The sequence below is a fragment of the Chelonia mydas genome, chromosome 1 (genome assembly GCF_015237465.2).
Source record: "Chelonia mydas isolate rCheMyd1 chromosome 1, rCheMyd1.pri.v2, whole genome shotgun sequence".
NCBI classification, from domain to species: domain Eukaryota; kingdom Metazoa; phylum Chordata; order Testudines; family Cheloniidae; genus Chelonia; species Chelonia mydas.
The window spans coordinates 214,327,368-214,388,315 of NC_057849.1; the positions used below are offsets into that span (position 1 = coordinate 214,327,368).

A 60,948-nucleotide genomic window follows, 5' to 3' on the forward strand; every position below is an offset into this window, starting at 1 on the left:
CCATGTTCCAACCTGTTATCTCAGCACAAGCCCAGATCCTGCTCCCACTGAAACACATAAAGGAGCTGCTGCTGGATTCTGCAAGGACAGGAATGACCCCTAGTTATTTCTGGGACTCCTGTTTTAACTGTAGTTCTCTGACTAGTGCCCTTCTCACCCTGGGCCCCTCTGACTTCCCGTCTCACATGTCATGATAAACTGCTCTAGATATCAGGGCCACCTGCACTGAAGAGACGCTGCTGGTGCCCTGGGCTGAGTGTGGTGTTGCTGTTCCAGAGGGAGCTTCCCCAGGGGGGTCTCAGTTGGATTACAATAGCATGGAGGATCCTGCCTTGAACGACGTCCCCAGACTCCAGACGGCCAAGGTGAGCAAGTGAATCCGCCTTCTGGAAGCAAAGTCACCCTGTTGAAAAATTAAATATGTTTCCCCAGTAGGGCCAATAGGGTTTGTTAAGAAAACCACAAAGTTCACCCACCAGCACTGTTCCCTCTAAGCTGTGCACGTGTGCACACGCACACAGATCCTAAACCCCACGCACATGGCGAAACACCGCGCACATAAAAATTTGCACAGAAGAAATTTTTTGCACACACAGCCTGTCAAAAATTAGAGGGAACATTGCCCACCAGTATTGTCTATTGGCAAAATGCTGGGGGCGCTGACCAGGTGCATTACAAGAGCTGTGTGGAGGCCCAGGGGTAGGGAAGTGTGTGGTGTCCTAGGTCATGACAGAGGCCCATTGCAGGGACTGAAGGAGCAGTTTGCTCAGGAGCTGCCCACGTGGTACTTGGCTCAGGTCACTGACCTGTGATCCTCACTGCCATGAGCACTAGGGTTACTCACTATTTGTGAAGAGGGCACATCGAAGCAGAGACCTGTACGGTGCAGCAGTGTTCCCTGTCAGCCTTTCCTGACATGTGGCTATAGCAGTTTATACACACCTGTGTCAGACACGCTGTGCCGGGGCGGGACGACATAGAGATTTTACACCCAAGGTCCATGTCCCGCCCTTATTAGCTGGCTCAGCTCCCAGTGGTGTCAGTACGTTGGAGACTGATGGCAGTTTTATGGGGTAAACTTTATCAGGAGAACGCATTGAAAGACATTTTAAAGTAATGTCAAGTTTAGGAAGTCAGGGACAAGCTCTGGGCAATTCCAAGTCATTTCTATTTGTAATTATTGTAACAGAACGCCTTGTGGAGCAATCCCTCTGGACTAGATCCCAGTCACCCCTTTCTAGACCTCTTCCCCCACCCCTTGTCATCTGGGAGCTCTAGGATCCTCTCAACCAGCTATTGAAATGTATCAATCAATGTGAAATCCCCCAGTCTGAGGGTTCCAGAGGAGGGCTCCTCTTACTGCTCTGAGGGTGGAAGGTAAGTGCTGAGAGATCCCCAGGGACCAGTGTAGCTGGTGCATCTGCAGCTTATAGTTTATTTCTGTCTTCACTGTGAATATTCTCTTAATTACTTCACATCAGATGCCCCTGCCCTGCCTGGAGATATCCCAGGGGATGGTTACAATGATGCCAGAGAAGTGTCTGACTCTGAAGGTGACCCTGGTTTGGGGCAGAATGATAAGCAAGGCGCTGGGGCGAGTGACAGGGACATGGATTCACAGACAGGTGAGTGGAGAACTGTTTGCACTTCACACTGTCTCTGCAGAGTGGGAGGGCTGGGAATGTGGGGTATGCAGCAAGGGAACAGCCCTGGCCAACCCAACACCTGTGAGACAAACTCTCCTTTTCTCATCTCCCCATTCCCTCAAAGCGGAGGCTTCAGTGCCTGCCATGGGGAGAGGAACAGCAGGGGTCCCTGCTGGGTGGTACTTCGTGCTCAAACCAGCAAGATACCTAGGATCCTTCTGCCTCTAGGTTCAAATGCTTGTGTGGCTGCCACACGGTGGATGTGCTGGATTCCCACCACTTCACTGCACGTGTATCTTTTGGGCAGAATCCTATGAACCAAAGTCCTGTTACTGCCGCACAATTGTTAAAGAGCCGGTCACATGTCCTGTAAAAGTTGGGCTTTGCGCATTGTCCTTGTCCAAAATCTCCCCTCCCCTCCCTATTGGGCCATGAGCAGAGACACCATCAGCCACCCCAGGGGAGGTGCAGTGGTGATGAAATGTGCATTGCTTAGTACTTGATGCTTATGTTCATTGTTAGGGCAGAGTGAAAGTTATGATGTTCTTTACTAAGTTCTCCTTGCTGGTAAGTGCTTGGATTTTGTACATGAGGTGAGAGGTAGCTACAGCTGGCCCTTGTCTGTGTTAGCTGGTCTGGAAACCAAAGGTTTTAGTTTCCAGACTATGCATAGAGATGATGGATTAGAATTTGTCATAGACCCAGCCAGAAGACTGAAGGAGGAACAATTCCTAACCTGTACTGGAAAGAAGAGGTTCTCAAACTGGGGAACACAGAATATATTCTGGGGGTGGCATGAGATGCCAAAGCGGAAAGCGGTGGGTGATACAAATATTGTGCTTATGTTCATTGCTAGGGCAGAGTGAATTTTATGATGTCCTTAACTAAGAGCTCCTTCCTGGTAAGTGTTTGGGTTTTGTACATGAAGTGACAGGTAGCTGCAATTGTCACTTGGAACTTTAAGTGGTGTGGAAATCCAGGGTTTTATTTCCAGAATATGGATAGAGATAATGGATTGAAAGTTGTCATGGACCCAATCAGAAAAATGAAGAGGGAACATTTTCTAAATTCTAACCCATACTGGAGAGTGCACTCTACTCTTGCTATGCAGCCATGCATAGCCACAGAATGGATCCACTGACTGTATGTGTCTCGCTTGGTATTTTCAGGTTGGAGTGAAGGTGTTTCTGGGGTGGAGAAGGAAACTCTGTTCCTGCCTCCTGGAGACACAGGTTATGATGATATGGGACATGGAGACTTGGGGGATCAGTATCAGAAATGATTTGATTGGGCCAAATAACCTCGTGATGATGTAAAAGCTTCTCCTCTTTCTCTCAGAAATGCTCCCTCTGGCATGATGCCCAAAGACAGTCCCTGCCTGGTAGATAGACAAAGGCAGGTGTTTTTATAGGGTTTGTGTGAATTTATAGGAAATACAAGTGTGAGTGGAAAAAGGTTCACAAACATCCTCTGTATAATTTCCTATTCATTGGCCAGGATGGAAGTTTCCTGCCTTTTTATCCCTGTGGTTTCTTTAGCTTGAATCTGTGCCTTTTTCTTATTAAATCCCTTCTGAAAGTCTGCCCAGCAGTGGAAGCTTTTCTTGCCAGATGAATTGTGCAGTTTCAAGGGCTCATCATGGGGAGAGGCTGAGATACAACAAACCAAGAGACAAGGACGGGCCACCTCTGGGTATGGGCCAGCTGTTTGATAGCAGGATGGGTTTACACTGAATGTTCTATCAGGCATGTGGTAAAAGTGAGACACCAGCAAGAGAACATTCTGAGATGAGCAACATGGTTGTTCCTAAACCTAATTCAGATCTGAAACTTTCGTTGAATCCAAAGAGATACAGTAACTCCTCACTTAACGATGAAGTTATGTTCCTGAAAAATGCAACTTTAAATGAAACAATATTAAGCTAATCCAATTTCCCCATAAGAATTAATGTAAAGAGGGGGGGTTAGGTGCTAGGGAAATGTTTTTTCACCAGAAAAAACTATATATATACACAGTATAATTTTAACAAACAATTTAATACTGTACACAGCAGTGATGATTGTGAAGCTTGGTTGAGGGGGTGAAGTCAGAGGGTGGAAGAGGGTGGGATATGTCCCAGGGGATGCCTTACTGCTCAATGATGAACTAGCACTCGGCTGAGCCTGAAAGGGTTAACACGTTGTTGTTAATGTAGCCTAACACTCTACAAGGCAGCACAAATGGAAGGAGGGGAGACAGCATGGCAGAGAGAGACAGAGACACACACCCTGTGTGTGTGTATGAGAGAGAGACATGAGCATTGCCCCTTTAAGTACGCTGAGCCCACTCTAAGTACATTGCCCTTTTAAGTAGATTAGCAAGTTGAGACAGCAGCTGCTGCCAGCAAGCTCCCTCTGTCCTGAGCCCTGTTGTGCCCCCCCCCAGCTCTATCGAGATAGGGTAAGTGGGGGCAGGAGCAAGGGGGACACCCTGACATTAGTCCCCCTGTACCCCCCACACACAGCAAGCAGGAGGCTGCTGGGAGCAGCTCCAAGGCAGAGGACAGGAGCAGCACATGGCAGTGGCACAAACAGCTGAACTGCCCGGCAATTGATAGCCTGCTGGTCCACCCTGGTTCCAAGTCCCCACCAGCTCCAACGGGCTGCTCTTTCTGCAAGTAGTGGACAAAGCAGGCGGCTGCCAAACAAGGTTATAAGAGAGCATTGCACAACTTTAAACGAGCATGTTCTCTAATTGATCATCAATGTAACAACGAAACAACGTTAACTGCGACTACTTTAAGTGAGGAGTTACTGTAAATGGAAAAAATTCTCCCTGGGTAATTCACACCTGAAATTAAGCAAATGGTGAAAATAATTCCCCATTAGCTATAAATACAGAGGATGAAAATATCTGCTAGGAGGATCAATTAATTTTATAGACAATAATGACAAAGAGAGGGTTAACAAGAGTCTGGGTTTTCACTGAACCAATAAGGCTAGAAACCCCAGTAAAACTGATTCACACAGTGGCATGTTTATTTCCATGACAATCCACAAATATAGTTTAAAATCAATGCTGAGCTGAGAACTGACCAGTGGAGAAGCCAGAAGTGTTCTCTGGATGAACCTCCAGTGAAATCAATAAGAGAACACATGCAGAATACATTGTTATTTCACCGAAATAGTGTCTTTCTTTCCTTTACCACAAATCCTGCATTCAGTTTTGGTCACTTCATCTCTAGTGGGATCGAATGAAAATAGAAAAGGTCGACAGATGATTGGAAACAGCAGGTCCGGTGGGGTCATATGCAGTGATGAGCTGCCAAAATCTTAACAACTGGTTCCCTCCTCACCCCACGAGGGGGTTGTTGCCCACCCCCACCCCCCGGGACTCTTGCCCCATCCAACCCCCCGCGTTCCTTGACACTCCCCCCAGGACCCCTGCTCCATCTACCCCCTCTCCTGTCCCCTGACTGCCCCCAGAACTGGGCAGGAGGGTCTTGTGGGCCACCATAGTGTGTGCCCACCCCACCCCTAAGAGCCAGAGGGACCTGCTGGGGGGCAAGGTGAGGAGTCCCGGCGGTGCTTACCTGGGGCAGCTCCCAGGAAGCATCCAGCAGGCCCATCTGGCTCCTAGGGGTGGGGTAGCGTAGCCAGCGGGGGACCAGGGGGCACGGCTGCTCCCCTCACTGATCACATCAAAAGTGGTTCCTTAGGTGCTGACTCTGTGGGTGCTCTGGGGCTGGAGCACCCATGGGGAAAATTTGGTGGGTTCAGAGCACCCACCGGCAGCTCCCCGCCCCGTGCCCGGCCCCAGCTCACTTCACCTCACCTCTGCTCCGCCTCCACCCCCGAACGCATCGCCCCGCTCTGCTTCTCCGCCCCCCCCCCCACGGCTTCCCACGAATCAGCTGTTCGGCGGGAAGCCAGGGAGGGCTGAGAAGCAAGCAATGGCTTCCCACTCAGGCTGAGGGTGGCAGTGGTGAGCTGGGACGGGGAGCGGTTCCCCTGTGCGCCCTCCCGCCCGGGTTACCTGCTGCGGTGTGGGTGGCCCTCCTCGTGCCCTCCTACCCCAGTTCACCTCCACTCCGCCTCCCCCTCCCTGGGCCTGAGTGCGAAGCCGCCGCCTGCTTCTCAGCCCGCTCTGGCTTCCCACGTGAACAGCTGATTTGTGGGAAGCCTGGGGGGGTGGACAAACAGAGTGGGGCGGAGCATTCAGGGGAGGAGGAGGAGGCAGAGCGGAGGTGAGCTGGGGCCGGGGGTGGGGTGGGGAGCTGCCAGTGGGTGCTCTGCACCCACCAAATTTTCCCCTTGGGTGCTCCAGCCCTGGAGCACCCATGGAGTCAGCGCCTAAGGTGCCACTTTTGGCCGGTTGTTAAATTTAGAAGCCCTTTTAGAACCAGTTGTCCTTGTGGAACAACCAGTTCTAAAAGGGCTTCTAAATTTAACAACCGGTTCTAGCGAACCAGTGCGAACCAGCTCCAGCTCACCAGTGGTCATATGAAGAGACTAGAAATACAACAATTTTCTTCTGAAAGGAGAAAAACAAAATAAGACATTATTGAGACATGTAATAGGGCATACTGACCCTTGGAGACTGAGGAGGGAAATCTCAGGGGCTTTGCTCATCTGTTTGTGGGGTTGTGTTCTCAAGACAGATTTGTGGGACAAAGGAAATGACCACAGAGAGAGGAGGTGGCCCCCGTATGGATGTTTGTGCTTTGGCAGGGAACCCAGGCTGCTGATGCTGCCTAGGGCCTGGGACTGGAGCCTTAAAGAGGGAGCGGGTGAAGGCTCTTCTCTTCTTTCAGGCTGAAGGAATTCTGGGTTTGGTCAGTCCGTCCAGGGTGGGGTCACATCACTCACAGGCAAAGAGAGGAAAACTCCCCCCAGAATGGCACATGCAGATCCTGGATAAAAGGAACAACAGCAGGTGAAGGTGACTGAGTAGGGGATTCCCTTGTGAATGTGTGAGGAACAGTGGGGGGAGGAGAGAAATAAAGAGTTATAAAGACTGGGAGTGGATGTGTCATTACACAAAGTAAAACTATTTCCCCATGTTTATTTCCCCTCCCCCACCACTGTTCCTCACACGTTCTTGTCAACCGCTGGAAATGGCCCACCTTGATTATCACTACAAAAGGTCGTCCCCCCCCACACTCACGAAAGCTTATGCTCAAATAAATTTGTTAGTCTCTAAGGTGCCACAAATACTCCTTTTCTTTTTGCAGATACAGACTAACATGGCTGCTACTCTGAAACCTTCTTTGAGAAGGTAATAGATTTGTTAGACAAAGGAAACACACTGGATCTAATTTACCTCGATTTCAGTAAGGCATTTGATACTGTTCCACATGGGGAATTATTAGCTAAATTGGAAAAGATGGGGATCAATACGAAAATTGCAAGGTGGATAAGCAACTAGTTAAAGGGGAGACTACAGCAGGTCACACTGAAAGGTAAACTGTCAGGCTGGAAGGAGGTTACCAGTGGAGTTCCTCAGGGATCGGTTTTGGGACCAATCTTATTTAATCTTTTTATTACTGACCTTGGCACAAAAAGCGGGAATGTGCTAATAAAGTTTGCGGATGACACAAAGCTGGGAGGTATTGCCAATACAGAGAAGGACCGGGATATCATACAGGAAGATCTGGATGATCTTGTAAACTGGAGTAATAGTAATAGGATGAAATTTAATAGTGAAAAGTGCAAGGTCATGCATTTAAGGATTAATAAGAAGAATTTTTGTTGTAAACTGGGGACGAATCACTTGGAAGTAACAGAGGAGGAGAAGGACCTCGGCGTATTGGTTGATCACAGGATGACTATGAGCTGCCAATGTGATATGGCCGTGAAAAAAGCTAATGCGGTCTTGGGATGCATCAGGCGAGGTATTTCCAGTAGAGATAAGGAGGTGTTTGTACATTATACAAGGCATTGGTGAGACCTCATCTGAAATATTGTGTGCAGTTCTGGTCTCCCATGTTTCAGAAAGATGCATTCAAACTGGAACAGGTACAGAGAAGGGCTACTAGGATGATCCGAGGAATGGAAAACCTGTCTTATGAAAGGAGACTCAAAGAGCTTGGCTTGTTTAGCTTAACCAAAAGAAGGCTGAGAGGAGATATGATTGCTCTCTATAAATATATCAGAGGGATAAACACCACGGAGGGAGAAGAATTATTTAAGCTCAGTACCAATGTGGACACAAGAACAAATGGATATAAACTGGCCATCAGGAAGTTTAGACTTGAAATTAGACAAAGGTTTCTAACCATCAGAGGAGTGCAGTTCTGGAACAGCTTTCAAGGGAAGCACTGGGGGCAAAAGACATATCTGGCTTCAAGACTAAACTTGATAAGTTTATGGAAGGGATGATATGATGGGATAGCCTAATTTTGGCAATTAATTGATCTTTGACTATTCATGGTAAATATGCCCAATGGCCTGTGATGGGATGTTCGATGGGGTGGGATCTGAGTTACTACAGAGAATTCTTTACTGGGTGTGTGGCTGGTGAGTCTTGCCCACAAGCTCAGGGTTTAGCTGATCGCCATATTTGGGGTCAGGAAGGAATTTTTCTCCAGGGCAGATTGGCAGAGGCCCTGGGGGTTTTCGCCTTCCTCTGCAGCATGGGGCATGGGTCACTTGATGGAGGATTCTCTGCACCTTGAAGTCTTTAAACCACGAGTTGAGGACTTCAATAGCTCAGACATAGGTTAGGGGTTTGTTACAGGAGGGGGTGGGTGAGATTCTGTGGCCTGCGTTGTGCAGGAGGTCAGACTAGACGATCATAATGGTCCCTTCTGACCTTAAAGTCTATGATTCTATGTATATATCTGACCAGGGAATCTCTGTGACATACTATACACCATAGGGTTCCTAGCTCATACCAGCTCCTTGTTCCAAGCATTGGGAGCTGATGAATGGGGTCACAAAGCCACTCGGTTTTGGCCCTACTGCCCCATCCATCATCTGTCCTTATGGATGGGTGTCCAGTCCAAACCTGAGAGGCACTGCAACACTGTGAGTCAGGTTGCAACACTACTTACTCAAATGTGGCCCAGCCCCACATTTGACATTGTGGAGGAGCGGCCAGGCCACACCTGAGAGGCCCTGCATCCCCATGTGCCAGGTCACAATGCCTGGAGCAGGGAACTGGGCCCATCCCTGCAGGACTGGAACCACCACTGCAGGGTGAGTGCAGGGTGGGCTGGCTCTCCAACCCCAGAACCCCCTGCACCAGGCCAGGATTTGGGTTGTGGTGCCAGGGTGAAGGGTGCATATAGGTAATGGTGAATCACAAGAAAAGCAAAATTCTGTTAGTGGGTTGCCTAAGCAACAAGTTGGGGAACCGCTGCTCTAATCTACCTAGCTCGGGTACCGGAGCTGTGACACTGGGGCTGCACAAGCTTCAACTCAGGCTAGTCCCACTAGTAATTACCCAGGGTTCTGGGTGGGCTGGTACAGACACAATGAAGCGTATGGTGTCTGATACCTGAGCTAGTTACATTAAAGCTAGTGCTGGTATATCCGCCAAGCTGTGATCACACTTCATGCCTACAGCGTAGACATACCCTCCACAGTGAAAAGAAAGCAAAAGGCAGCTGAATTACTCAGAAAAGTCATGACCCACTGGAAAGAAGGCTGGACATAAGAGCAACATCGGGCATCTCTATGAAACTGCACTGGGTGGTTTCAGGTGATCTTAGCAAAAACCCCAGGCTGTTGTTGAAGGGGTCCAGAGTAGCCATCCCAACATGGGTGAAAAAGGACATTCTCATAAACTGCACGAGGGCCACCAAGCCGGCCCAAAATGCACAGAAACTGCTCAACAGTTCAGTGGCCTTGACTGAGGAATAAGTACCAGAAAGAGGTGAGAACTCTGAGACCTGCACTCACATGAGAACCAACCAATCAGAACCATTGTTACCTTCCCTCCCCCAGACACACTATGGAGGAAAGATCTTCTCCAGATGGCTAATGGAACCTCTCTTCCAGTGACTGGCTGCTTGTCAAGATTTACTGAAATAGCCAAGGTACTGACCACTACATCACTGATTCTGGGGTTAGGATGAAATCCATGTTCCCTGCAATGGACTCCCACTGCAAGTCTGCTCAGATAATGATCCTCAGTTTCTACTGGACACTGTTAAATTTACAAATCCCTGCAGTTTCACCACGTTACATCAGTTCCCAGTTTTCACAAAACCATGGGGAGGCACAACTCTCACTCAAAACGGTGAAACAGATTCTTACAACATCCACAGGTCTGTATCTGGCCCTGCTCAGATACTGGCCAGCACCTCTGGGAAATGGATTCAGCCCCAGTCAGTAGCTGTGTTGAGTTCCATCATCCCAACCATCCCTTCACTCTTAGACCTTAGTAGGATGGAATTTCCAATGCTACTGAGAAAGGAAGAACAATCTAAAAGCTTTCGGAAGAGGAACTTTTCCAGATGTTACAGTCAAACCCCTGAGGGAGCTGAACGCAGGAGATCGCATGTGGTTGAAAGGCTCTGCAGAAGAAGGAATAGTACAGGCACAGCTGAACACCCCTCGATCTTACCCTGTTCTAGTTCCGAGGTAGCAGTTGCCACCAGTTTGTTTCAGCAGCTAGCTCTCTGGAGCACTCAGATCCCTACCTGCAAACTGAACCTCTGAGTAATGATCCCCCTGATCATACAGTTGGTGTTGGTCCTGCGTTGAGCAGGGGGTTGGACTGATGACCTCCTGAGGTCCCTTCCAACCCTGATATTCTATGATTCTATGATATACACCAGCCACCATCTCCTCCACACCTGACAGGCAGGGGAATCTGGCTGGGTCTAACAGCCTCTCTCCTTCCTGAAAGGCTAGGTCAGATCTTGGGAACCTGAGGAACTCAGGGATTTAGTAGCCAAGTGTTTTCCCTGGGCAGAACAATCCCCTGGCACGAGACTGACGGGTCAGGCAGTCTGCGCAGCCTTCAGTGGGCTGTTTTGAGTAGTCTGTGCTGATGTTAAGAGAATGGTTGGAGGAATGTTTTGCTATCATTTCTGCCTCACAAAGGAGGATTTTGTCGAGGGACACTTTTTAGACAGGCCACTAGGGGGCCTTACAGAAGAAGTACAAAGCTGCAGGCAAGGAGGAAATTAAGGTTATTCTGTTATTCACTCTCCCCTTAGTGTCCTCTGTGAATTCAGCCGGCTGGGCTGGAAGGCTGCACAGCAGCAATGAGATTGATTCAGGTCACTGGGATCAGGCAGGTGTTGAGATGCTAATGGCTCATGCTGCTGAAACTCATGCACAGGGGCGGCAGGTTTGTAGAAATTTTGGTGCTGCCCAGAACACCCAGAACCCCCCCACACACACACACACACACAAACTCCCCACACACACCTGCCTAAGGCTCTGGGAGGGAGTTTGGGTGGGGGAGGGGGCCTGGGGTTCAGGTGATTGGGCTGCACGAGGGGGTGGGGGTGCGGGCTGCACGAGGGGGTGGGTGCAGAAGGGGTGAGAGGTCAGGCTCTGGGAGGGGGTGTGGGTGCAGGGGGTGTGAGAGGTCGGGCTCTGGGAGGGAGTTTGGTGGGGGACAGGGTCTGGGGTGCAGGCTCTGGGCTGGGGCAGGGGAATGGGGTGCAGGAGGGGTGCAGGGTGCAGGCTTTGGAAGGCAATTTGGGTGCAGAAGGGGTGAGAGGTCAGGCTCTGGGAGGGAGTTTGGGGACAAAAGTAGGTGCAGGGGAGGGGTGGGAGTGCAAGAGGGAGTTACGGGGGGAGGGGATGCGGGGTGCAGGCTCTGGAAGTGGATGGGGGGTTCGATGCTTATCCGGGGCACCCTCTCCGGCAGCGGCTCCTAGGCAGGGCGGGGAGGCCGGGGGGGTGTCTCCAGGCACCACCCCTGCAGCTTCCCATTGGCTGCAGGGGCGTTTGAGGTGGGGGCAGCGCACAGCAGCACAACCCCCTCACAGGGGCTGCAAGGACCTGCCGGTAGCCACATGGAACGAGTGCGCAGGAAGCCGCTCAGCCCCACTGCGTTGTTGGGTGGCGGTGGGAGCCCCCGGGCTGTTTTAAATTGCCTGGGGGCGGCAGGTGGGGCCAGGGGAAGCGCGGGGGGAGTGCTAGGGGGAAGGTGGGAAACTTTGCTGGAGCTGGGCCCCTGGGACAGGAATATTCATGGTGCGTGGGCGCCACAGGCCCATAGAACTCGCCGCCCATGCTCACGCAGGAGACTTTAGCTGTCTGCCACATCAGCCATCTCTCCTGCAGGGAGCTGACACCCTGCATTCACTTTGGCACTAACCAGCTGTTGGCATCAGCACATCTGTGACACTGGACTAACTCTGTGAACTTCCTGAGCCCAGCCTGGATCTGTGCTGTTGGTCACATGCACAGAAGGTGAGGGGTTCTCCAAGTGCAGCTGGGGAAAGAAAATCATTATAAATGTAACCCTTCTGCCAGGTGGAGCTGGCAGCAACCAGGGCCGGGTTCAATACAACACAGAACAGGCTCAAGACCCCACCAAGTAACCTGGGAAAATTACACACCACCCCTGGGAGCCTCTGAGAGGCAATACTTCCCCACTCGCAAGCAGAGTCTGAGTGAAGAAAATAAACTTTTAATGAAAGGAGGGAAATCACCAGACATTAATTAGGGAAAATGCCAGAAGCAGGATTCATAAACATAAAACTATTAGCAGGAGACCCACCCCAGCATGCATGGGGCAGTGCCTTCCACCTCATGTTCTTGAGTTCTACAACCAAAAGTTCCTTTTCTGTGCCCCTCTCTGCTCCCTCACCGCACCCCACGTACAGTGGTTGTCCTTGGTCAGTGAGGACCCAGGGCTCAGAGATGCATCTGTGTGAGTTCACCTCCCACCCAGGGAAGAAGGCACCTTGCTTCCGCTTGCTCGGCTGGCCACCACACCGACCACCTGGCCACCCTGCCAGCCACGGTTCCTTGCTGCAGCAGAGAAGATGGAGCCATGGCCTTTGTGTGTATTTACTAGTGTGTCAGTGACAGGGAAGGGAAGGGAGGGCTGTCCCTGGCCGACAGACACAAAAACACCCAAGCCCCCAAATCAATGTCACCAACATAACCCCTACGGAGTGTCAAAGGGTGGAAGGAGGATAAGGTGAAGAGGATGGGAACTGGAGTTATGATAAATGAGGGGGTTAGCTCCCTTTTATGAACAGCCAGTTAGCTATAAAATCCCTATTAGTAGCTGTACTCTACTTGCTTTCCTGTAAAGGGTTAAAAAAGTCCATAGGAAAAAGAAAGGGAGTGGGCACCTGACCAAAAGAGACAATGAGAAGGCTAGAACTTTTTAAAATTGAGAAAAAACTTTCCCTTTGTCTTTCTCCAGAGAGAGGGGACAGAGCAGAGTCAGGGCTATGACTATGCTGTAAAAAGCTTTTTGCCAGGTATGCAAATCATCAGATCATACCTAGAACTACCCAGATATGTAAGCAAATTAGAAAATGTCTAAAAAGACGCTATTAGGTTTATTTCTTTTATTTCCTTATGGCATGTGGACTCCTCTGTGCTAACCCTAAATGCTTTTGTTTTGCTTGTTTTGCTCCTTTAAGCTGGACCTCAAGGTTATTCCTGATGTTTAATTTTTGTAAGTGGATTTCTTTAAATCTAGCAAAAGCCGAAGTTCCAGATGTATTTTCTTTCTTTTTGTTTTTAATAAAATTTACCTTTTTTACTAACAGGATTTGGATTTTTGTGTCTTAAGAGGTTTGTGCACATGTTTTTTTAGTTAGCTGGTGGCAACAGCTGATTTCTTTGTTTTCCTTTTTTAGCTCTTCCCCGGATGGGGGGTGAAAGGGCTTGAAGGTACCCCACAGGAAGGAATTCCCAAGTGCGCCTTCCTGGGTTCCCAAGGGGTTTTGCATTTGGATCTACCCAGGCAAGATCAGAGAAAAGCTGTAACCTTGGGAGTTTAATACAAGCCTGGAGTGGCCAGTATTAATTTTTAAAGTCCTTGCAGGCCCCCACCTTCTGCACTCAAAGTGCCAAAGTGGGGAATCAGCCTTAACAGGAGTGCAGCCCAGCCACCCTGCAGGGAACCATAATAGCAGGTGCCCAGCTCCACAATGTAAAGGCCTGCACAGGACCCTTATGTAATGGAAAGGCCAGCCAGGCAGCTGCAAATTGCAATGGTCAGGGAGACAATCACCAGCCCCAAATCATTTCCCTATGCCCAAAGATGTCAGGGGGAGGCAGCTGCAGCTCAGCTGCTTTATTGGGAACCCCAGAAGCAGATGGTCAGTCTTGTACTGTTTGTTGGCCTAGTGCCAATGCTCATCACAGCCAGAGCAACAGTTCACCCTGTGTGACATGCAGGTCAGCTAAGGCAATCACACGTTCTCCCAGTGTGTGTGGGCACACTCACCAAGCATGGAAAACCTCCTGGGAACATGGGATAAAATTTGGTCAGCAAACTAGAAACAGAGAGGGAAAAAAATGTGAAATTAAAAATAATCAAACATTTGAAAAGAGAAATTTTAAAAAAACACCAATATTTTTATGTTTGAAATGTTGTCACAAAAAGGAAATTTCTTCCAAATTTGCTTTCTTCACAACAGCTATTTTGATGTATCTTTTTCATTAGAAAAGTATTTCACCAGCTCTCCCCTGACATGCTCAGCTCTTGCAAAAGTTAATACTTTTCTGACTCTCCATAGAAATGTATGAAATGGACTTTTTGGTGCATACAGAAAAGCACACGCAGACGCACAGATCCAGAGAGATTTGTCCCAAGGTGCGTGTTTAAAAAAAAAAGTGTCCCAACATTCTCTCATTTGAGGTACAGAGATGAATCCTAGGGCTGTCAAGCAATTAAAAAATGAATCGTGATTAATCATGCGATTAATTGTGCTGTTAAACAATAATAGAATACCATTTATTTAAATATTTTTAGATGTTTTCTACATTTTCAAATATATTGATTTCAACTACAACACAGAATAGAAAATGTACAGTGCTCACTTTATATTTATTTTTATTGCAAATATTTGCACTAGAAAACAAAAGAAATATTATTTTTCAATTCACCTAATACAAGTTGTCACAGACTCACATGTCATGCCCACTGTTGGCCCCATACGGTCCCTGGGGGGAACCCCCTTCAGTGTGACAGCCCTTCTCGGGGGTCCATTCTCTCTCTGGGATTAAGCCCCTCTGCCTCCCGGAACCACACCTCTCTGAGCCTTAGCACACCTGTCTCTCGCCATGGGCCCCCTCAGGGAGTCCACTCGCTCTGGACCCCCGGGGCTTCCACTCCCAGAGGGAATAATGTAATCCCATTCTCTAGACCGGAGTGACTCTCAGCCAGCATAAAGCAGGAGGGTTTATTGCATGTCTGAACACAGCATAGGAAACTCTCAGGGCCCTCAGGCGTGGTCTCCCTCAGTATAGTACATCTAAGTCTCTCCTGCATCCTGGTGGCTCTGCCTGCTCTCTCTCTTCAGTTCAGAGACCCTGCACTTTCCAGCAGGGCATCCGATATCACTGTCCCCAACAGCTCCTCCCCTGTCCTTTGTGTTCCATCCCAGATAAACAGGTTGTTGGGGCCCTCTCTCTTCCATCCTTTGTTCCCCTCTGGCTGGAACTGGTTGGTCAGGTCATCGGGGTCCTCTCTCCTCAGCCCTCTGTCCTCCCACTGACGGCCAAGCTGGGGTGGGCCTCTTAATCACCAGGTCACCTGTTGTTAGGGTTCCCCATCTCCAGGCCATTGTCCAGGGGTCCCGAGTGTGACATTGCACCCCATAATGCTTTATGGAAATATGCTTATGAATGTAAATATGACATAACTGGAATATGTTTTATGCTACATATGCCATGTAACATATCTCTGGAATGATGGCTGAAGCATGAAGAGGCATATGAATCTTTAGTGCATCCAGCACGTAAATATCTTATGACAGCTACAACAGTGCCATGCGAATGCCTGTTCTCACTTTCAGGTAACATTGTAATTAAGAAGTGGGCAGCATTATCTTCTGCAAATGTAAACAAACGTGTTTGTCTTCACGATTGGCTGAACAAGAAGTAGGACTGAGTCGACTTGTAGGCTCTAAAGTTTTACATTGTTTTGTTTTTGAGTGCAGTTATGTAACAAAAAAAACTACATTTGTAAGTTGAACTTTCATGACAAAGAGATTGCACTACAGTACTTGTATGAGGTGAATTTAAAAATACTATTTATTTTGTTTATCATTTTTATAGTGCAAATATTTGTAATAAAAATAATATAAAGTGAGCACTGTACACTTTGTATTCTGTGTTGTAATTGAAATTGATATATTTGAAAATGTAGAAAAACATCAAAATATTTAATAAATGTCAGTTGATATTCTGTTGTTTAACAGTGTGATTAATCATGATTAATTTTTTTTAGTTAATTGTGTGAGTTAACTGCGATTAATCGACAGCCCTACTTTTTATCACAAAGTGAGTTCTCATGTACCATTTCCAGCATGTTTAAGGATTTTTCCCATAAATCATACACATTGCACATTTTTACAGATTTTGACTTCAACATTGCATTCATACCAAGACTTATTAGTATCAATATTAATATTGAACCTATCACAGGTGTGCTTTCACAAGAATGTTTGTCAGTTTGCTCAGTGCCCTTCTAGGATATATGCACACAATTAATCAGCTTCCTTTTTACTTTAGTGTTTCCTTTAGCATCATTTTTTAGTTTGTTTACATCCTTGGGTCCTGGTATTTTAGGGCAAAGTGGGGTAAGACTGTAAGGGCATTCTGCCTTCAAGGGTTAACTTGCCTTCCTTCTTTCCCCTTCCTAGAGAGTTGAAATTACAGGTTTTAGATTCAACAGAATCTATGGGCTGGCCAGCTGCGTTCTCACTGTCAACAGCTTCAGGCAAATTTGTTCCTCCCTTGTCAGCTGGGTAACTTGCATGGATACCAGGCCTTAAAGAGACACAACCAATCCCTAGCATCATGTCTGAATTACAGTCCTTCTGATTTACAGTGACAAATTTTTGCATCCATAAGGCATCTGATGCATTAGAGTTCACCAAGAGACCACAAGACATATCCAAAGTGTCTATGGGTCTATTCACAAGGCTGCTCTGCTGTGTAAAGGCAGGAATCCAGCCTTTCTGCTGAACCTAAGACACTAACTGTTTATATATATATATATATATATATATATATATATATATGCTATCTAGGCTTTTCTCTGTTCCCCTCTCACCCTCACTCAGATTCCTTCCTACCCTATTTGACAGCCAAAATTCCCTTTTAGACAGCCAAAATTCCCCTTCTCTTTTAAATATATATACACACTGCTCCTTTGCTCCCTGTATCTGTAAACAGACCTTCCCTTTTAGAGGCCCCCCGAGCTTCTTCGCGCTCCCCCTCCCCCCCGCCCCCCTTGAGGAGCTGCCTTGACCCCGAGTTCCTTTGTTTGGCAAAACTGGGCATTTGCTCACTTTGCTCTTGCCTGCTGCTGATGGACAAATGCCCAATTTTGCCAAAAAAGTCAGGATGTCCAGGTGGGGGCTTAAAAAGGGGACTGTCCTGGCCAAAACAGGATGTATGGTCACCCTAGTCTGTACTAAGAGCCACCTGGGTAGCTGTGGGGAGCCCCGGACCCTCCACCTGAACTGGTTGAGGAGCCGGGGTGCGTGAGAGCAGCCCCCGGCCCGTGTCCCTGCTCCCATGGGTGCACCACCCAGGGCAGGTGGAGGCTCTGGAGCTCCACACAGCAGCCCAGGCTCCCTCGGCATCTCTAACAATGGCCTGACTTCCAGCCAGGCCAGGAGGCAGGGCCATGAGGGGAAGAAGAGGAGCAGGGGGTGGGGCCCAGTGGTGGGGGTGGGGGCTGGAGGGCGGGGGACATTGTTCTTTGTGCCCAGGGCCCCAATAAAACTTAATCCACCTCTGCTCAGCTGAGACACCCCCGGGCGCCAACTCCCTCTCCTCCTCCATCCCCCTCCCCTGAGACACGTGCCACATCCCTTCCCTCCTCCACTCCTGCTGGTCCTGCTCAGGCACAGCCTCTGACTCCATCCTGAGCCTGACCCCCGCTGATCCACTTCACCTTCATCTTGTCCCTCTTTATTAAGTACAGTTCAATATGTTGTCTGGTTACAGGGGCTGAGGCTTTGTGAAAAACACGTGGCAGGCGACAGGCACCTGAGGGGAGGAGAGGAGGGACTCAGCCAGCGGCGACCAGCAGGTGCCTCGGGAGAGGGGAAGAGCAGGAAGGAAGAGGAGGTGTGTGAGCAGGGCCATGGTGGAAAAGCAGGAGGTGACCCTAGCCTGGCATGGCCTGGCCTATGGTTGGAGGAATGTTTTACTATCTTTCCCTCCTCACAGAGGAGGATTTTGTCTAGGGCCACTTTTTAGACAGGCCACTAGGGGGCCTTACAGAAGAAGTACACAGCTGCAGGCAAGAAGGAAATTAAGGTTATTCTGTTATTCACCCTCCCCTTAGTGTCCTCTGTGAATTCAGCCGGCTGGGCTGGAAGGCTGCACAGCAGCGATGAGATTGATTCAGGTCACTGGGATCAGGCAGGTGTTGAGATGCTAATGGCTCACGCTGCTGAAACTCATGCAGGAGGCTCTGGCTGTCTGCCACATCAGCCATCTCTCCTGCAGGGAGCTGAGAGCCTGCATTCACTATGGCACTAACCAGCTGTTGGCATCAGCACATCTGTGACACTGGACTAACACTGTGAACTTCCTGAGCCCAGCTTGGATCTGTGCTGTTGGTCACATGCACAGGAGGGGAGGGGATCACCAAGGGCAGCTGGAGAGAGAAAGTAATAAAAAAGGCTCGCAAATGCTGAGTACTCACGGGAATTAGTTGGGCAGTGATGTAGTGGTAAAAAAAGAAGGGCATAACTTCCAAACTAAACTCCATATCCCCCAAATGAGACTTTGGTAAACTCTATTTACCCTCGTTTACTCCTAACTACACGACTGTAGTTGCCGAAGGATGGACTTCAGAAGACTAACTCAGGCTGCTATTGTTGAAAATCAGGGACGGAGCGTGTTCCTCACAGCTCTCGCTGGTGCCATCATTTACCATTGGGTTAATTAACAACCGGTTGTTTATGGCAAGACTGGCAAGTGTATCTGCCTGGTGAGCAGCTCTTCAGACTCTATCACCATGAGATGTGGGGCAGTGGACAAAGCACCAGGCTGCTAGACAGGAAACCGACTTTCTAATCCAGGCTCTGTCACCCAGTTCCTGTGTGGACTTAGCTTCACCTTTCTGTGCCTCAGTTTCCCTGCCTCCTGAAATGGGAAATTTCAAAAGCTTTTTTATTCTAACACAGAACAAAATGTTGAAATTTCTCATAAAATGTAAAATTCAGACAGTTTTGAAATGAAAACCAGAGAGGAAAAGTTTGGATATTTTTAGTTAGAAGCTAATGGAACATTGAAATCTCAGGTCAGCAGAGGAGATGGAGTTGTGGCCCTTTGTGTGTATTTTCCAATGTGTCAGTGACGGGGAAGGGAAGGGTGGGCTGTCCCTGGCTGCTAGACACACAGACACAAAAACTCCCAAGCCCCCAAAACAATGTCACCAAGATAACCCCTACAGAGTGTGAAAGGTGGGGTGAGGGTGGGAGAGAAGAAAGAGGAGGAGGGGGAGGATAAGGAGGAGAGGATGGGAAAGGGTGTGCAGCCCAGACACCCTGCAGGGAACCCTGCCAGCAGGTGACCAGTTCCACAGTGTACAAGGCCTGCACAGGACCCCTATGTAATGGAAATCCCAGCCAAGCAGCTGCAAATTGCAATGGTCAGTGAGACAATCACCAGCCCCAAATCATTTTCCTCCACCCAAAGATGTCAGGGGAGGCAGCTGCAGCTCCATAGGGAACCCCAGAAGCAGACGGTCAGTCTTGTACTGTGTTTCGGCCTAGCATCAATGCTCATCATAGACAGAGCAACTGTTCACCCTGTGGGACATGCAGGTCAGCTGAGCCAATCATACATTCTCCCAGTACATGTGGGCACACTCAGAAAGCATGGAAAACCTGGCAAGATAGGACAAAATTTGGTCAGCAAACAAAAGAAACAGAGAGAAAAAAAGTGTGAAATTAAAAAAATAATCAAACATTTGAAAAGAGGAATTTAAAGAAACGACACCAATATTTTTGTATTTGACATTTTTTCACCAAAAGGAAATTTCTTCCAAATTTGCTTTCTTCAAACCAGAAGTTTTGATGAATTTTTTTCATTAGAAAAGTATTTTACCAGCTCTCCCCTGAAATGATTGGTTCTTGCAAAAGTTAATATATCTCTGACTCAGGGCCGTCCTTACCCATAGGCAAAGTACGCAGCTGCATAGGACATGGAGCCCTATGCAGCTGCATGCTGCTCCAGCCCCTGCTCTACCTCTTCCCCATGGCTTTCCCCGCCCCTGCTCCACCCCAGCCCCGCCCCCATTCCACCCCTTCCCCAAATCCCACACCCAGCCCCCACCCTGCCTCTTCCTGCCCCTACTTTGCCCCAGCCCCGCCCCTACTTCACCCCTTCCTCTGAGGACTGAAGCAGGGGTCGGGTGCACCCTGCACTCACCGGGCAGAGGTAAGAGGAGCGACCCGGCCCCAGCCCACTCCAAGCCACCGGCTCCCAGTCACGCCGCTGGTAAGTGCTGGTGGGGGCGGTTCCTGCACTCCTCTGTTCTTTCCTCTCATGTTGGAACCATTATCGTAGCTGACAAGAGAGGTCAGGACTATCTCAATTCCCCTATCTTCCAGCTTTTTAAGAAGCACATTTGTCATACCAGCTCCTGTAGTATCATCACTGTCAATAAATTCTAGAAAATGCTCTCTGACAGTCACCATTGCAGGGACATTTTCAGTAGGTTCTATTGTTGTTACAAAACTCACCATTAAAGTCATTTGTTCCGTATGGCTGATGTCAGGTGTGCAGTCCAGAATAACAGAGTCATATCTTGCTGACTTCAGATCTGCCACAATCTTCTGTTTGACTTTTGTTGCCAGTAACTGTATGATCTCATTTTGAATTGTTATTCCAAGGTAGTGGTGTTCGTACATTTCTTGGGTGGTGACTCTTCTTTGATGCTCCTGGAGTACAGCATCAAACTCAGCCATCAGCTCCACAATTTTAAGGAAGTTTCCATTGTTTGGCACATACAGCTGATCTGAAGTACCACGCAGTGCTAGGTTTTGGGTAGCAAGCATTCTCACAATGGCAATGAGCCTTTTCAGAACATTTTGCCAGTAAAGAGACTCTGATGCAATCTTCTCTTGATCCTGATCATCTATGGTGGCCTTTAACCTTAGTCTCATCTCAAGCTCTTTCCACCTGTGGAATGCTCTCTGGTGATTTGCTGCCTTCTCATGGCATGCCAGATTTCTAGCCAGATTTTTCCAGTCCTTTGTTCCTGTAGAACCCAGTGTGGCTGGAACATTAGACTGGAAGCGTTTGCAACAAAAATAGTATGCAGCATTCTGGGTTTTTGAGTACATAAGCCATGGCCTCTCCACTTTGTCACCATTGGGGATTTCATGCTAGCAATGTGTTGGATGGAAACTTCTGTTTTCATTGTCTTTGGGGAACATGAAGTTTTTCACTTGTTGTGGCCCATGCAGTACAAGGAAGTCCCTCAGGCTACTGCTCAAGTGGGTCCACAGACCTGGATCATCTAGACTTAAGGAACTAAACTCAGCAGCTGCTGTTTCTTGTGCCTCCACCACAATCTTCTCTGATCTACACTTTTCTTCAGGAATGTGCATGGTTACATCCATCTGAGATGGAGATATGGGTGCTGCCGTAGCTGCCAGGTCACCTGCACTCTGACTAACTGGAAGATCAGGCATCTCCTCACCACTCACTTCCTCACTGGGCCGGAAGGCTCACCCTGAACATTTGTGTCTATGTATCTCAGGAGAGCTCCTTCCGGCTTAGATAGAAAAGCTTCCTTTGCTTTCTTTCTTTTTCTGAATGCTGCCCCAGAGGGGCGTTTTCTTCTTTCACTGATTGCTGTTCTGTGCCAGCTATAGTGGCTCTCAACACTCAATTGAAGGGGACAAATAAGCAGGCTGGTAGCAGGGCCTGAGTGAGGGAAGATATCAGCGTCTTAAGGGCCTAACTGGCTCCTACTGCTTCAGTTGACTGCCTGTTCTCCTCAAGTGTGTTCTGGGAAGCAGCAAGAAACAGGAAGCTCCCTGAGAAGCTAGTGTTAATCAGTCCAGGCTCCTGGGGGTGCGCGAGAGGTACATAAGAGGCTCCTCCTTCTCTCTCTCCCTGCAGCTCCTGCTGTTCCCTCTCCCCTTTTCTCCTGCCTGCCTGTTATGTCTCTTGTGCCCTCCTTCCTCCAGCACAGCACTCCACCACCTCTGTGCATCTAGAGCAGAGAGAATACATATGCACCAGCAGCAGACACAATTTTCTACACTCTGGGTCCTAGTGGCACCCCCTCCACAGTCTGGCACCTGAGGTGGCTGCCTCAGTTGGCCTCATGGTAAGGCCAGCCCTGACTGTGACAGGGGGATGGGTGGGACATGCAGATTTTACACGCAAAGGCCCATGTCCTACCCTTATTAGCTGGCTCAGCTCCCAGTGGTGTCAGTACATTGGAGACTGATGGCAGTTTATGGGGTAAACTTTATCAGGAGAACACATAACTATTGTAACAAAATGCCTTTGTGGAGCAATCCCTCTAGGCTAGATCCCAGTCACCTCTTTCTAGAACTCCCCCTCCTCATCTGGGAGCTCTAGGATCTCTCAACTGGCTATTGAAATGTATCAAATCAATGTGATATGTGAAATGCCCTGTCGGAGGGTTCCAGAGAGGGCTCCTCTCACTGCCCTGAGAGATCCCCAGGGACCAGTGAGGCTAGTGCATCTGCAGCTTGTAGTTTAACTCTATCTCCACTGTGACTATTCTCTTAATTACTTCACATCTTCACGTCAGATGCCCCTGCACTGCCTGGAGATTTCCCAGGGGATGGTTATGATGATGCCAGAGAAGTGTCTGTCCCTGAAGGTGACCCTGCTTCAGGGCAGAATGATGAGCAAGGCACTGGGGCGAGTGACAGACACAGGGATTCATAGACAGGTGAGTGGAGAACTACTTACACTTCGCACTGTTTCTGCAGAGTGGGAGGGCTGGAAATGTGGGGTACACAGCAAGGGAACAGCTCTGGACAAATCAATGCCTGTGAGAAAATCTCTCCTCTCTCCATTCCCTGAATGCAGAGGTTTCAGTGCCTGCCATGGGGGGAGGAACAGCAGGGTCCCTGCTGGGTGGTACTTCGTGGTCAAACCAGCAAGATACCTAGGATCCTTCTGCCTCTAGGTTCCAATCCTTGTGTGGCTGCCACGCCCTGGATGTGCTGGATTCCCACCAGTTCACTGCTCGTGAATCTTTTGGGCGGAATCCTATGAACCAAAGTCCTGTTACTGCTACGCAAATGTTAAAGAGCCCATGACACCTCCTGTAAAAGTTGGGCTTTGCCTATTGTCCTTGGCAAAAATCTCCCCTCCCCTCCCGATTTTTCCATGAGCAGGGAGACCATCGGCCACCCCAGAAGAGGTGCAGTGGTGATGAAATGTGCATTGCTTAGTACTTGATAAGAAGAATGTTCTTCTGTTCATTGTTAGGGCAGAGCGAGTTATGATCTTGTTAACTACGCGCTCCTGGCTGATAAGTGGTTGGGTTTTCTACAGGAAGTAACAGGTAAAAAGAGTTCTCACTTGGCAGTGTTAGCTGGTCTGGAAACCAAAGGTTTTAATTTCCAGACTATTTACAGAGATGATGGATTAGAACTTGTCATAGACCCGCCAGAAGACTGAAGGGGGAACAATTCCTAACCATTACTGTAGAGCAGAGATTCTCAGCTGTGGTGCACAAAATATATTCTGGGACGGCATGAGAAGCCAGAGCAGAGAGCAGCGGCTCCTTTCCGGTCACCCAGCTTTGAAGGCAGCGCGGCCCCCAGCAGCAGCGCAGAAGTAAGGATGGCAGCGTATGGTGTTGCCACTCTTACTTCTCCGCTGCTGCTGGCGGTAGTGCTGCCTTCAGAGCTCGGCGGCTGGAGAGCTATGTACTTAAATTGCTCTTTGTGACTCCATGCCCGACTGCTTTTCATATTTAGTGAGAGTTGCATGTTGATTTTTTTTAAATCGGTGTATGTACTTGTGTGGTGGGGGTGGGGGGCATCAACTATAATGGACACGAAGGGGGGTGATCAAATAAGTTTGAGAACCAAGGCTGTAAACGTCGCCTTGCTCTGCTGCTGCCAATCACCATAGAGTGGATCCACTGACTGTCTCCCTTGGTATTTTCAGGTGGGAGTCTGCACTGGCTAAGGAGTGAAGTTGTCTCTGGGATGGACAGAGAAACCCCATTCCCACTTCCTGGAGACACAGGTTATGATGATGTGGAACATGGTGACTCTGGGGGATCAATATCAGAACAATTGATTGGGAAAAAAATAACCTTGTGATGATATAAATGCTTTGCCTTTTTCTCTCAGAACTGCTCCCTCCACTATGATGCCTAGAGACAGTCCCTGCCTGGTAGACAGACAAAGCAGGTGTTTTTATAAGATTTGTGTGAAGTTGCAGGAAATACTAGTGGGAGTTGGAAAAGGTTCATAAACTTTCTTTGTGTAATTTTCCACCATTTGAAGGGGGGTTGAATTTTCCTGCTTTTTTATGCCTATAATTTCTTCATCTTGAATTTTGCCTTTTTCATATTAAATCCTTTCTGAAAGTCTTCCCCATAGTGGAAGTTTTTCTTGCCAGATGAATTGTGCAGTTTCCAGGGTTCATCACAGGGAGGGGCTGAGATACAAAAGAAAGAGACAAGGGCGGGCCACCTCTGGGTATAGCAGGCTGTTTGACGGTGGGGGGGGGTTACACTGAATGTTCTATCAGGCATGTGGTAAAAGTGAGACACCAGCAAGAGAACATTCTGAGATGAGCAACAAGGTTGTTCCTAAACCTAATTCAGATTTGTAACCTTCATTGAATCCAAGGAGATAAATGAGAAATTCTCCCTCATAATTCACACCTGAAATTAAACAAAGAGTGAAAAGAATTCCCCATTAGCAATAAATGTGGAGGATGAATATTTCTGCTAGGACAATAAATGAATTTTATAGAAAATAATAAAAACCAAACTGCTTTAAAACCAACTTTTAAAATCCATTTTAGTTTGAAAACGCACCAAACCAAATAGTTTGCAGCCATATACTTTTTGAAAAAAACCACACCTATGTTTTACACACACACACACACACACACACACACACACACACACTAGCAGTTTAAAACACCAAACCAACAGTTTGCAACAAAATACTTTTTTAAACACCCACACTTATATCTAGCTTAGGCCCCTGAATCACTAACAATTTAAACATTAAAGCCAACTCTTAAGAAGACAAACAACCCCTTTTTAATTTTTTTTTTTTTTTTTTCAGAATAAAAACCAAACTGCTTTTAAAAAACAACTTTTAAAAACCATTTTAGGGCCCCCTCCCCTAACATTCCCTTTTGTGATCTGGGGTGGGGGAATTAAGTTGTCTGCACAACAGGGCTGCTTTTGGCTTTTTTTTTTTTTTTTTAAGTTAATATATATTTTTCTTTGGGGCCTTCTTACAGTATTAAGCAGTAAATCACCATACACAACAATCCTTAACGTTACTGTACCCATTCCCAAGTGTGGGGCCCCTTACAGATATCAATGAATGTATTGGGGCTTGTTTGTTTTTTAAACATGTTTCTTTCATGCTTAAAGTCTGGGGGTTGTTTTTGAAATAAAATGGGTGTACCAGAACCATAGTAAGCACCCTACAAATACCCAGAGCTTTTAAATGTTTGATTGTCTTTAGTGCAAATGCTTGTCCTAAAGTATGGTGGAGGTTTGTGAACCCTTAAAACATTTCAGTTTTGGGTTAGACCCATTTTTAGTTTTGTAAATATATTATTTTAATGACTTTGAGTTGCTAGAAAGAGTGACGCATATCGTTCAACCAACTCCTGGTTTATATTTAAACTGTCCAATAGCATTCAACCAACTCCTGGGGTCATACTTAAACTGTCCAATAGTGGCTGCAAACTCCTGAGGTTTTATTTCCTTTCATATTAATCAGAGCTCACCATCCTCACCCAGCCACCTCCTTTACTGTGGGTGTCCCCCATCAAAAGTAATTACTGATCACTAATATGATTAACCCTGATGGCAACAAAGGTGGGTAATCTCACTTCACCCTGGATATTCATTCAGTTCAACAGGGTGGGTCAGCTGTATTGTACTCAAACACATGTCTGAACTGTCCCTGGTTTTTTTTAATTGTAAACAGATTTTTAGGGGGGTTTCCCCCCCACATGATTTTACAATATACATTTCAGCTTTTTTTTTTTTTTTTTTTTTTTTTTTTACTGTAAATGGGTCTCTTTTACACAAAGACAACAGATCACACTGCAATAAAGATAGGTACCATTACTAAGTAAGGACAGCAGGGCCAAGAAGTGACATTATATAATATATATTTTCAGAGTTAAAAACAGGGAGCATACCTCCTCTTGCAGTCCAGCAACAATTCAATTCAAGATCGTTTCTGTTGAAAGAGCACTGAGGTTTTTATACCATCCTAACTCTTTGTTTCAAACAGACTTCAAAAGGCTGTCGTTAGCAGGTTGATTCAGTCACCACAACTCTGAATTAATAGATACTTAAGGACTTTAGGCCCCCTCCTCTAACATTCCCTTTTTGTGATCTGGGGTGAGGGAATTAAGTTGTCTGCACAACAGGGCTGCTTTTGGCTAATTTTTTTTTTTTTTTTTTTTTTTTTTTTTAGTTAAAATACATTTTTCTTTGGGGCCTTTACAGTATTAAACAGTAAATCACCATACACAACAATCCTTAATGTTACTGTACCCATTCCCAAGTGTGGGGCCCCTTGCAGATATCAATGAATGTCTTGGGGCTTGTTTGTTTTTTTAAACATGTTTCTTTCATGCTTAAAGTCTGGGGGTTGTTTATGAAATAAAATATGTGTATCACAACCATAGTAAGCACCCTACAAATACCCAGAGCTTTTAAATGTTTGTTTGTCTTTAGCGCAAATGTTTGTTCTAAAGTATGGTGGAGGTTTGTGAACCCTTGAAACATTTCAGTTTTGGGTTAGACCCTTGTTTATTTTTGTAAATATATTATTTTAATGACTTTGAGTTGCTAGAAAGAGTGACCCATAGCTTTCAACCAACTCCTGGGGTCATATTTAAACTGTCCAATAGCGTCTCCCAACTCCTGAGGTTTTATTTCATTTCATATTAATCAAATCTCACCATCCTCATCCACCCACCTCCCTTACTGTGGGTGTACCCCCGTCAAATTTAATTTCTGATCACTAATACGATTAACCCTGATGGCAACAAGGGTGGGTAATCTCAGTCACCCTGGCTATTCCGCAGGGGTGTGGGTAAAACCATTCAGTTCAACAGGGTGGGTCAGCTCTATTGTACTCAAACACATGTCTGAAGCATCCCTGTTTGGATGGAAACACTGATCTCTATCACCATAGGAGGGAACAATAGAATGGAATGCCCAGAAGAATGAATGACCTTAATTACTTGCCTAAGTGAAATTAAATACCCAGAGAATTGCTGGGCCTGTGATGACGATGACCAGGGCTTGCTCAGCTGTGGCTCTCCCTCCCGAGTTGCGGAGGCCCAGCCAGGCAGGTCTGCATCTGCAAGCAGGCACCCTGGGTCAGGTGCAGCTCCTATTAGCCATGGTGGCCAAAAGGTTGGGAGCCTCCCGGCCAATGGGCTTGGGAGGGAGGGGGGAGGCAAAGGGGGAGATTGTAGGGAGCGGGATGGTGGGGAGAGGAGCTGTCTCTGGAGGCACAAAGAGGGGGTTGTCCACAGAGGGGTGATGGGTGCACAGGGGCCGGTGGGGGTCTTTGCGGGGGGGGGGGGGGGGGGCGCACAGGGTTGTGTGGGTCTCTGTGTGGCGTGGGGATTGACGGACGGAGCCAGCTGCAGCCTGGGTCTGCTCTGTGGGGGCTTGCAATAGTCCCCCCAGGAAGCCCCCTCTGTACTTTGCATTTAATGCCAGCCCCAGGGTGCCCATCGCTGTCTGACAGTGACAGACTCCTGCTGCTCTCTCTGCTGCAACTCTCTCCTCCGCCCTGGTGTGGAGGCGTGGCCAGGCAGCTCCGGCGCCGCCCCCCCCGCAGCTCCCATTGGCCATGGTTCCCAGCCAATGGGCTGGGAGCAGGGTCAGCGCTGGGCGGGGATGGAGGCAACATGCGGAGCTGCCCTGCCTGGGCCCAGACTCTCCACAGCATGCGGGGAGCTGGGGGGGAGGGGGGGAGCCGCCCCCGAGGTGAGAGGGCCCCATGTTGCCAAGCCATGGCGCGGGGCCCCCCAGAGCACGGAGCCCAAACATTGGTGGAGCCGGGCCCACCCTCATGAATATTCAAGGAGCAGGAGCACCACGGGCCAATATAACTCAAGGCCTATCTCCTGCCCCAGCCTCTGGGGGCACATCGTCCAAGTGCCCCCCTCCAGCTCCCGGGGGGGATGGAGCAGCTGGAGCAGCTAAATGGCCCTGAGCACCCAGAGCAGGGGGCGTTCATCTGGCAGCCTGGCAGGAGCTGATGCCAAGGCATCCTGGGGGTGACTGACAAAGGGGGTGAGCAAAAACCTGGGTTCAGAGGCTGCTCTCAGGGCGATCCTGTGTAAATACACTGACCTTGCGGAGCAGACTTTGGTCCTAGTAACAGTAACAGTCATGTCATGTCTATGCAGACGGCTCTGTTAAAGAAAATATATTACACCCCCAGGGAAGTTGGGAGCTTCGGCGGGGTGAACCCTCTTTTTCAAGTGGCCAAAAAGCGTAGTAAAACTTGAAACAGGAGACAGGTAACAGCTTGGCTTTCAGACCAGGATGCTTACATTTTACCATCTTTCTCACCCACACCTATGTATTTACTTAAAATATACAACCTCATCAAATAACCAAACCAAAAAGCGAAATATATTTACTGGGCTTCATACATCCATTAGCCGTTGAGGCTGGTGAATTTTCCTTTTCAGCTGTCTCTTCCCTTTTTTCTTTTGAGCTTGTTTACCCTCTGGCCTGAGGATCTCTCGTGTTCTGATCATACTGTGGAGCAGACAATATTATTATGATGAAACGGTCTTGTAAACTTGAAAAATAAAATACTCATTAGGGTGTTTTTCTTTTTAAAAAGTCATAGCTTTAAAACAAAATAATCCATTTCAGGCTGTACAACAAACACCGATTTTGGAGTTTATTTCTACCACTTTAAAAAAATAACAACCCCAGAAACATTTTTAAAAACACATCTCATTTTGCAAAATAAAAACCAAACTGCTTGAAAACCAACTTTTAAAATCCATTTTAAAACACATTTTTCCCAGAAACACCTGTTAGTTTGAAACACACCAAACCAATAGTTTGCAGCCCTATAACTTCCGTTTAAAAAACCCATCAATATATTTTTTTTTAAAACCACACCTATGTTTTGCACAAACTCACAGACACACACACGCACCCCAGCAGTTTAAAACACCAAACCAACAGTTTGCAACAAAATACTCTTTTAAACACCCACACTTATGTCTAGCTTAGACCCCTGAATTACTAACAATTTAATCATTAAAGCCAACTCTTTTAAGACAAACAACCCCATTTAAAAAAAAATTTTTTTTTTTCAGAATAAAAACCAAACTGCTTTTAAAAGCCAACTTTTAAAAACCATTTTAGACCCCCTCCCCTAACATTCCCTTTTGTGATCTGGGGTGGGGGAATTCAGTTGTCTGTACAACTGGGTTCTTTTTGGCTAATTTTTTTTTCTTTCAGTTAAATTACATTTTTCTTTGGGGCCTTCTTACCATATTAAGCAGTAAATCACCATACACAACAATCCTTAACGTTACTGTACCCATTCCCAAGTGTGGGGCCCCTTGCAGATATCAGTGAATGTCTTGGGGCTTGTTTGTTTGTTTGTTTTTTAAACATGTTTCTTTCATGCTTAAAGTCTGGGGGTTGTTTTTGAAATAAAATGGGTGTACACAACCATAGTAAGCACCCTAGAAATACCCAGAGCTTTTAAATGTTTGATTGTCTTTAGTGCAAATGTTTGTTCTAAAGTATGGTGGAGGTTTGTGAACCCTTGAAACATTTCAGTTTTGGGTTAGACCCATTTTTAGTTTTGTAAATATATTATTTTAATGACTTTAAGTTGCTAGAAAGAGTGACCCATAGCATTCAATGAACTCCTGGTTTATATTTAAATTGTCCAATAGCGTTCTACCAACTGGGGGGTTATATTTAAACTGTCCAATAGCGTTCTACCAACTGGGGGGTTATATTTAAACTGTCCAATAGAATTCTACCAACTGCTGGGTTACATTTAAACTGTCCAATAGAATTCTACCAACTCCTGGGGTTATATTTTTAACTGTCTAATAGCGTCTGTCAACTCCTGAGGTTTTATTTCCTTTCATATTAAATCTCGCCATCCTCACCCACCCACCTCCCTTACTGTGGGTGTATCCCCGTCAAATTTAATTTCTTATTACTAATACGATTACCCCTGTTGGCAACAAGCGTGGGTAATGTCAGTCACCCTGGCTATTCAGTGGGGGTGTGGTTAAAACCATTCAGTTCAACAGGATGGGTCAGCTCTATTGTACTCAAACACATGTCTGAACCATCCCTGGGGTTTTTTTTTAATTGTAAACACATTTTTAGGGTTCCCCCCCCACCACATGATTCTACAACTACATTTCAGTTTCTTTGCTGTAAATGGGTCTCTTTTACACAAAGACAAAAGAGCTAGGTTCTCACAAACTATCTTTTTTATTAACAGACATACAGCTCCTTGAAAACAAACCAAGATGCTCCTTTAAAACTTTTAGCTCACTTAAGGGCCACTGAGACCTTCAAACAGAAACACAGATAGTCATAAAGCCCTTTTCAATAGATTTTTTTTACAATTGACAGCTACCAAGTTTTATATCACCAAGATGATCAGGGCCTGCAACCCCATACTCTGCATGTCCCTAAACCTCCAACTAACAGAAGCTGGGACTGGATGATAGGGGATGGATCATTCAAAATTTCCCTGTTCAGTTCTTTCCCTCTGGAGCATGAGGCACACTGGCCACTATCAGAAGACACAATACTGGGCTAGATGAACCATTGGTCTGACTCAGTATGTCCATTCTTACGTAAGTTATGAAGAGTAGAATATGGATAAGGGAAACTAAAGACATTAGGGGAAACTCCATGGCTTGCAGGACTACGGATAATAAGGGGAAGGGGGGTTAAGTGTATTAGGAACAAAAGAAATCCTAGCAATGGTGTAGACTCATTACTAGATGGAGACTGTTTAAAAGGATGCAGTAAAGGCGGAAGTGTTCCTTTAATATGTTTTCTCTCTTTGGAAACCCCATGCCAGTGTATTTAGAAAGGACAAGGGTCTCCAGTGCTCTTACATTTTTGCTGCAGCATGAAGGAGTAGAGGTGGTGAAGTCCATCCACAACCCATCGGAAGATCTGCTGCTCCTGCTCAGCACAGCACAGAGTGGGACACCCCACCAGCTGGCCCAGGACTCTGAACTCCTCCACTCCCTGACGGAGAGAGGGAGCAAAGGGAGTCACTTGCTCCTGTAGGACTGGTGCAGTGTGTCCCCCTGCCATTGCACTAGCGATGGGTTAGAACCAGGGGAGGCAGAGCCCAGCGTAGAGAGACTGGGGACAATGAGAGCAGGAGGAGCCATGGGGCTCAACACCAGGGGCTGAGGAAAGCTCAGCAGGGACAGGAAATCTGGGTAGCAAAGTCAGCAAACGTTGCCCCCAAGTGAGAACCCTGGTAATGAATGAACTAACATCCAGTCTCCATCTCAAGGGCAAGCTCCTCATCCCAGCCCCTTCTGCCATCCCCCTCCCTCCACTGACCTCAGGCCCAGGAGCTTGGGGTCACCTTGGACTCCTCTGCTCTGCATCCTGCCTCTCTCACTCCATCCTGAAGCTCCCCGAAGCCTCCACTTTCTGCACCGTGCCCAGCCTGCTGGCTCTCTCCTGCAGCCTTGTTCTCTCATCTCCCCCTCCCACCAGACCTTCCCTTGCCCCTCCTGCAGCCCCTGCGCTGGCTCCCTGCTCTTCCCCACATCCCACCAAGCCCCTTGCACTTCTCTCTTGCTGTCTGCACAGCCTCCCCACACCCACTCCCCATTGCTCTGGCTGCTTTGGCTCCTCCCATCCCTTTCACTCTGTCCCCTCCCACCTCACTCCTTCTGTTCCGCTGCCCCAGCCTCTGGGAGCACGTCATCGAAGCACCCCCTTCCAGCTGCCAGAGGGGAGGCCCTGCCACAGAGGGGATGGAGCAGCTGGAGCAGCAAAATGGCCCTGAGCACCCAGAGCAGGGGGCATTCATCTAGCAGCCTGGCAGGAGCTGATGCCAAAGTATCTTGGGGACAACTGACAAAGGGGGTGAACAGACACCTGGTTTCAGAGGGTGCTCTCAGGGTGATCCTGTGTAAATGTACTGACCCTGTGGAGCAGACTTTGGTCCTAGGGGAACTGCGGAGACAGTCTTTGGAGATAGAATTATGGGACTCAACCCAAAGCACACTGGAGTCAGAGGACAGACCTGTCGACATCAGTGCTCATTAGACTGAACTCCTACCGAGGATCTTGCGGAGTCACTATTCTAGACCCAGGTTTTCCCTGCCAGGAAGCACTGCACCATGAGGCTGCTCAATGCAGTTAGGAGGCGGCCAGGATCAAAGGCTGCTCACCTTGAATTTGTGATGCCCAGCGATGAGTTTGATCAGCCAGCTGATCCTTACCACTGACCTCAGCTGCCCATGCACCTCCTTGGGCGTGGTCCCGGGGAGCAGGAACTGAGAGAAACAAATGGGGACATATTGCTAAGGAGAAGTACCAAAAAATAGCACAAGCACATAGGGAGAAAATCAGAACGGCTAAGGCAAAAATGAGTTCTATCTGGCAAGGGACATAAAAGGCAATCAGAAGCAGCTCTATAAATGCATTAGGAGCAAGAGAAAGACAAAGGAAAGTGTGGGGCCACTACTCAGCAGGGAAGGAGAGCAAATAATGGATGACACAGACAAAGCCAAGGTATTTAATGCCTTTTTTGCTTCAGTTTTCGCTAAAAAGGTTAATGGCGACAAGATGCTTAACACAATAATAACAACAAGGGGGAGGAATACAGGCCAGACTAGGGAGAGAACAGGTAAAAGACAATTTAGGTCAGTTAGATGTATTTAAGTTGGCAGAGCCTCACGATATTCACCCTAGATGTAGCTAGGCTAAATAATGTCTGAACCTTTAGGAGGGCTGTGGTCCCAGAGGACTGGAAAAGGGCAGACCCAGAACCTATCTTCAGAAAGGGGAATATCTTCAGAAAGGAGGCCCCAAGGAATTAGAGACCAGTCAGCCTAACTTTGGTACCCAGAAAGATACTGAACAAATTATTGAACAGTTTGTAAGAACCTAGAGGAGATAATAGGGTGATAAGGAATAGCCACCCAGGATTTGTACAGAACAAACCATACCAAACAAATCTAATTTCCTTCTTTGACAGGGTTACTTGCCTAGTGGATGCAGGGAGGCAGTATATGATGATGGATGTGAAGTTCCGTAAGGCTTTTGACACAGTTCCACCAGACATTCTCATAAGCAAACTAAGCCAATATGATTCAGATGAGATTACTATAAATTGGGCGCACAACTTATTGAAGGACCGTACTCAAAGAGGAGTTATCACTGAGTCGCTTGCAACCTGGGAGGGTGTCTCAAGTGGGCTCCCCCAGGGGTGTGCCGGATCCAGTACTAGTCAATATTTTCATTAACAACTTGGTTAACGGAGAGGAGAGTACGTTTTTAAAGTTTGCAGATGACACCAAGCTGGGAGCGGTTGCAAGCACCTTGGAGGACAGATTAGAATTCAAAATAAGCTTGCTAAATTGGAGAGTTGGTCTGAAGTCAACAAGATGAACTTCAGTCAAAACAAATGTGACGTAACGCACGTGGGAAGGAAAAAATCAAATGCATAGAAACAAAGTGGGGGATAACTGGCTAGGTGGCACTACTGCAGAAAAGGATCCGGGAATTATCATGGGTCTCACACTGAATAGGAATCGACAATGTGATGCTGTTGTGAAAAAGGGAAATGTCATTCTGAGGTATATTAGCTTGGAGCACTGTGTCCAATTCTGGGCATCACGCTTTAAAAAAGATGTGAACAAACTGGAACCAGTTCAGAGGAGAGCAGCAAAAATGATCAGTGGTTTGGAAAACATGACCTGTGAACAAAGGTTGAACGAACTGGGCATGTTTCCTCTTAAGAGGACAGAGGGGGCACCTGTAGCAGTCTTCAAATACGTTAAGGGCTGTTACACAGAGGATGGTGACCAATTGTTCTCCATGTCCCCTGAAGGTAGGACAAAAAGTAACGGGCTTAATCTGCAGCAAGGGAGATTTAGGTTAGATATTAGGAAAAACTCTATGGGTGGCTGAGCACTGGAACAGGTGACCTAGGGAATCATAGAATCTTAGCGTTGGAAGGGACCTCAGGAAGTCATGTAGTCCAACCCCCACTTCAAAACAGGACCAATCCCCAAGTAAATCAGTGGGGGAAGTGGTGGACTCCTCATCATGGAGGTTTTAAAAAACAGTCTGGACAAACACTCCTCAGGAACGGTCTAGGAATGCTTGGCCCTGCCTCAGTGCAGGGGGTGGAGTAGATGACCTCTTGAGATCCCTTCCAGCCCGGGCCTTCTGTGATTCCCTCTTCCCAGGTTCCAGGATCGAGGAGACCAAGTCTCTGCCAAGAACATTTCCTTCTTTTTGGACCACAAACCACCCACAGAATCTACTTCCTGTGGCCCCAGAACTAGAACGTTGGGGGAAATCTAGCTCTGGGTTCTGGCCAGGTGGGTGGGCCCAGGAGTGATGCTCCAGGCCCACAGCCCAGGGATCCCAGTGTGATTGCTGAGAAGGGCTGCAAGAGATTTGCCGTCACTCTGCAACCCCACCCCGCCCCCAGGTAGCTCAGCTGTCGTATTGATGGGCTCTGGAGGCAAGGCCCTGCGCAGAGCCAAGGGCAGGGCGTGAATGCCAGGGTCAGATGGGGGCTCAGTGCAGTTCACGGCAGATCCCGCACCCCTCCACGCCCCCGCCCTCCATGCAGACGTCTCCCAGATATAGCAGGGGCACTTGGTTCTCCAGCCCAAGAACCTTTGTATAGAACGTACTCTGAGGAACAGAAGGCACGGGGGTGTCCCATGCTTGGGATTAAATGGAGCCTTGGTCCCCGAGCCCCACCCCAGCTACAGGTCTAGTCCCCTTCCTGCCCCCACGCCTCCAGACCTCCAAGATGTTCTGCAGCACCACAAGGTTGGGCTTCTGATCCTCGCACACCAAGGCCTTTTGCATCTCATCCATGGCTTTCAGAGTCTGCGTGCAGAGCAGAGGAGAAACCAGAGCAAGTGGCATTACCCAGCCAGGCGAGGAACCAATGCCCTGGCATGAGACATGCCCCAGATCACGGCAGCCCCTGGTATTCCAGCTCACGCACTCACTTGTACCCGCAGGGGACCTACTGCAAACTCCTCCTGGCAACAGGACCCCACCTGCCTTTGCTGTCCCCAGGAAGGCCACTGCACACAGTCTAACCCACTGGAAGAGTCCAAAAGGACTCCGCATTTGGAGGGGGAGGGGAGATTTCCAGCCAAGCTTCAGTTCCCCTGGCCTGTATGGGTCTGAAGCAGCCGATATCAGGCCTGTGCCCCCAGCCACGCACTGGGGATGAATGTGCTTGTGAAGGGAGTGTCTGTTCCCCACTAATTGCCGGTGCATGTGAAGGATAAATGCCTACTAGTGCTACCCCATGAGGGAGTTACTCCTTTTTCTGCAGCCGTGGGGCCTGTGCTTTGCTGCTGCAGTTCCTGAGCTGAAGTCCTGCCGAGGAGCTGTGATCATTACACTCTTAAGCCAGTGCCAGGTAACCCAGGGGGCAGGTACACGAGCGACTGGCAGGATTCCCACTCGGTTTGGGGCGGCTCCTCACAGCCGGTTTGGGGCTTACCTTGGTGTACAGAGCAGCCTCCATGCCCTGGATGGTCTCTGCTGGAGGCAGGGAGAAGATGCTGGAGAAGCAGGTGGCGAGCAGGTTGGATTGTTCCATTCCCCACAGCGGTGGCTTCACTTTGCTAAGAGAAGAGACACGTGCGGATTGGAGGGCTGAGGCGAGACTGATGCGCAAACGTTGGCCTCAGGCTCCCAGGACATGGAAACACCTGCGGGGGCTGTAGCTGGGGGGTGGAGGATGAGAATAGGCCAGGGGGCAGTGGAGGGAGCTGGTACTGTCTTCTCTCATACCAGCAGGCTGAGGTGGAGATCACTGTGCTTTGCCGTAAAACAACATCCCGCAAACGGCATGGACGGGAGACTACAATCTACTGGCACCAAAGCGCCTCTGAACCCAGCGGCCACAGTGCAAAGGAGTCTGCCAGTCCTGCCCCGCTGGGGGCAAGGCATCACTGCGACTGCACAGTCTGGGCCAGCAGAGAGATGCTGCATCAGCCCTCAGCAGGGCAGAATCCAGGCAGGGGTCCAAGACCTGCCCCTGCCCATTACTCTCAGCACGGTGGACAGGGCACAGGGAGGCAGGAAGGTGGGGACCGCCCAGACGGCATGAACCCCTTCATCCCCACTGCGAGAGCATGGCCCCAGCACATGCAATGAGGTGCCAGGTGACTACTCGAGCTGCCCCCTGCAGGACACAGCCGCGCCTTTCATGGTGGGCGGCAGCTAGTGAGGAACAGCTAGGCCCACTGCTGATGCAAATCACCACCACCCCTGTCAACCCCGGCAGAGACGGGAGCATGGCCAATGCTGTTGCCTGCCCCGATCTCAGGAAGCCCGTGCCCAGTGGGGAGAGCCGTTCCAGCGCCTGCCCCGCCTCCCCTTCCCATTCCTGGGGAACCTACTGAGCCAACTGCGAGAGCCGAGCTCCAGCCCACAGCATCCGCCACCCTCCAGATGCCTGAAGGGCAGGCTTCTGGGAAGCTCAGAGCAGGATGCCAGTGGCACTGAGAGAGAGCCCCCCATGGCACAGACAGTGCCATGTGCCAGGGCTCAGCCTGCCCAGCCTCTCAGCCACAGGGAGTCGCTGAGCTGCTGGTTTGACGCAGCTGGTGGCGATTCCGGTCGCTCCGCTTCAGCAGTGCCCAACTGCCCCTCTCCCCACAGAGCCATCGCCTGCGGGGTCCCAGAGGGGACCGGTCCGAACCCCCTCACTCCCTCCCCCACATCTTCATAAGGCCACTTGGAGGTCGCCAGGCACCGAAGGATCCTCCACCACCAACCCACTTCTGCCAGCACACATGCACCAGCGCCATCACCTGGTGCCACGTGCCCGGGGGAATCAGAAGATGGGGGAGGAGCAGAGGGGAGAACGCCCTGGAGAACTGGCCATGCCAAGAGGCTGGCCTGTCTGGCTGCACACAGCACTGGCTGGGGCTGGGAGGGCAGGCCGGACACCTCAGCACCATGATGGCGAGCATCACTTGCTGATGCACCACGCCGGTCACGGAGTCAACAGACTCGTGATCAATTAGCTCCTGGAGAGACAACGTGAGGAAATGCCAGCCGGGCTCCGAGCTCCTGCCAGGCTCCGACTGGGGAGCAAAGTGCAGGGCCTGCAACACGTGGGCTTGACAGCCAGGTCGTCCTACTGTGGACTTGATGGTGTGCAGGACTCCAGCCGGGGAGCGCAGTGCAGGGCCTGTGGTCAGTGCCCCAGCGTCATGCACCAGTGCACTGCAAAGGCTCCATCAGCATTAGCACCCAGGGACTCCATCTGAGATCAGGCCCCCTTGTGCCAGGTGCTGCACATACACAGAGTGAGAGCCAGTCCCTGCCCCAGAGAACTCACGAGCTAACTGGACGAGACAAGGCATGGGAGGGAAACTGAGGCACAGAGGGGGAAGTGACTTGCCCAAGTTCTCACTGAAGAACCGAGCCCTAGCCCACTGGACCACCCACCAGCCCACGCTGTCCCACGTTCAGGGAAGGGAGGTAAGCTCTGGAAAACTTTCTGCAGCGCTGGAGAGCAAACACTTTCCAAATCTACAGAGCAGATTTGTTGCTAGTTCCCTAGTGGGCACTGACTGCGCAGTGTTGGGGCTCTGTGCAGGGAGACTGGCGTATACAGAGCAACCTGGTGACTTGGGAAGCTGGGTGCAAGGGAACAATACATGTTTTGATACAGTTCTATGTTTAGGAATAAAGAATGCAGGCCACACTCACAGCATGGGGGGGCTCTAACCTGGGAAGCAGTGACTCTGGAAAAGACTTGGCAGTCATGGTAATCAGCTGCACATGAGCGCCCAGTGCGACGCTGGTGCCAAAAGGGCTAATGTCATCCTGGGATGTATAAACAGGGCAATCTCCAGTTGTTAGAGAGGTTATTTTCCCTCTGTGTTTGGCACTGGTGTGACTGCTGCTGGGATCCTGTGTCCAGGTCTGGTGCCCACAATTCAAGGAGAATGTTGATAAATTGGAGAGGAGTCAGAGAAGAGCCACAAGAGTGATTGAAGGACTGGGAAACACCCCTTATAGTAAGAGACTCAATCAGTTCAGCTTAATGAAGAGAAGCTTACAGGGTGACTTGATGACAGTCTGTAAGTACCTCGCGGGGAGCAAATACTTGATAATGGGCTCATCAGTCTAACAGACGATCCAATGATTGGCAGTTGAAGTTAGACAAATCTGCAGAGATCTCCAGGCCAATCACTAAACCCGCCAAGTAAGACAGCCCCAGAGTGTGTTTTACTCACCTTTATCTTCTCCACAAGGAGGGCTTTGCTGAGAAAAGCAGCCAGGTTTCTCTCTGGGCTCCTAGTGAGTACGGCTCTGATGAAGGTGCTGATGCAATCCAAGAACTTAAGTTTCTTGGCCTCGTCGTATGCCCCGCAGAGATTAGACACAAACACGAAGGTAAGCGTGGAAAGGAGCTGTCAGTGGGAGAGATGTTAGAAAGCCTCCCCCCTAGTGCTGCTCAGGCTTTAATATGCCGAATGCCAGAAGGCCATTCATCTGGCAAGAGAAGTGACTATCTGGGGAGGGCAGGGCAGTGCTGTGTGATACCAGACCAGAGAGGGAGCAGATCTCAGGGGTAGGTGTCCAAAGAGGAACTGCAACATGGGGGCTAAGCAGCCAGAGAGCCTTACTGGGGGCGTGATAGTGTGGGAGGAACATCTGGGTGTGATACCCTGACACCCCAATATTTGCCACTGTCATGTAATTAGGATACGTTTGGTACAAGGGATGTCTTGTGACATATCATTCTAAAAGTCTTGATCTGCTAGACATTAATGTCTCATTGGATTGTATGTGCTATCATTGTATGTGACGTTATGAACTTCAGCTATGTATGCGTTCCTGAAACACATTGTGAGGTTCAAAACAGCCTTTCAGGTACAACAGTAAAAAAGCCAAACACTGGCTTATTGAGGAAATGCACACAAGCACCAGGGTTACCCCAGGAACTGTGTGCAATAGAAACCTCTCCGAGATAACACGACACAATGGGACCTGTTGGACCCAGGTCACAGCAAAAGAGTTTTCCAGCAGGTGGGAAGAGGAGATAAAAGAGGAACAATGACATCTGTGGGGCGGAGGGAACCTCAAACTTCCTGCAATAAGATACCTGGAAACACCTGAGGGACAAAGATTGAACTATGAGAAGTGATGGTTCCAGGCTGGAGAGAGATTCCTAGCCTGTGTAAGAAAACCTGGGAAATCCAAGCTGCAAAGCCAAGGCAGCTTGTGCCTTCAGAATCTGCCAACCTGTTTATCACTCAGGGGGAGAATCTGCAAATGTATATCTTATCTATCTAGCGTGTAAAGCTTCGTTTGCGTGGTTTGTTTATTTACTAAGGTAATCTGCTTTGTTCTGTTTGCCATCTCTTATAACCACTTCAAATCTACCTCTTGAAGTTAATAATCTTATTTCTTCTTTATACCACAACCCAGTTAGTGCAATTAGTAACCGGTGGGGAAGAGCGAAGAGTTGTTCATACCCCTCTCCACATCGAGGGAGGGGGTGAATTTCATGAAACCTTTGGGTTTGTACTCCAGAGGAGGTGGGCAGCACAATACTGGGACAAGCCCCTTCAGCTGAGTCTTCCCAGAGCTGATCTCAGGGTCTGTGTCTTTCTGCAGCTGGGCGTGGCCCTGCCTGTGTGCATGGCTGGAAGAAGCTTGTGAGCCTAGCCCAGCAAGACAAGGTAAAGGGGGCCCAGGCTGACAGAACAGGCGGGCTCAGTGGTATTCCAGTACATCAGGTGGCACCTCAAAGGGGGGCAACCCGTCACACTGGGGACTGGCCAAATCCAGGGTGCACAAGTCCACAAGTGGCTGGAAATTGAAGCAAGACACATTGAAACTGGAAATATACATTTTTAACAGAGAAAGTAATAGACCATTGGAACAACTGAGAAAGGGGCATGGTGCGTGATCTTTTGTAACTCAAGATGGGACATTTTTAAGATGCTCTAGTTTAAACAGGAATTATTTGGGGGCAGGTCTCTGGCCTGTGTTATTCAGGAGGAGTGGTCCCGTCAGGCCTTAGAGTCCATGTATCATCCGGAGAAGGGCGGATGGTGCATGTGGACAGGGCACTAGCTGACAGATCAGAGGAGGGCTCTCGGTACCTGTTCATTGCCCTTGAGAAAGCCGTCGATGTAGTTCAGGGCCTCTTTCTCCTCCGAGTCTGGCCCCAAAAAGCTGGAGGTGTTAGCAGGTGATGGTGAATCTGATCAAAGACAGAGCAGTGGTAATACCTGGGGCTGCCAAGCTGCAGGCTGGGTGACAGAGATCTTAGAGGAAACCCTTGCCCCCCACTCCCGCCCCAGCAGGGTAACAGCCCTGAGGCACAACAGGGTCTGGCACAGCGATCCCTGGTTTCCCCACCTCATTGCTGCCCAGCCAAGCCCAGCAAAGATCCAGTTGCAGCCCTGGTTCCCAGCGGCCACCTCACTTCCCCGCCCAGCATGCAGGCTCAGCCTGGGGTTTGAGGGAGAGCCACACCTGGAAGGAAGGATGATGTCAGGCTATGAGTGGTGTCCCCGCTCTCCGGGCCATTGCGGAGGGGACAGAGGAACTGGCAGCGAATCGGTCTATTCCCCGCTGCGGGAGAGGGAAGAGCTGCCCAGTCTGCTTGGGATACGGGGACCCAGGGCCTGCCCATTCTGCTTGTTCCAACTGCCTCTCCTGCCATCGACAGCCAGCCAGAGCCACCAGGTGTAATCTGGGCAGGCCCTGGGCTCCCATCATCAACCACCCCCCAAACGCCCGGTGCTGCGACATGCGTGGCCCCCCTGCAAAGGTGCCAGCAGATGGGGCTGCAACATCAGGGGGCATCTCATGCTCTGACTGGCGCCTTGCAATCCTAGACTTAACAACCCACCATGCACCGAGCATCCCCTTTGACTGGTAGAAAACATCCTCTGACCCTGCAGAGTGATGGATCGGGGTGGGCAATTCAGTCAGTCTCCACCTGATGCTTCTGCTGCTGCCCCTAATGCCCCCCTCAGCTGTAGAGGCTGCAGAGTTGCTGCCAGCAGGAGGAGCCATTACCCCCTCTGCCTGGGTTTTCCTGTGTCTCCATCTCTTGGCAGCCCAGAGTAGTACAAGGTCTATGGAGTCTTCTCCCACCAGTGACACCCTGGCCTTGCAACCCCAACCCCCAGAGGGGCCAAGCCCCACCGCAATGCAGGGCCATGGCCCCTGCCATTTTTACAGCCCCCTCTACCCACCGACCCAGGAGACACCACTCACCAGCACAGAAGGGCTGAGGCACACACAGCTCCTCCTGCTGCTGTGGGCTCTTCCGCTTACTTCCCTGGGGGAAGTTTCGTCTCCTCCCAGGCTCGGATGGGCTTGGAGGGGCCCTTGGGGACTTCCTCAGCCATCCTGCAAGAAGCCAGGACAAGGCATTGCTTGTGAGTGATGAGAGGCGACTGCCCTGTTCAGCATCAGGGCCAGCCCAGTTATTTCTGTTCCACCAGCACCTACAGATGTCAGCTGAGATCAGGGCCCTGTTGCACCAGGTGCTGCAGACAATCCCTGGGCCGCAGGGCTCAGACTCTAACTAGCCAAGGCAGCCAGCAGGGAAACAAGGGAATGGATGTGCTCAACATCACCCAGTCAGTCAGCAGTACAGGCAGGATTAGAACCTAGGTCTCTGGACTCCCAGGCCAGCACCCCATCCCGCAGGCCAAACGGCCTCCCCTGGGTCACTCCCGCCTCTCCTTCTGCTGGTTCACAAGCTGCACAGCAGACAGGCTGAATCCAACCACTCAGGATTCTTCCCGCCCAGGGAAATTACCCTGACCCCTTCTCCCAGGAATATTGGGGTCATGGCAGGTCCCGGGGGGGGGAGGCCTGCGGGGTGGGGGAGCTGGGGGCAGGCTTGTGAGCAGCAGGAGTTGCTCAGACACCACTGTGAAGGGAAGGAGCAGAAGGCAGGAGAGCCGCAGGCAGGCTGGTACCTTCTCTTCCAACCTCCTGCCCCCTTCGTCCCTGGTTCACTGCGAGCTGTGGGAGCTCTCTGGGCCACAGGAGCTGGCTGGTGCCCGGATGGAACGACGTTGCTTATTGCACAGATCTCGTTTTTCCTGAACATTGAAAATGCTGCTACAACCGTACCAGGGGGTTTCGCAGCTCATCGCTCCAAGGCTTGTGTGGCAGCAGCCGCTGCAGAGAATCCCAGGCCCGATTCCCCTGACAATGGGTCTCCTGAATGGTCCCTGACCTGGTGGGCTCCATTCCTCACCCAGTGTCTCCTGCTGACTCTCCAGCAGCTCCACGGCAGGTGTCCTAATGCAGCTCTCGCCCCCTCCAGCGCTCAGGGGGACTGTCCTGGTAAATAGAACAATGGCTCCTGGCAACCTGAGAATGCCTCTTCCCCCAGCAACCTCAGTGCCATTCCCTCTGGAAGGGATGGTGTCAGCAAAGGTGATGGAGGCGGTCATGCCTAGTGGTTGGAGCTGGACTCAGGAGGCCAGGGCGTGGGTGGAGCAAGGCTGGAGGGAGACCAGGGCTGGAGTAGGACGAGGAGCAGGGCTGGAGCAGGCTAAGACTGTTGCCAATGTCAGGCAGGAGTGAGTTCCTGGCCCTGGAGTCATGCTGAGCAGACTGAGCTGCTGCTGTGAGACTGATATACCTGCTCTGGGAGTCACAGGGCCAGTTCCTGGCTTGTAATTTGGCTGGAGCCAAGCACAGGAGGGACTCAGCGCCTTACAGATGGCTCCAGGGGGCGCTTGGCTCCCGGCCTCGCTGGGTACTGACATGCCAGGTGCAGGGGGCGAGGTGCAACACCAGGGAGGAAATTGGGGAGGCAGGAGTGGCATTGTGTGATCTGGCACAGGAGGGAGCTAGCTCCCCACATCCATACACTCGCCAGCGCTGGTGGATTCAGATCCAAACCCAGATCTGGCTCCAAATTCACAGCTGGTCCCTCTCCCAGATCTGGAGCGGCTGAGACTCCAGCGCTCTGTGGAAGAGGCCAACAAACGCCGGCTCCTGGGGTGGGCTTTCCCCACCAAGGCAATCTCATGCTGGGAAGGAAGATTCCCAGAGCTGGCAGCTCCACTACTCACACTCCCAGCTTCCTGGGAATGAGCCAGGATTAGTGCTCGGGGTAGCCAGGGGGTCTCCAGACCCCCAAATGGGAGAATAAGTTCCATCCCGGCTCCTCCTTCTCGCTACAGAGCAGAATGTGGATTCACAAACTCTCCCACCCTCACCTCCCAGCCCACGCAGGCGGCTCTTTGCACCTGCCCAAGCTGCTGGGTGCCTTAGCCGTGGGATGTAAAACGGTCCCACCGCTGCAACTACACAGGAAGCTGCTTTAATAGCACTCCCCCCACCCCCGCACAACTGAGTCTTAGGCCTTGCTAGCTGCTCAGTGCCACAGCAGCCCCAGGAGATGATTGCTGTGGGGGTCTCGGCCCAGAAGGAGGCAGTAACTTCTCGACGCAGGGAGAGCAGCACCACCATAGATCAGGGAGGTCAGGCAATGCCAGTGGCTGGCTGGGGTCTGACAGCCCAGGAACCCAGAGCAGATTGTCAAAGGCCAAACCCCTGTCACCACTGACTCTGTAGCTCCCCCTTGCTTTCGGTCTGTCTTAGGCACCATCCTGATCCTCCTCCCCCTTGCATCTGAGCACTGACCAACCTCGACTGCATTTATTCTAACCGCCCCCTGTGGGGCAGGACCTGGCTGCTACCCCCACTGTACAGACAGGGAACCGCGGCACAGAGGGAATGAGGGACTTGCCCGAGGCCACGCAGAGCATCTGTGGCAGAGCTGGGAAATGACCATGGGTCTCGTGGGTCCCAGGCTGGCACCTTCTCTTCCAACCTCCTGCCCCCTTCGTCCCTCGTTCAGTGTGAGCTGTGGGAGCTCTCTGGGGCAGCGGAGCTGGCTGGTGCCCAGATGGAAATACGTTGCCTATTGCACAAATCTCACTTTTCCCAAACATTGAGTTTGCTACTACAACCATACCAGGGCCCGCCAAGATCCTTGCAGCTGGTCAGGGCTAAGCTGTGACCTGTGCTAGGTAGGGAAGACGAAACAGGTCTTCCATCACTACCGCAGCTCTGTGTTATATGGGACTCACTGCTGGCTCAAACCAACCAGCCCTCCTAAAATGGAGCCTGTAAATCCTCCAGCCCTGCTGTTGTCCTTTGTATTTCTGTAGTGCCCAGAGGCCTCAGTCCCAGATCAGGGCCCCATGGTGTTAGACATTGTACAGACACAGCCAGATTCCCCCCACATGCGGTCTCCTGGGCAGGAGGGGCTCCATTTCTCACCCAGTGTCTCCTGCCAGCAGAGATGCTCTGAGAGACGTCTACGCTCTGGGCTTCCCGGACTGGGAGGCAAGTGTGGCTGTCACTGGGCAATGCTGCTGACTCTCCAGCAGCTGCACTTCAGGTGTCCTAATGCAGCTCTAGTCCTCTCCAGAGCTCAGGGGGCCTGTCCTGGTAAATAGAACAATGGCTCCTGGCAACCTGAGAATGCCTCTTCCCCCAGCAACCTCAGTGCCATTCCCTCTGGAAGTGATGGTGTCAGCAAAGGTGATGGAGGCGGTCATGCCTAGTGGTTGGAGCTGGACTCAGGAGGCCAGGGTGTGGGTGGAGCAAGGCTGGAGGGAGACCAGGGCTGGAGTAGGACTAGGAGCAGGGCTGGAGCAGGCTAAGACTGTTGCCAATGTCAGGCAGGAGTGAGTTCCTGGCCCTGGAGTCATGTTGAGCAGACTGAGCTGCTGCTGTGAGACTGATATACCTGCTCTGGGAGTCATAGGGCCAGTTCCTGGCTTGTAATTTGGCTGGAGCCAAGCACAGGAGGGACTCAGCGCCTTACAGATGGCTCCAGGGGGCGCCTGGCTCCTGGCCCTGCTGGGTACTGACATGCCAGGCACCCCAGGGCATTATCACCAGCCCGTTCGCAGTCTTAGCATGGCAGTATGTTTCCCTCCCAGTCGCTGTCCCCTGGCATTAAACCAGGAACTCTGCGCTGGGGATGTGCACCTGGCAGCACGCAGCCTCCTGAGAACAGACAGGCCAGGGTGCAGGGCGAGGGCTCCCAGAGAGAAACAGCAGGAGGGCAATGCTGGGAACCCCCAGGCCATCTTCAGCTAGACCATGTGGGTGCCCCGGCATCCTGGAGAGCATGAATCTAGCTTCAGCTCAACCTTTGTGTCCCCCCCGTTCTCTGCGCTAGATGGGTTGGTCTCCTGGAGGGACAAAGTGCTGCTCAGGAGTTCCTGGCTTATCCAATGTCAGTTTCCAGCTCTTTTAAAAAAACGGTGACTTCCCTTACACAGGAGCTGGCCTTCTTCAGGCTGTGCCTGTACACGTTCCACTGTAGGGGCGTGTGCACCCAGGGCATGCGAGTCACAGACGTTTGCGAACAGTACCATGGAGCGGTGCCTGCGCCCCTGCTCTCCCCATGTGCTCGGGCATCAAAAGGGCACATCTGCCACCTCCCTCTCAAGTCCTTCGCACCTGCGTGCTGCCAGGTGAACATCCCCATTTCTACTGAGGCCTCAGGGGCAAGGTTTATGAGGAACCGGCTGGAGTTGATCCCCCACTGTGTTGCACCCCTACGGCTAGCTGGGGATCCAAACTGACACTCACGGGTTTGAGCCCCTTCCTAACCAGGCCCTGTTCCCTCCCCCCAGGCAGTTGCTGGCCCTGAACTCCTGCAGGCAGCCATGACACCCAGGCACTCGGGGCTCGAGAGAAGGGCTATCGCCGGCTGAATGACCCCTTCCTGTACGGTGGGGATTGAGGCCACTTTGCCAGCAGGTGCCCCCCAAGTCCTGTGTTACGCTGAGAGATGGGTGAATATGTACAGTACAGAGCGCAGCACCCCCTAACGCTGGGCAGGAGGACTGGGAGATGCGTAGGATACAGAGCACAGCGTCCTCTAACACCTGGCGGGGGGCTGAGAGATGGGGGGTGTAGGGTACAGAGCACAGGGGCGTGGTCTCCTGCCCTGACAGACTGGGAGGGAGTCACAAACACCCCTGGTGGGCAGAACCGGGACACCCATGGCCGCCCTGCCAGAAGCAGAAGGGCAGGACAGGAAGCGGAACTATGCAAGGCCGGCCCTCCAGCTCAGATGGGAGAGAGCTGCCAGATGAGCAGGACGTCTCTTCCCCGCTGCGGGAGCCCAGACCTAACTGAGAGCACTCTCCTGACAGAGACCCAGAGGGGCTGCCGGAGCTGCCAGATGCCGGGGACTCCGAGGAGCTGGTGGGGCTGCCACTAGCCGTCTACCCCAGTGAAGCGAACAACCCTGGAACCCATGTACACACAGAATGGGCACGTAGGAAGGAGCCCAGGGCAGCCGAATTGGGTTCAGCCGTGTTATTGATTACAAGCCGGCCAGTGTGTTGCCGTCAGATTTTCCCTGCTGCCCCAGTGGCGGACCACTCCACCGCTGTTAGGGCCCTGGGCTGGGACACAGTGGAGCAGGAAGGCCTGGGTTCCCCTACCCCCGCCACCCCACCGTCAGGAGTGGCAGCCTCCCCACCTGGTTGTCAGGAGGCCTGCATTGGTCTGGTACCCGCCTGAATCAGGACGCCAGACGGTTGTGCTGACTCTCCCACCAGAGAGCTAACCTCCCCTAGACTGCGACGGCTCTGCTGGACTATAGGCCAGAACCCCCCTACTTGATTGCTGCCCAGCCCTGATCAAAGGCCAGGCAAATGGACCTCCTGCTGCTCAGCCTGTAGGCCAGAGCTCCTTCTCGATTGCAGCCCTGCCCTGATTGAGGGCCCCAGGCAAACAGACTCCCTACCATTGCTTGGCCTGACTGCAGGCCAGAAGCATTAATACTGAGCTAATTTTCCCCTGAACCAAGGTACCCCGGAAGTATCGTAGTGAGTGGAGTGGTCTCCCATCCAGACGGATGGGGAGGGAGCTGCAATCCCCTTACAGCCTCTCTTTCTACTCGTTCATACTTTTCCTCTAAATATGTCAAAACACAAGCACGCAACCTTCTCCTGGCCAGACACAGAAAAAATAATACAAAATAAATTTTCAGAATGTCTGACACCACCAAAAACGTACACGACCGGAAATGGGAATGGAGGGTGGAACATAAACCCTACACGGGGCACGGAAAACTGTCAAAAAGTACATGTGATAAAAGCTATCAAACAGTTAACTACTCACATGGCTGGGGAGGGCAGGCGGCCAATGGGGAAGAAGCCATGGTCTGGCACGAAGTGCTCCACCCTGCTTCAGGCAGACTCTCATGCTCCAAGCCCCCAAAGAAGGGAGGCTGGCTTTAACTAGAGCTAGGGCAGCTGGGCAGCTCCAATGACTGGGCTCTCCCTAGTGCACATCACTGTCATCCTGTGGAACAACGTCCATAGGCTGGAAGGTGGTTCTTGAAAGTATCCAGGATGAGGATGGTCTGCGAAGCCAGGCATCGGACCAAGGACTTGCTGTCCTGTCCTGAAGGAAATAGAGGTCAGAGCCACTGCGTTCTGGAAAGCCCCGGCAGACCAAGCCAGCGCTGTACCTCTCGGCCCGCGACAAGGAGGCAGCAGGCTGGAGGCAGGGGACTCGCGGGAACAACCAGCAACCCTCACTAAACATCCCCGCTGCCCTCCATAGCTGGGAGAGCCTCCAGACACAGGCAAGAAGTCACAACGAACCCCATTCACTCACTATTTCTTGGACTGCCCCGTCCCTGCAGTATCTGAGCACCTCATCCCTGCCTGTATTTACCCTCCCCCTTACCCCCAATGAACAGATGGGCACTTAGGCCCAGAGAGGGGGAGATTCACAAAGGGGGCTTGGGCACCGTTAGGCTACACCTAACTTCAGGTGCCCTGCTGCCCTCCAGGAGGGAGTTCAGCCATTCTCTAGCTCCGGTTGGGAGGCCCAGCTGTGAACCTGCTCTGGGAGTGAGGAGCCTGAGCTATGTCACCCCCCGCCCCCCTTTTTCCCAACAAATGTGAAGGAGACGCTGCTTTGCCCTGCACTGGCCCAGGGGTCCGGGCATGCAGCAGGGAGGTAGATGACCGGACGTCACCTCGGCCTCATTTGGAACAGTGGCTTTACCCCAGGCACCCCACGTGGAGGTGACTGCCCCAAACACTGGGCTAGTGAGTGCAAGGGGGGGAGGCAGGACCCCACCTTGGCTGTGTTTTTTTTTTTTTTTGGGGGGGGGGGGGGGGGCAAATCATCTGCAAAGGCCAGGCAGCTCAGGCCCAGTTTGGGGATCTGCCAGGCCGCAGCTCTGAGGTCAGGGCTAAGTGCCTGGGCACGTGCCAACCAGGAGACACGACAGGGTGAGGGGCAGCTGATCAGGGGTTCGGGGATCTACATTTTGCATCCCTTTGTGGCTTTTGCCCACGATCACATTGCTGGCGTCGGAGATTGAACCCAGCCCGCGGCTCTGGGCCATTCGTCCCCCTAACGCTCAGTGCTCAAAGCGGTTACCACTCACCATTGCAGATGGCATCCAGCTTTTCCTGGCTCCTCTGGTCCAGCTGCCAGGGATAGTGAGCCCTCTACACACACACAAACAGCTCGTCACCTCCCCACATCCCCAGCAAGGGTGTTAAAGCATCTGTCACCCTCCAAGCAGCGGGGCTTTCCCCCGCCCCTCGCTGACCAGGACGTGCTCCTGAATCCCCAGGGAAAGGATGAGTCCCCAGGGATAGCTGTGGGGCTGGTTGCCAAAGGAGAGCATAGCGCCTTGAGGTTTCACTACCAAGAGTCCATGGCAGGGCAGGGGTGGGGGGGACTGCATGGGGAGCAGTGGGGTTAGAGGGGGCCCATCAGCCAATCAGGGCAGTTTGGGGTGAGCTTGCTCCTGCAGGTTTCTGATACCCCTGAGCCTTCATTCGGCAATCAGGAGCCCAGGGGTTACTTCTTGCTGCCGGCAGGGATTGAGCAGAGCCTGGGACCGGATCCAGCCCTCCTACTAAAGGGACCCCTCTGCTCTGTGCTTACCTAGGAACCTGATGGCCACTTCTCTAATTGGAGCCTGCGGGTTCTCCAGAAAGACCATAGTCTGACACAGGAAGGTTTCTGCTCTCCCTTGTAGCGCGCCACCGAGGAGCCAGAACAAGGGAGCACAAGGTTATGAAAGGCCTTTCCGTCCTGCAGGCCGGGTTCCAGGTCTGTGGAGCATCCTGCTTTCGCCCCTCCTTCCTGTGCCGGGGGGGATGACGCAGAGGGACTACACCCAGGGCCAGGTGTGGTCCCGGGGCTGGGGCTCGGTGTGGGCACAGAGCCGGGCAATGGGGGGTGCCCTATCCACCGATTCCCCCACTCCTGCCAGCGAGGGCTGCGCAGTGAATGACCCGAGGTCTCCCTCACCCGGCAGTCACAGCTTCGCCACAGCTCCTTTTGCTGGATGAGGGCACCGAGCTGGCGCCACCTCAGGAATTGCGCAGCACTGCTGAGGGTGTCCCAACACACCTGCAAAACAAGAGGGGCAGGAGCGAGCCAGCCATGGTTATGGGAGCCTGAAGCCAGGGCCGTCCCTAGGCATACGCAGCTGCGTAGGGCACCAAATTGCCCCAAATTTCATGGTGCCCCTAGGCAGCTGCGTGCTGCATACGGAGCAGCCCGAGCCCCAGTGACCAGCCCCATCCCTCGGCCAGCCCCACGCAGGCTGTGCCCACTACTAAGGGCAGGGCAGTCCTGGGGGAAGGGGGTTCCAGACAACTCCCTCCACCCTGCCTCTTACCCTTCCCCCTGCTCCGCCCCTGGCCCGCCCCATTCCACCTCTTCTCCGCAAGCCTCTTCCCCCAGCGACCCCACACTCACCAGCAGTGGCAGGAAGTGGAGCAACCCGGTCCCAGCCCACTCTACTCCACCAGCTCCCAGCCACGGCGCTCCACTTCCCGGCGCCGGTGAGTGTGGGGAAAGGATCGCCCCCCCACACTCACCAGCAGTGGGAAGTGGAGCAATGTGGGCCCAGCCTGCTCTGCTTCCCTTGCCCCGGCCCCAGCCATGTCACTCTGGTGGGGAAAGGACTGCCCCATGCTCTCACCGGTGGCGGGAAGCGGAGCGCCGCAGCTGGGAGCTGGCAGAGTAGAACGGGCTGGGGCAGGGCTGCTCTGCTTCCCGCTGCTGTCAGTGAGTGGGGGGTAGGATCCCTTTCCCGAAACCTCTTTCCCCCAGTGACACGGCTGGAGCTGTGGCGAGGGAAGCAGAGCGGGCTGCTCCTGGCTCCCCGCTAATCCCCCGGGCCACTCTGGGCCTGTAGGGCCCCCAAAAGTGGCCCCCCACAGCTCCTGCCTCCCAGACCCTGGTGGGGGGTGGAGGGGGAGGCCTGGGGCTTCACACAGCCCCACCGCAGGGGGGGCTGCATAGGGCACTGAAATGGCTAGGGACGGCCCATCTCTGCTGGACTAACCCTCTTCAGTCTCTTTGGGACAGGACTCTTAGTCAGCAAGGAAAAAGGAAGAGGGTCAGGGATGAGATGTTCAGCAACATGCTCTACAGCACTGATGACCCGCTGGAGTAGCAGAAGGCGAAGGAGGAATGGGACGCACCGCAGGAGGAAAGAATACTGGCTCAATTCCTCAAGCATGAAGAGAGCAATTGGGACCAGGACCAGTTGCTGATGGAGCAGCTGATCGACCTGGTGGCCATTGGGTACAACCTCCACTCCAGTACCAGTGCACAGCCCACTACAGCACCAACTCCACGAGTACAAACTTCCACTCCAGGGCTGCACTGTTCTGCAGGGCACCATGTCCTGCAGCCAGAACAGGCCCTGGAAACTCTGCAGTTGGGTGGTCAGTGAATAGCTGTATGCGCTGGAATGGACAGATGTTCCCTGTGCACACCACCTGCATCGCCTGTACACCTATGTGCAACATCGGCAACACGTTCTGTTGGGGGCAGGAGAGCAGGGGCCAGACTTCTGACAGATTTAGTGCAACAGTATGAAACCTTCCTGCATCACATTCCCCCAACACATGCCCCATCACTGCATTACAGGCTCCTCATCCCTGCGTTGCCAGGACGTGGGCACACAAGGCATCCCTCATTTCCCTTGCTTGCCTGGATCCAGCCCCAGTGAGGATAGGGGCACTGTCTGGTTGCTAGTAGACTGGGCAGGTGAATCACCAGGAAGCTCCCAGCTCAGTCAAGGAGGAGCTCAGCTGCTGGGAGCCCAGAGAGCAGAAGAACTCAGCTAGCGCACAGCCCCTAGGAGGAGGGCCATGAACCCTGATCTAAAGGGGTGAAATTACAGGCCGGAGATGATTTGAACCACACAGCCCCAGAAGGCAGATTGTGGAAACCATGACCTGAGGGGCTCACTTTGGGGAGCTGAACTAGGTTGAATATATTAGATCCCAAGAGAGGAGAAATACTGCTTTGAAGACTTCTTGCTGTGAGTGGATTATTTTTGGGAAGCAAATGGGAAACTGATGGGCCACCCCAGGCCACAAAGGGTTGCCCTGGGACAGAACCTGTCTACAGTCCCAGTTTGGGATGGGATCTCCATTTTATCTTTTGAAAATTTGCAGGATGGGAAAACCACCCCTCCCCCAGCTCTACTATTTAGGTTTGCTTCTTTCTTGTGTCCCTGTAATGGGGTCGCTGCTTCTGAGCACCTGTCATGGCTGGGGATGGCTCTGCAGGTGCCTCTGCCTCAGTTTCTCCTCACCAGGCTTTTCCATCTCTCCCAAGAATTCACATTGCTCAGCCCTCCGGCCAGGTCACTCCCAGAGTTCAGCCCCTTTCAGGGTACTCAAAATACAAAATAAACCTGACCTGTCGCAATAGTCTCAAGTTAACATGATGTGACGTTATGAGTGTAATATAATATCTCATTGAAAGGTGACAGGGCCAGAAAGAGTTAATTAACTCCCAGACTGACCTGACCCATGGCCGAACTTTAAAGACTGGTTAGGTAGAGATGTAAATAATAGAGCTTTGAAATGCAGCCTGTATTGTTAGAAATAGAAGAGTAGCTGTTTGCTCAGGTCTTGTGATGTAAGCAAACAAGTCTTGTCTATAGCTTTGATTCAAAGATCAAAAAAGGAATATTAACATTTAGGAAGATACTTGAATGAAACAGTATTATTGTCTATGTCTCTTTGAAGGTTGTGATAACCTGTGTCTGAACTGTTTCATGGATAAATTATCCTGTGCTAGTTGCCATGATGTTTAGAAGAAGGAAAGTTAAGCCTATTGTTTTCTCAGGCCAAAAGGCTGCTGGAAACGTATAAAAATCTTGGGACACAATCCTTCATCTCAGATCTGCTTTGGGTTTCAGAAAGGGGAAACCTTAAGCCATAAGGATTGAGATCCCCAGTCACTGACTGGAGTCACCCTAAATATGGACATTGGACTATAACCTATGGACTATTTTTAAAAGGACTTTTGGCAACTACAAGCTCATCTCTGCTGTGTATCTGGACCTCAAGAATTGAATTCAAGTCTGTCTGGATATTGATCTTTTAACCAGCACTCTCTCTCTTTTCTTTTTTAATACATTTTAGTTTAGTTAATAAGAATTGACTGTAAGCGTGTATTTGGGGTAAGATCTAAGTTATTATTTGACCTGGGTCTGGGGCTTGGTCCTTTGGGGTCAGGAAAACCTTTTCTTTTATATGATGAAATAAGATTTTCAGAATTTATCATCATACGTTTGACATGTGTGCCTGGATGGAGGCCTGAGGCTGGGTACTTTAAGGGAACTGCATTGTTTGGACTTCTGAATAACCAGGGAGGTAATACAGAAGTTGTTTTGTGCTGGCTTGGCAAATCTAAGTATTGGAATATCTACCAGCATTTGGGGTTTGTCTGCCCCGTTTTGTTTGCAGTTCACCCTATTTGAGTCACCTCAGCTGGCTCCCACGGGCAGCACCGTCACACATGAATTAAAGGTTTTCCATCCCTCCTGTCATGGAGTCCCCAGGCGATGCTCTGGAACTGCTCCCTATGAAGCCAGGCAGGACTCTCGGGAAGTCTCCTTTCTGTGAGCAGACTGTCTTCAGGACACACAGCTTACACAACTTCCACCTTCCTGAGGCTGACCTTGGAGCATTCAGCATTCTCTGCCCCTCCGTGCGCTTCCCACAGCAAGTCCGCCCAGGCAGGGTCCTGGGGAAGCCAGAGGGTCCTGCACCCCAACTTCGCAGTCAGACGTGACTCTCAGCCAGCCAGTAAAACAGAAGGTTTATTAGAGGACAGGAACATGGTCTAAACCAGAGCTTGTAGGTGCAGAGAACAGGACCCCTCAGCTGGGTCCATTTTGGGGGGCAGTGAGCCAGACAACCACATCTGCACTTCACTCCAGGTCCCCAACCAGCCCCAAACTGAAACTCTCTCCAGCCCCTCCTCCTCTGGGCTTTGTCCATTTCCTGGGCCAGGAGGTCACCTGATTCCTTTGTTCTCCAAACCTTTAGCTCTCACCTTGCAGGGGGGAAGGGCCAGGCCATCAGGTGCCAGGAAACAGGGTGTTGGCCATTCTCTGTGTCCAGACCCCTTCACACACCTGCCCTCTAGGGCTCTGCAATGATCATACATCCTTATCCCACCACCTAGATACTTAAGAACTGCATAGGGGAAATTGAGGCACCTCCACAATATTCAGAGGAAACATTAAGAACAGTCCCATTTCAGCACACCTCCTGAGCTCAACTCACAGTTCTTCTTTCTCATGGGAGCACTCTCTGGGGTTTCCCCACTGGGAGTGCAAGTTCAACATAAACAGAAACAGTCTCCTGCGCCCTCCTGGGCTTCACACTCTCCTTAAACAAACCTGGTCTTAATCCTTACCAGAGCGCTGACTCCCAGAGCTTTTCCTGGAGCCTGGCCTCTTCTCTGCCTTGGCAGGTCACTCCCAGCCGTACCTACCTGGAAACCTTTTCTCCCCTGCAGTCTCAGGGTCTCCTGCAGGAGCCTTCTTGCTTTCTGCAACTTCTGCAGCCATCTGCCACTGACCCTTTCTGCCCAAACTGCTAGGCTAACTAAGGCCAGATTGTGTCATGTGACCCACTGTCATTCTCCCCACATGGAAAGCGTCAAGGTTGGGGCTGGGCCCATTTCCCCTTAAAGGGGCCAGTCACTCTGCAATAAATCCCTTTTCCTTGCCACCTCTTGTTTTCAGGGAGAGGAGGTAGGAAATGTGACAGACAGCTTCTTCCCAGAACCTCACTGCTTATAGATATTGGTGTCCTGGGAGGCAAAAGTGGAGCAAATTTCCATTGCTCATGTGGGTTGATGGCTGACCCACAACACAGAGACTCAGAGATTGTAAGGCCAGAAAGGACCATTGTGATCATGTAGCCCAGGGGTGGGCAAACTTTTTGGCCCGAGGACCACATCGGGTTGCGAAACTGTATGGAGGGCTGGGTAGGGAAGGCTGTGCCTCCTCAAACAGCCTGGTCCCTGCCCCAGCCCCCTATCTGCCCCCTCCCACTTCCCGCCCCCTGACTGCCCCCCTCAGAACACCCGACCCATCCAACCCCCCTGCTCCTTGTCCCCTGACTGCCTCCTCCCGGGACCCCTGCCCGTAACCGCCTCCCGTGCAAAAAAGAGCAGCCCCTAAAGTCCTTTTCCACAGCTCAGCACCAGATGTCAGGGTAGAGCTCATTCTGGCTCTGCTTACATATATATGTTTTCGTATAATTATACTTATGCTTAGATTTATTTGGATTTTAAATACATTTAAACAAAGTCTTCCTGTTCCTATTTGTGTGATTCACCAGTCTCACTTGATAATAATCTTAGGTCGCTCCCTGAGTAAGGAACCTGTTATTAGTGACCTGTTCAATTTGCACCCTAAATTTATCAAAGGCTACACCTCTCAGGTAGCCACTTTTTAATCCATAACCAAGTTGAAAATTATTTATCAACAAAATTTGTAATCTCACCAAAAAGGGACATCAAGTTAATTTGACAGGATCCATTTTCCATAAACCCATGTTGTTTGGCATTAATTAAATTATACTCTTTTAATTCTCTATTGATTGAGTCCCATATCAGAAGTTGTATTATTTTCCCTGGAACCAATGTCAGCCTCACAGACCTATAATTATCTTCAGGGGTTCTCAAACTGGGGGGTGGGGCATGACCCCTCAAGGGGTTGCCAGGTTATTACATGGAGGGTTGCGAGCCGTTAGCCACCACCCACAAACCCAACTTCCCCTCCAGCATTTATAATAGTGTTGAACATAAATATATAATAACAAGTGGATAAATAGGTACCTGATATAGATAGATAGATATTTTAATTTTTATAGCAGCCTTCACTTCCCCTCAAAGCCAGGTTGGTTTATTTTTAACTGCTGCAGCCCTTCTTCTTTCTTCTTTAAACCCCCTGCTAATAAAGCAGGAGATGGATTAATTGTTTATTAATAATAATAATAATTAATAATGATCAAATCGTTATTACATTTATATTATTGAGGCACCCAAAGGCCCATTCAGGTCACAGATCTAGACACACTCCCAGCTCCAGAGACCTGACAGTCCAAAAGACTCAAGAACAGATGCAGGATTGGATATGGGACAAATAACATAAAAGCAAATTCACATGGTGATGATTGGTACAATTTCCTGTTTTGTCATTACTGTTTGTTTAAGTAGCAGTAGGGCTGACTGAGGGGGAATGGCAGGATTGGGGAGTGGGGGTTGGTTAAAATAAGGAGAGGGAAGGAAGGGGAAGAGGCACACCCAGAGCTCCTCACCTGCCAAGCTAGTCACTGTCAAGTGTTTTTCCGGAAACACAACAGAGGGAGGGATCTCAAGAAGGGATTCGAAGGAGGATCAGGTGTTGGCTGCACAGATTTTTTCGGTGAGTTTTCTCCATAAAGAAAGGGCAGCATGGGAGAAAAGGGAGAGGTAAAGAGTTAAAGATGTTTCCCTTAATCCAAGTATTTGTAATAGTTCTCTTTAGGAAGAGCCTGAGGTAGGTGTGATGCCAGCCAGTCATTATTCTGAGTTTTCTATGTCCCTTGCCTTGTGCCTGTTCCATTAATTGTCTATGTCCCAAGAATCAAGTAAACTTGTTTCCAAGGAGTCTTCCCCCTACTGACAGAACTGATGGGCATAATGTGTGCCAAACATCCTGCTACCACAAGAGAGGGTCATGGCCTACTCAGGAAGCCCTAAGATCTGCCTCTGCCACTAATGATCATGGTCTTGGCAGGAAACCCCAAAGTCTATTAGTAGGACAACTGTCAATATTACAGGTGGTGCTGGGTAATTTCTCTTGTACAACAGCTGATCTGAGTGACACAACCTGGTTCAAGTGACATGTCCTTGTCTACAATTGGGCATGTCCTACACTGGTAACTGGTCTTGTAATGATCACTTTTGGCACATGGGATTTCTTCCCTAGTTTATAAAATCATCTGCCTCTAATACCTCCCAACTGATGTCTAATACAATATAGAACCTATGAGGGTGAGAAACAACATAGATACATACAGTTTGTAGAGCAGTTTTTCTTCCTGCACCAGAGATGGGAGTTACCCGATGATCTGAGGCTGTGGTAAACCTGACATCAGGAGGGGGCTCATCACTCATATATGGTGATGTTTGTTGCTTTTGAGTTTTATTGGATGTTTTAGCTTCATATATTCACAGATAAAACCACTGATAATAACTAAAAAGGCAGATGGGTTTGCTATTGGTTCCTTCGCACAGCTGATGCCAGCCTCTGAATCTATATATTTCCCTTCCAGTGCTTTGTTGTCACTTGTCAGACACAGAGGAGCCCTGGCAGGTGTTTAGGGGCAGCCAGTGCAGTGAGTGAGGGGACAGAAAGTCAGGCAGGCAATGAAGGGACATCTCTCCACTCCGGTGCGGTGGCTTCTTCTCCTCACAATTCAGGTCATGGCAGGTAAGTCTCCTCTGTGTTTCACCAGGGGAGCTGGGTTAACTGGAACGAGGGTGGTAACTTTTACAGTCCACTTTTTACCATCCATGTCTGGCTTGGAGGTTGTGACTTTTCCTTTTGGGATTGGACCTTGCCACTGTTACAGAGGCTGTTTTTACCTTGAGATTGGACTAATGCAATGACCTCTGTGTGGGGCTGCACCTTAAAACCATTCAGAGAACGAAGCTGGCGCAAATGGCAGTGACTCACTGAGCAGTGCATCTGGCTGGGAGCATGTTACAGCTGTGCTGCAGGGTCTGCACAGGCTGCCCAGCTCTGGGTGGAGGTTAAGGTGTTGGTGATGATTTATAAAGTCCTAAATGGCCTGGGACCAGCCTCTCTGAGGGATCCCCTCTCTCTCTGTGCCGTATGGCCAGAGCTGTGGTCAGCAGGGTGCCCAAGCTGGTTCCCCCTTTTATAAAGGAGAGGGATGGCTGGCAGGGTGCTCTCTGTGAGGGCTCCAGGACTCTGGAACTTGCTCACCCTTTGGGCCAAAATAGTGCAAATTTGGTGATGACCTTTTGGGCACACTGCAAAATATACTTGTTTGAGGGGTGGGGTTGGGAAGGACACAGGCTGTGCATCACATAATGAGAAAGGGGTGGAAGGAGTTTCTGTAGGTGTCTGGCTAGCTGAGTTCCTATTGAAATGGTCACTTAATGCTGCTGGAATTTGTGTGTTATTCATGCCGTCCGGGTGCCTAGAGCTTTGGCTAGGCGTCACTTTAGTGTTTTAAATCCCAATAAATACATCAATAATTTGGGATCCAACAGAAATGTCTGTTTGATCCAGAATCCAACAGCTCCAAGGGTCAAGTCCTGGCTCCTCACTCCCCCATTCACTCACTGAAGCCAGTAGAAGTTTTGCAATTTTGAAGTGAGCAGGATTTATCCAAATAAACCCAGAGCTGATTCATGCCACAGAGAGGGTGAGGGGGTGTGAGGTAGAGTGCAGTGTGCAATACCCTGTGCACCTGAGGGTACTGGAAGTTCTGCCAGCAGGAAGATTTATCCTGTAGGAGCCCTGCCTCGCTCCCTCCCTCTCCCAAGGTTTCTGCTGGAGCAGAGAAGCTTTGAATCTGAGCTGGAGTCTTCAGAAACCCGACCAGCACAAGCTGCATGGCAGAGGTGCTGCATCAGGGCCTCTCACGGCCACATTGGTTTCATTCCCTCAAGGCCGCCCCTGCCCAGTTTCAGGGCCGCTCTCATTCCTCCAGCACAGAGAGAGTTGAAGGCTCTTTGCCAAGCTGTGTCCCAGCTCCAGGCAGACGTAACACTAGTAGCGGGGGGTAGGCCCTGTGTTACAGCAGCATGAGCTGGCGCAATGCAGGGAGTGAATCTGGCCCAAAGATTCCAAAACTGATTAACAATAGGATTAAAATCAAATGTGGGACCCAGATATGATTTAAATAATACAGTGATTGGAACCTGTTTGGCTGGTATTAAGAGGATGTTTGGCAGGGAAGGTCTGCCAGGATGGTCTGGCCACGTACTGGTGTGAATTGCACTGTTCTCTCAGCTCCATGGAGGTTCCTTACACATGGTGTCCCCAGCTCAACCATCCACAGCTGCAACCAGCCTGTTCCAGGGCTCACAGTGGAACTCTGCATGTAGCCGTAGCTCCTAGACATAGTAATGATGCCCGTACTTGCTCCCAGTCTCAGGGAAAGTCCTGGGTCGTCAAACCCTGTCCTGGGGGCCAGTTTTCCCAGGCAATATATGAGGACTGTGTGGCAGGCAATGGCCCCACCTCACAGTCCCTGTGAACTGCCTCCCTCCCAGTAGCCAGCTTTGCCTCTCCACAACCCCCAGAAGTGCAAACAGCCCTAGAGACAACTGGGGGCAGGGGCTGGAACTCAGAGCAACTGGGAGAAAAGCAGCTTGCAGGGAGTGGGGGCAGAGTCTGCTCCTCATCTGGGGAAGGAGCAGCCTGTACATGCAGGGCAGAGAGGCCAGGTAGAAAGGGGAGAAGAGGAGGGGAAAGAGCCTAAGGGAGGAGGGTGGGAAGCGACCAGTGGAAGAGAGAAATGTGTGGGGCAGGTGCAGAGAGGAAGCTCCAGTAGGGAGCACAAGGCTGTAATGCCAAGCGCCACAGAACAAAAATTGCGAGGTTAAAAAAACCATCCAGTCTCATTTTTCCATCTGTCTTTAGAATCCCCCTCTACTCCTCTGCCAGCATTGGAGGAGAATCGCAGGCTGAAAAGTCACCCTTTAGTGCACCTGAACTGCACGACTCCCCTGGCTGCTCAGCTGGAGACTGCGCTTACCCTCCCCTCAGCCCTGAGATGGGGAACTGCCGTCCATTGCCCAGCACTGCCTTCGCTCTCCCATCCTGGTTCAGTTCCTCTGACAGATGAAGGATGGGCTGGGAAATAGCTTGACAGCCACTGAGCTAATTCATACAGCATGGTTCATGCTCACACACAGAACTTCTGTTACTGGTCAGGGGTGAGTTACAGACAGAGATACTGGAGACCTTCACACTGACATCAACCATTCACATCAACTACCGTGTCACCGTAACATGACGGGAATGATTTAGCCATTTGCAAATAGCAACACTTCCCCAGTGACAGGAGATGGCACCATTTGGAATAAGGGAAAATCCATGAGTTGGTGCCTTTCCTTGTGTTCTCATGAGACAGGTAAACACCCCAAATTGCCGGAATGGAGATAAAATGGGGAGAGCTGCAGCACTGACAGCCCCAAGCGGAAGGGCCTGAGATGTGAGAAGGTGGCGCCATGAGGCAGCTCTGGGCATATCCCATTCTCCTGGCTCTGGGTGTGGAACCCCTGCTGGCGAGTGCCGACTCTGCTGTGATAACGCTGGGGGCGGGGGGGCTCTCTGCTCGCTCTGACCCTTCTCTGTGTCTCTCTTTAAAAGTGTTAACTTGCTGAGGCTGGTGGATGGAGGCAGCCCCTGTGCCGGGAGAGTGGAGGTTAAACACCAGGATCAGTGGGGGACAGTGTGTAGTGATCGCTGGGACATGACAGATGCTGGGGTTGTCTGTAAGCAGTTGGGATGTGGAGCTGCTGTCAGTGCTCCTGGAAATGCACATATTGGACGAGGATCTGGACCAATTTGGCTAAAAAACATTGCCTGTGATGGTACCAAGTCTGCTCTCTGGCACTGTGGTAACGAGGGATTGGGTGAGAATGACTGCGGGAATGGAGAGGATGCTGGAGTGACCTGTTCAGGTAAGAATCAGCCAGCTCAGTCCTGAAAGGCAAATCCCCCTGAGACAAAAGGGCTTGAACCCAGAGGGCATCGTGTGCCTGTTACCCTAACGAGAAATGAACAAAAACTAGAACAACTCCTGTAATGATTGTTATTACTGAGCTGTAATTATTACTAATCATGTCACTGGCCACTGAAGAACCCCCTGTGTGACTGTGAAGTGTTTTCATTATCTCATTTCCAGTTGTTTCAATGCCATGTCTTTCCTTTCCTTTAAAAATGCAGATACGAGAGAAAATGAAAAAGGAAAACGTCAGGTTGGTCCTAATTCGCTGAGACACTTTTGAAAATGTTACACTCATGCTAAAATGCAGACCCAGACACCCAACCGCAGAGGTACAGAGGCTGGGGCATGTATGTAGCCCCTTTGCCACCCTGATAGGGTGAAGGAGGAATGGGCAGATTCTCCCAGCTTGGCCAGAACTAGATTTAGCCAAGAGCACTCCCCCCTCTGCTCTGTTACTTCTCACATTTTGGACCAACCAGTAATAGAAAATTTCAAAATCTCTGATACCCTGTAGATCTAGCATAGCATAGAGAGCTCAGCGAAAAATATACCTCAACCCTACACAGCACAGGAATATCATATTATGGAGTCATTTTTTGTGA

General features: G+C 50.5%; 1 protein-coding gene and 3 long non-coding RNA genes across 4 annotated transcripts in view; 3 read left to right on the forward strand and 1 right to left on the reverse strand.

The window, feature by feature from the left end:
• LOC119565244 overlaps window positions 1-3,227 on the forward strand; it is a 5,790-nt gene extending 2,563 nt beyond the window's left edge. Inside the window, exons 3-5 of the long non-coding RNA XR_006283497.1 lie at window positions 277-365; window positions 1,482-1,625; window positions 2,816-3,227. This is a non-coding gene — a long non-coding RNA (uncharacterized LOC119565244). The remainder of the gene's footprint in view (window positions 1-276; window positions 366-1,481; window positions 1,626-2,815) is intronic.
• Window positions 3,228-22,098: 18,871 nt separating this feature from the next.
• LOC119565245 lies at window positions 22,099-25,046 on the forward strand. The gene is made up of 2 exons (XR_005223878.2): window positions 22,099-22,691; window positions 23,924-25,046. It is a non-coding gene; the product is annotated as an uncharacterized LOC119565245 (long non-coding RNA).
• Window positions 25,047-40,368: 15,322 nt separating this feature from the next.
• LOC122462216 lies at window positions 40,369-47,620 on the reverse strand. Its single transcript, XR_006284634.1, has 3 exons — window positions 47,406-47,620; window positions 41,496-41,630; window positions 40,369-40,470 (listed from the first exon to the last, which is right to left on the reverse strand). It is a non-coding gene; the product is annotated as an uncharacterized LOC122462216 (long non-coding RNA).
• Window positions 47,621-55,755: 8,135 nt separating this feature from the next.
• Window positions 55,756-60,480, forward strand: LOC122465830 (scavenger receptor cysteine-rich type 1 protein M130-like). The gene is made up of 4 exons (XM_043546741.1): window positions 55,756-55,768; window positions 55,868-56,016; window positions 56,930-57,066; window positions 59,986-60,480. The coding sequence occupies exons 1-4, from the start codon at window positions 55,756-55,758 to the stop codon at window positions 60,323-60,325; spliced, it is 639 nt and encodes a 212-aa protein (XP_043402676.1). The 3' UTR covers window positions 60,326-60,480.
• Window positions 60,481-60,948: the final 468 nt, after the last annotated feature.

Bases quoted from the DNA above. Each gene is read 5' to 3' on its own strand.
- LOC122465830 (XM_043546741.1), top strand. The intron at 56,017-56,929 runs GTGAGTTTTCTC...GTCACTTGTCAG, and splicing joins TGGCTGCACAGATTTTTTCG to ACACAGAGGAGCCCTGGCAG. The intron at 57,067-59,985 runs GTAAGTCTCCTC...TCTCTTTAAAAG, and splicing joins CACAATTCAGGTCATGGCAG to TGTTAACTTGCTGAGGCTGG.